At 37.8% G+C, this 68,171-nt stretch overlaps 9 protein-coding genes and 2 long non-coding RNA genes across 18 annotated transcripts in view; 6 read left to right on the forward strand and 5 right to left on the reverse strand.

Annotated features, from left to right (window-relative positions):
* The first annotated feature begins 6,545 nt into the window (after window positions 1-6,545).
* LOC103413924 (probable LRR receptor-like serine/threonine-protein kinase At1g06840) lies at window positions 6,546-12,509 on the forward strand. 3 transcript variants are annotated; one of them, XM_070809476.1, is made up of 21 exons: window positions 6,546-6,783; window positions 7,064-7,166; window positions 7,243-7,393; window positions 7,486-7,557; window positions 7,640-7,711; window positions 7,847-7,990; window positions 8,081-8,152; window positions 8,271-8,342; window positions 8,500-8,574; window positions 8,722-8,790; window positions 8,898-8,966; window positions 9,139-9,210; window positions 9,295-9,378; window positions 9,522-9,590; window positions 9,669-10,192; window positions 10,400-10,555; window positions 10,656-10,939; window positions 11,063-11,114; window positions 11,222-11,472; window positions 11,581-11,715; window positions 11,878-12,509. In XM_070809476.1, the coding sequence occupies exons 2-21, from the start codon at window positions 7,073-7,075 to the stop codon at window positions 12,220-12,222; spliced, it is 2,862 nt and encodes a 953-aa protein (XP_070665577.1). In that variant the 5' UTR covers window positions 6,546-6,783; window positions 7,064-7,072; the 3' UTR covers window positions 12,223-12,509. The 3 variants fall into 3 exon arrangements, with proteins under 3 accessions (XP_070665577.1, XP_070665576.1, XP_070665575.1); XM_070809475.1 differs by having other exon boundaries at window positions 6,777-6,826; XM_070809474.1 differs by lacking the exon at window positions 6,546-6,783 and having other exon boundaries at window positions 6,831-7,166.
* A 701-nt stretch (window positions 12,510-13,210) lies between these two features.
* Window positions 13,211-17,488, forward strand: LOC103430461 (putative zinc transporter At3g08650). Of its 3 annotated transcripts, XM_070809389.1 has the most exons (8): window positions 13,329-13,515; window positions 13,635-13,664; window positions 13,784-13,885; window positions 14,077-14,723; window positions 15,424-15,708; window positions 15,822-15,950; window positions 16,107-16,204; window positions 16,363-17,488. In XM_070809389.1, the coding sequence occupies exons 4-8, from the start codon at window positions 14,253-14,255 to the stop codon at window positions 17,174-17,176; spliced, it is 1,797 nt and encodes a 598-aa protein (XP_070665490.1). In that variant the 5' UTR covers window positions 13,329-13,515; window positions 13,635-13,664; window positions 13,784-13,885; window positions 14,077-14,252; the 3' UTR covers window positions 17,177-17,488. The 3 variants fall into 3 exon arrangements, with proteins under 3 accessions (XP_008366819.3, XP_070665489.1, XP_070665490.1); XM_070809388.1 differs by lacking the exon at window positions 13,635-13,664 and having other exon boundaries at window positions 13,304-13,515; XM_008368597.4 differs by lacking the exons at window positions 13,635-13,664; window positions 13,784-13,885 and having other exon boundaries at window positions 13,211-13,515.
* A 791-nt stretch (window positions 17,489-18,279) lies between these two features.
* On the reverse strand, window positions 18,280-19,659 carry LOC103430462 (protein RETICULATA-RELATED 3, chloroplastic). The gene has a single exon (XM_008368601.4). The coding sequence runs from the start codon at window positions 19,484-19,486 to the stop codon at window positions 18,407-18,409; it is 1,080 nt and encodes a 359-aa protein (XP_008366823.2). The 5' UTR covers window positions 19,487-19,659; the 3' UTR covers window positions 18,280-18,406.
* A 5,397-nt stretch (window positions 19,660-25,056) lies between these two features.
* Window positions 25,057-26,105, forward strand: LOC108172040 (uncharacterized). Its single transcript, XR_011573925.1, has 2 exons — window positions 25,057-25,164; window positions 25,571-26,105. It is a non-coding gene; the product is annotated as an uncharacterized lncRNA (long non-coding RNA).
* A 1,174-nt stretch (window positions 26,106-27,279) lies between these two features.
* LOC114819964 (uncharacterized) lies at window positions 27,280-28,302 on the forward strand. 2 transcript variants are annotated; one of them, XR_011573924.1, is made up of 3 exons: window positions 27,280-27,544; window positions 27,666-27,788; window positions 27,878-28,302. It is a non-coding gene; the product is annotated as an uncharacterized lncRNA (long non-coding RNA). The 2 variants fall into 2 exon arrangements; XR_003767321.2 differs by having other exon boundaries at window positions 27,666-27,912.
* LOC103430558 (disease resistance protein RUN1-like) lies at window positions 27,790-32,766 on the reverse strand. Of its 2 annotated transcripts, XM_070809544.1 has the most exons (7): window positions 32,659-32,766; window positions 31,824-32,430; window positions 30,304-31,399; window positions 29,914-30,213; window positions 28,981-29,811; window positions 28,275-28,884; window positions 27,790-28,181 (listed from the first exon to the last, which is right to left on the reverse strand). In XM_070809544.1, exons 2-7 carry the CDS (start codon window positions 32,333-32,335, stop codon window positions 28,009-28,011), a joined length of 3,522 nt encoding a protein of 1,173 aa, XP_070665645.1. In that variant the 5' UTR covers window positions 32,336-32,430; window positions 32,659-32,766; the 3' UTR covers window positions 27,790-28,008. The 2 variants fall into 2 exon arrangements, with proteins under 2 accessions (XP_070665645.1, XP_028945583.1); XM_029089750.2 differs by lacking the exon at window positions 32,659-32,766 and having other exon boundaries at window positions 31,824-32,461.
* An 8,431-nt stretch (window positions 32,767-41,197) lies between these two features.
* Window positions 41,198-45,543, reverse strand: LOC103423532 (KH domain-containing protein At3g08620). Its single transcript, XM_029089751.2, has 7 exons — window positions 44,940-45,543; window positions 44,695-44,783; window positions 43,521-43,672; window positions 42,595-42,711; window positions 42,385-42,501; window positions 42,079-42,222; window positions 41,198-41,715 (listed from the first exon to the last, which is right to left on the reverse strand). Exons 1-7 carry the CDS (start codon window positions 45,017-45,019, stop codon window positions 41,569-41,571), a joined length of 846 nt encoding a protein of 281 aa, XP_028945584.1. The 5' UTR covers window positions 45,020-45,543; the 3' UTR covers window positions 41,198-41,568.
* Window positions 45,544-48,290: 2,747 nt separating this feature from the next.
* Window positions 48,291-50,538, forward strand: LOC114819965 (NADH dehydrogenase [ubiquinone] 1 alpha subcomplex subunit 1). Of its 2 annotated transcripts, none has more exons than XM_029089754.2 (3): window positions 48,291-48,529; window positions 48,673-48,778; window positions 49,746-50,265. In XM_029089754.2, exons 1-2 carry the CDS (start codon window positions 48,422-48,424, stop codon window positions 48,763-48,765), a joined length of 201 nt encoding a protein of 66 aa, XP_028945587.1. In that variant the 5' UTR covers window positions 48,291-48,421; the 3' UTR covers window positions 48,766-48,778; window positions 49,746-50,265. The 2 variants fall into 2 exon arrangements, with proteins under 2 accessions (XP_028945587.1, XP_028945585.1); XM_029089752.2 differs by lacking the exon at window positions 49,746-50,265 and adding an exon at window positions 50,344-50,538 and having other exon boundaries at window positions 48,298-48,529.
* A 2,647-nt stretch (window positions 50,539-53,185) lies between these two features.
* On the reverse strand, window positions 53,186-55,810 carry LOC114819966 (uncharacterized). The gene is made up of 2 exons (XM_029089755.2): window positions 55,112-55,810; window positions 53,186-55,012 (listed from the first exon to the last, which is right to left on the reverse strand). The coding sequence occupies exon 2, from the start codon at window positions 54,485-54,487 to the stop codon at window positions 53,519-53,521; it is 969 nt and encodes a 322-aa protein (XP_028945588.1). The 5' UTR covers window positions 54,488-55,012; window positions 55,112-55,810; the 3' UTR covers window positions 53,186-53,518.
* A 5,450-nt stretch (window positions 55,811-61,260) lies between these two features.
* LOC103451250 (uncharacterized) lies at window positions 61,261-65,789 on the forward strand. The gene is made up of 9 exons (XM_029089756.2): window positions 61,261-61,649; window positions 61,877-62,529; window positions 62,886-62,962; window positions 63,068-63,236; window positions 63,762-63,850; window positions 64,081-64,245; window positions 64,369-64,446; window positions 65,008-65,111; window positions 65,412-65,789. The coding sequence occupies exons 2-9, from the start codon at window positions 61,896-61,898 to the stop codon at window positions 65,515-65,517; spliced, it is 1,422 nt and encodes a 473-aa protein (XP_028945589.1). The 5' UTR covers window positions 61,261-61,649; window positions 61,877-61,895; the 3' UTR covers window positions 65,518-65,789.
* A 753-nt stretch (window positions 65,790-66,542) lies between these two features.
* Window positions 66,543-68,171, reverse strand: part of LOC103450787 (uncharacterized) — a 2,863-nt gene continuing 1,234 nt past the window's right edge. Inside the window, exons 4-6 of the mRNA XM_029089757.2 lie at window positions 67,933-68,097; window positions 67,581-67,745; window positions 66,543-67,356 (exon numbers count right to left, since the gene is read on the reverse strand). Coding sequence (XP_028945590.1) covers window positions 66,859-67,356; window positions 67,581-67,745; window positions 67,933-68,097 — 828 coding nt within the window. The 3' untranslated portion in view covers window positions 66,543-66,858. The remainder of the gene's footprint in view (window positions 67,357-67,580; window positions 67,746-67,932; window positions 68,098-68,171) is intronic.

The following is a 68,171-nucleotide window of genomic DNA, read 5'->3' on the forward strand; positions in this document are numbered from 1 at the left end:
ACAAAAACCTGTGGTTGATTTGCGATCAAGATAGTGCCCAGCCTAATCAGCATCTGTGTAACCCATGATGGCAGTGCTGTCATTCTTTGTCATAAGGATCCCTCAACCAACAGACGCTTTTAGATAACGAATAATTCTCTTCACAATCTGCATATGAACTGATGTAGAAGCATGCATAAACTGACTCACAATACTCACAGCATAGGAGATATCTGGCCGCGTAATTGCGAGATAAATAAGTTTTCCTACCAATCTTTGATACTCAGTAACATTGGAAAGAACTTCTCTGTGAGTAGTGAGTTGCAGCTTACTATCCAGAGGAGTGCGTGCAGGTTTGCAATCCATTAAGTTAGATTCCTTCAAGAGATCAAGGATATATTTTCTTTGATTGAGAAAGAGACCTTGCTGTGAAGTGGCAAGTTCAATACCAAGGAAATATTTGAGGTGCCCCAAATCCTTGATTGCAAATTTGTTTCGAAGAGCAAGCTTGAGAGATTGGATTTCTGCATCACTGTCACCTGTCATTATGAGATCATCTACATAGATTAAAACAATGACTTTTCCAACTGAGCCATTACAAACAAATAGGGAGGAATCTGCACTGCTTCTTTGGAAGCCAAACTCTTCAAGGATTGAGCTTAGTTTTGCATACCAGGCACGTGGAGACTGTTTCAGACCATAAATAGATTTGTGCAGTTTACAAACCATGTTAGGATTGCTCGATTGAGGATGCCCTGGTGGTAGTTTCATGTACACTTCCTCATCTAATTCCCCATGCAAAAAAGCATTTTTCACATCCATTTGATAGAGAGGCCAAGATTGATTCACAGCAACTGACAAGAGAACTCTTACAGTGTTCATTTTGGCTACGGGAGCAAAGGTTTCCTTGTAATCCAAGCCATAAGTCTGAGTAAAGCCACGAGCCACTAAACGAGCTTTGTGTCTTTCAATAGTCCCATCTGAGTTGAACTTTGTCTTGTACACCCAACGGCTACCCACTGCTTTCTTCCCTGTGGGAAGTTTAATTACACTCCAGGTTTTGTTTTCATGAAGAGCTTGTAGTTCGTCCCTCATTGCAGTTTACCAAACTTTATGTTTACTTGCTTCTTGAAATGTTTGTGGTTCATGAGTATGATCCAAGGCACTAAGAAAGGAGATATGAGAGGGTGAAAACTGCTTATAGGAAACAAAATCTGTGAGAGGATACCTAGAGGTGTAGGTGACATAATCATGTAGTCGAAGTGGGGGTTGACGAACCCTAGAAGGGTTTCGATGAATCTGGACTGGATGCTCAACATTTGTGACTTGGGAGGGAGCATGTTCAGGTGATGGACTTGTAGTGTCACATGATGGAGGATTTTCTTGGTAGTACGGGACAATAGGCAATGGAAACATATCACTCAAAAACTCCCCCTGATTTGCATCACTTAGTTTCTTTGAGAAGTAGGACATATTTTCATTAAACCTTACATCCCTTGAAACTAGAAGCTTATTTGTGATTGGATTGTAACACTTGTAGCCTTTTTGAGTGGATGAGTAACCCAAGAAAATACATTTGATAGCTCTAGGATCTAATTTATCATGATGAGGGGATTTGTTGTGAACAAAGCAGGTGGAGCCAAAAACTCTCAAGTGTGAAAGATCAATTTTTCTACCTTTTAGCATCTCAAATGGGGACTTGAAATTGAGTATTTTGCTAGGCAATCTATTAATAAGATAGGCAGCTGTAAGTACTCATTGTGACCAAAATTTCTTGGGTACATTCATATGAAACATGATTGATCTTGTCTTCTCAAGAAGATCTCTATTTTTTCTTTCGGCCACTCCATTTTGTTGAGGTGTGCCAACACATGTTGTTTGATGCAAGATGCCATGAATACTCAAGTATTGAGACATGTTATGGGACATATACTCAGTGCCATTGTCGGATCTTAATATATGAATTTTTGATGCAAATTGAGTGCCAACTAGTTTATGAAAATCTTGAAAAACAATTGGAAGTTCACTCTTAAATTTCAAAAGATACAACCAAGTCATTTTTGTGAAATCATCAACAAAGGTTACAAAATATCTATATCCATCAAATGACTCTAGTATTGGACCCCAAATATCTGAATGAATGATTTCAAACGGATGACTGGCTTTATTGGTGGAGGACTCAAAATGCAACCTGGAAAATTTAGACAAATGACAAACATCACAGTGCAACTTGTCTTTGCACAATTTTGGGAATAAGAAAGACATCACTTTTTCAGAAGGATGAGCCAAACGTTGATGCCAAAGTTGTTGATCTTGAGACACACTTGAACTGACTTGAAAAACCTTGGGATCCTTAGTATCTTTAGCTAAGTAGTAAAGACCATTCAAAAAGAAACTTTCACCAATCGTTCTCTTGGTGATGATGTCCTGAAAAACAACATTGTGGGGAGAAAAAATAGCTAGACAGTTTAGAGAATTGGTGATGGCTCCTATTGATAGAAGTTGAAAAGGAAATGAAGGAATGTAAAGAGCTGATGACTCTATGTGTTTTGAGAGTAAGTTGACCTTTCCTTTTCCTACAACTAAGGCACCCTTTCCATTGGCTACTGACACTTGAGACGGTTTTGACAATGTTTTGAAATCATGCAAATTATTAATTTGATTTGTCATATGATCCGTAGCACCTGAGTCAATGATCCAATAATCATGTTCATTACTAGCATTTAAGGCAGTAGAGAAGGCACTTGAAATACCTGGAATATCCTTCTGCGAAACATGATCATGCTTAGCCAAGAAACCAGCAAATTGTCCAAGTAAGGCAGTGTGATTCTTTTCTTTAGCTATTGTAGCTTCATGAGCTTCATCTCCATTGTTATGCAGCTGTTTGTTATGAAGATATGCTGCAAAATCATTGATTAATGTTGTAGGATTGGTAGTGAAGTTTACCATTCCTTCAGTCGAAGAGATAGCTGCAGAATTTGCCTTGTAGCCATTGTTACTCAACTGTCTTTAGGAACCCTTTGTCTTCTTCAAAGAGTTTGGCTTCAATTCTGGATGAAGAATCCAGCACATGTCTCTTGTATGTCCAAGTGAATCACAGTAGCTGCACTTCAAATCTGGTCTTTTTCCCTTATAAACTTTGCCCTCAGGACGCTTGTTGTTGGAGACATATGCTCTAGTTTCAGGAATAGGATTTTTTGTATCTTGGCTCATTACTTTCCTCCTTACTTCTTCCCTTTGAATGATGGCACAAACACCAGTGAATGAAGGAAGTTCCGCATTCATTAAAATGTGACTTCTGAGATCTTCAAACTCTGAGCCTAAGCTTGCCAAGAGTTGAAAAATCTTGTCTTCTTCTGTTCTCTTGATCAACATGGTGGCATCGGTGGTATGAGGACGATAGACATCAAGCTCATTCCACATGCTTGTAAGGTTGCCAAGATGTTGAACAAAGGCTTTTCCTCCTTGTTGCAAGCTTGAAATATCCTTCTTAAGTTGAAAGACACGGGCAGAATTATTTTGATTTCCATACATCTCTTTGACTTGCTTCCAGAGATGCATGGACGACTCAGAATAGTTGAAAATTTCAGCAATCTTACGCTCCATTGAGTTGAGCAACCAAGACATGACCAACTGGTCTGTACATAGCCACGACTCGTAGGTAGGAGAAGTGACTGCTGGAGCTTTTATGGCACTATTTACATAGCCAAGCTTTGATCTCCTTCCAAGTGCGAGAGAAACAGCACGGCTCCAGAAAAGATAGTTGAATTCGTTCAACAAAATAGAACTGAGACGTTGATTAGGGTTGATTTCAACGTTAGGTAGAGCTAAAGCATCCATTGAGCTCTCAACTTCATAATGTTCTCCAGCCATCTTGGCTTAGAGTAAAAGAAACTTAGCGGAAACGATCAACAGAGCCAGAAATTTAGAGTTCCTGCTCTGATACCATGTGGAATTTTTGATGTGTATTTCATGAAGAAACAATTACAAATGAAACATATATATAGGGAAAGAAAGTAGACATAAGCCTAACTTGTCTAACTTTGCCTAACTTGTCTAACTTGCCTAACTTGCGTAACTTGCGTAACTTGCCTAACTTGTGTAACTTTCCTAACTTACACAAAGAAAGTTGACTAGCCTAAACCACTAGCCATCCAATACTCCCACTTTTCCAACATCTCTCAAGATCTTGAAGTTAAAATTATTGTCTTTTTGTGAACTCTGTACGAATGAAAATGGAGTTCACATTTAGGAAGGTCCTATTATTTTCACTATTCTCCTTAGTTCTGTTTGGATATGCTACATCAGATCACCTCGACCATCAGTATGCCTTAAAATTAAATGAGTTTTTCAATCTAGTCCTAAGCACCAAACGAGTCACTCAAACAAGTTGGCATCTCTCGATGAAGAATCCGAGTTGCGTACAGCTACAAGTTCATGTGAGGTCTTACATAAATCCGGAATTCGGATGGGTCCTCATGTCACCATGTATTAATCCACAATTTGGACCTCTTGAATTTTCTTAACCACAATTTGAACCTCTTGAATTGTCTTACCTTGTAAGGAATGATATTGTTTTAGAGTGCCGGATACATCTCGATGTATCAAGTGTTGTAATATAAGTAGTTGAATTTTTTTTTCTTCAAGTACCTAACTATTTGTATTATGACATGTATCAATCCACAATTTGGACCTCTTGAATTGTCTTATCCTTGTAAGGAATGAGAAATTTTTTAGTGTGCGGGAATACGTCTCAATGTATCAAGTGCCATAATATAAGTGGTTGAATTTTTTTCATTCAGGTACTTAACTATTTGTATTATGACATGTATTAACCCACAATTTGGACCTCTTGAATTGTCTTATCCTTGTAAGGAAGGATAATTTTTTAGTGTGCTGGGAATATGTCTTGATATATCAAGTGTCATAATATAAATGGTTAAATTCTTTTTCTTCAAGTACCAAACTATTTGTATTATAACACTTAATGTACCGAATCATATTTTCGACAAATTAAAAAATATCATGTAAGAAAAAAGACAACAGAAATTTTCAAGATTTATTTGGGGAGGGCGGTTGCATGTGCAAACAATGGAGCCATCCACATCATTTGTTTTCGTTTGGGTGTTTATTTAAATATATTTTATCAATAAAAAACCTAAAAATGTCAACATTTGATTTAGAAACGCTACTGACTTGAAAACACGTGTGTGGACAGTAAGCAAAGCATCAGGAAACTCTCTAGATGCAACTGGACGAGATTATTAAATGGCAAATAGGGAACATTTTTTTGTCTTATTATATCTATAAAAAAATAATATAAAATGTTGACGTGACTTAACTGTGATCACACAAAACGGGAGGGCATGGGGAGGGCACCGGAAGTGGAGAGCAGATAATCCTTGTCCGATTTTAAATTGCAGTTTGAATCAATGACATCATGGTGCTGAGGACTACTTGAGGAGAGAAACTTCATGGTATTCAGAATAACACGGTAACTATATCTTATACCGACAACTGTATTTTTTGCTAATATCACATTATCATGTGATTAGCTTGACGTATAACTACATTAGGAATCTTGGATGTTAGGTAATTTAGGCTACTGCTTTAAGAAGTACTTTTGCCGATAAACGCTTTTATTAGAAATGTTTTCATTAGAGCCACACCGAAGAAGCACTTGTTAAAGTCGATGAGCACTTTTGAATCCAAATCTAGAAAACCAAATGTAACCAAAAACTTTTTTAATTGTCATAAAGTGCTTTTAACCAAAGCAATTTGCATGCTTTTAGCCAAGCAATTTGAACTAAGTCAACACTGAGGCCACTCATTCACGAAGCACATCCAATTTTCAATGTTTATGAGCACCGACGGAAAGAAACTTAAAATTCAAGTGATTTAAAATTTGCTTATCGATCTGAATTTTTATTCAATTCTCTGCTTCCTAATATCACTCGTCCAAAGCAGCTAAACGCACCATTTTCTTTATCCTCTTACGAAAATGATTTCTACATATTTTTTCCCCTCGTGCACACGCTTATTCTTCTCCACTTTCTAGTATTTGGATCGAACAAAACAAAGAAGAATCAAACGAAAATAAACAAACAATATCGAAAAGGAGAAAAAATATGTGCATAAATCATTTCGTTTAACATGTAAGCACAAAAAAAATGATAAACAAAGTATGTGATCAAGTGATCAGTTGGATATGTGACCAACAACAGCACTAAAACGAAGGTTCGTGGAAATCTTAGGTCAACGTAATGTAGGAACAGAGAAGTCGTCTCCCAAACGTTAACAACCTTTGCCTTCACATCCACTAGCTCTGAGACAAAGCCAGACGCCGTATCTCGAAGTATCTTCATTCGATCTCTTGCACTTAAAAAACTTTGGACTAAAAAAAGCATCAAACAGAACAAAACACCAATGCTTATTCCAACTAACTGAAAATCCAAGGCACCATAATTCAGTGTTGGAACTCATGATAAGGCTTACCTTGTCGACAATGATGTTTCAGGACTTCATCGTCTTCGTCCTTACCATCCTTCCTATTGACTTGACTTCGATTTTGGAACCGTGTTCCTGTCCCTCCTAAGTACCTGTCTCATAAGTTAACTCATAAGTCGCAAAGTCTCAAAGTCCACCAATATGATTTTTCTTTTGAAATCGACACGAAAGTTGTTACTGTTTTTGTCTGCCCGAAATTGCGAGCGTGCCACTACTAGCAGTTTCCTTATCCCTTCTTATATTGTTCTGTTGCATGTTGTTCTAGTACTTCTTACGAAAGGAAGTTTAGATTTTTAGGTAATTTGTAGGTTGCAGTTACATGTTTGTTAGAAGTTGAGAGGTATTTTGTAACTGTTTTATTTACCCGAAAGCGCACTAGCCACTGGAACAGGCCGAGAGATTAGATATTGCGAGCGTGCCACTATTAGCAGTTTCCTTATCTATTTCTATCTTGTTCTATAACTCTGTTGCCTGTTCTAGTTTGCTTCTTGTGTGAAAGAAAGTTGAGAATTAAGGTAATTTGTAGCTTGAAATTTGAATAGTTGTTGGATATTGCTCATTTGGGTTGGTTCCATAGGGTGTGAGAATGCTAAAGCTGAGAGCTTCTGGATGTGTCGTTGCTCTCCTGTGTTCTTGCTTAATGCTGTTTGCCGTTGCAAAAGTTACAAATCCTTCAGAAGGTGAATTTTTGGCTCAATCTTTGCTGCTTTATACGATGAGATTGAAGAGTATAACTTATGGTTTGTGCCCCTGCAGTCAATGTACTGAGAGCAGTCAAGAGCAGATTAATTGATCCTAAGAATCATCTAAGGAATTGGGACAACGGGGATCCTTGCGAATCTCATTGGACTGGAGTTTTCTGTTTTGATGCTGTTGGGGATGATGGATACTTGCACCTCCGGGAACTGTATGTATTTGTTTTCATACTGCTCTATCGTTTTTAAATAACATAAGTGCTGTCTGTCACTGAATTTTATTCGTAATCATAATTTGATGCAGCCAACTGCTGAATATGAATCTCTCAGGAACTTTAGCACCTGAGCTTGGCCAACTATCCCAACTTCTGATATTGTGAGTTTTTTCGACAGTTTCTTCGGATTATCGTTTAGTTATTTTCTAATTGATGACATTTATATTTCCTCTTTGCTGGCAGAGATTTCATGTGGAATGAATTAAGTGGACCTATACCGAAGGAGATCGGAAACATTTCATCCTTGAAGCTCTTGTAAGTTTGAGTTCATGTTATTTTGTCAACGTATTTTTGTACATCCACCCTATTCATGTAAAGAAATATCAACATAAATCACTGTTTTAAGGTACAAAATTTATTATCTTTTTGTTGTGATGCATTTTTATGCAGGCTCTTGAATGGAAACAAACTATCTGGTTCCTTACCTCCTGAGCTCGGTTATCTTACAAATTTAACTAGACTACAAGTCGATCAGAACTATATGTCAGGTCCAATTCCAAAATCATTTGCTAACATGGCCAGTTTAAAACATTTGTAAGTACATGTTCAAGCTAAATACTACTTAAAGTCAGGTTACGTTTTACGTTTCTCATGTTTGACAGTTTCATGTACCTTGCTTCGCAGCCACTTGAACAACAACTCCTTCAGCGGTCGAATTCCACCTGAGCTTTCTAAAGCATCCAATCTTCTTCACTTGTGAGATTTTATATTGTCTTGTTCTTGTATAATTTTCTTGTGTTGTTTTTGGACGTCGTCTGTATTGATACTTGTTGACTGATTCCTGACTGTATACATTTGACACAAAATTTTACAGGCTTTTCGATAATAATAACTTATCCGGATATCTACCACCAGAATTATCCATGTTACCGAATGTGCGCATCATGTATGTCATATTCCGACACTGTCTGCATTTTTAATTTGGAGTAACTTGTTTCCGTTTATCGGATCTTAGTTGGTAAAGTTTCTTCTTGACCAGATTTTCTTCTTGGTTGACAGAAATAATATCTTTCTTTATATATGTTGTTCCTTCCATTTTTCAGTCAGTGCGATAACAACAACTTCAGTGGGACTGAGATTCCAGCCTCTTATGGAAACCTTTCCAGATTAACAAAACTGTAAGTTCTTTTATTACTTCCCCTTCTTTGATTCCAGTATTTCTGCTTCTCGGGATGCTTTATTTTGCGTTTATTACATGGTGCAAAAATTTGTTTCGAAGGATTTCTGATACTTTTTTTTTTGTTTTTGTCTTTCTGATTTGGCAGAAGTCTTAGGAATTGCAGTTTGCAGGGAGAAATTCCTGACTTTAGCAGGATAGCTAACCTTAGTTATATGTAGGTATTGATATGGTTCAACGACGTTCAATCAGCACTATAATGCGTTTATTTAGTCTTCCATTCATGCTCCTATTGCCTAACCTTTTACTGTCTTCATGGCACAGAGATCTAAGCCGGAATCAACTTTCTGGATCCATACCGTCACACAGACTTTCTCACAATATAACAACAATGTATGTTGCTGGCCTGCGTAAATTTGTAACATGTTCTATGTTTACTTCACTTTGGTTCATCAGTATGTTAAATTTAAATGAATGGGGCACAAGAAAATTATTAGATATCACTATCTGTAGTTAAATGGTTGATTTAAGCAGCTTCTTGTTGACATACTCGTTACTATCGCAGCATTCTGTCAGACAACCATCTTAATGGATCGATTCCTGAGAGTTTTTATGATCTTCCAGCTCTTGAGAAAGTGTAAGAATCTGTCTACTTCCCTAAATTTTTGTTTCGGATTGTATATGAACACTAGATCAGATTCTTATAATGATTCTATTACAGGTCGCTCCACGACAATTTTATTACGGGTTCTGTCCCTGCTATGTGGCGGAATATACCTTTCAGTACAACAGCTAGATTTGCACTGTATGTTCCTCGAGCAGAAAGAGCAACATAAATTATTAGATTTCTTGGAGTGCTTTCCCTTTTCAGTGACCTTTGATTTAAATTTTGCAATGAATTATAGTAAGATTTTAGAGTGAAACTTATATGCTAGTCGATTATTGCAGTGATCTTCGGAACAATTTGCTTTCACAAATATCGGAAGAGCTAAATCCTCCTGAAAATGTCACTTTGAGGTATGAAAATTATTAGCAACATTACACTTTGTTTTACTTCGATAATTTCAGATTCTTACTTATAGCAGCTTTTCTCAGGCTTGAAGGAAATCCTGTCTGCAAGAGTGCAAGTGTACCAAATATAGGCCAGTTCTGTCGATCTGAAGCTGGAGGAGACGGGATCTCTGAAAACTCGATAAACTCCACTCAACCAATGACCTGCTCTAGCCAAGAATGTCCAACAGACTATTTCTACGAATATGTCCCATCTTCCCCAGTTCCATGCTTTTGTGCATCACCTTTAAGAGTTGACTATCGTCTAAAAAGTCCGAGTTTTTCATATTTTTCTCCTCATAAACACAATTTTGAAATCTACTTAACTAGTGTTCTCAACCTGCGCCTTTATCAATTATCAATTGATTCATTTGTCTGGCAAGAAGGGCCTCGTTTGCTGATGCATATGAAGTTTTTTCCTATGTTCATCAATCCACACTTGAATTTATTTAATGCAAGTGAGGTTCAGCGATTGAGAGGCCAGCTTACATCATGGGATGTTCCTCCAACTGATTTCTTTGGACCGTATGAGCTTCTCAAATTCACTCTGCTGGGACCTTATTCGAACAGTACGTATTTTATTACAAACATCTTTATTTTTGTTCTTTCAAAGTCGTCTGGATATTTTGCTGCATTTTTATATTTGCTTGGAATTGGATTCCCTTATTTTTACGTGTTAGTAACTTTGACAAATTGATTGCCTTGATAGCATGTCATAAAGACGAGAACATGTTTCTAATTCTTGGTTGAGTAACTTATTTGTTTCGTTGTTATAGTGATTGTTGAGCGGCAAAAGGGCATTAGCAAGAGAGCTTTAGCAGGTGTTATAATAGGATGCATTGCTGCTGTTGTCATTATTCCTGCAATAGCCATGCTTGTGACCAAAAGATATGTCAAACACCGTTACCCACCACCATCACGGAGACATTCATGTAAGCTCTTAATTGTAATTGATAAGACCAAATTTTGAAGATGCTATTCCGGTGACTATCATCCTAGAAAGTAGAATGAAGTCCTTACCGCTCTTTGCAGCCTTAAAGATCTCTATGAGAATTGAAGGTGTAAAGGCGTTCACTTTCAAAGAAATGAAAGTAGCTACTCAGAATTTCGATACTTCAATGCAACTTGGACGAGGAGGCTATGGGAAAGTTTACAAAGGCATTTTGTCCGATAACACAGCTGTAGCCATAAAGCATGCAGAAGAAGGATCCTTACAGGGCCAAAAGGAGTTCTTGACCGAGATAGAACTGCTATCAAGGGTACATCACCGAAACCTAGTCTCTTTGGTGGGATATTGTGATGAAGAAGGGGAGCAGGTATGAAGCTTGCAGTCATGAACAATTACTCATCGCTGTTGCTTGCACTATAAGTTGCAGCTGGTTTTTCTTATGATTTGCTTGTATCTTTAATCAAATTATATCTTCTTGTTGCTTGTGCAGATGCTGGTTTACGAGTTTATGCCTAATGGTACCTTACACGACTGGCTTTGGGGTACGAAAATTTCCAGCATTCCCAGTTTCTTAAATGACTACTCGTATTCATATGTGCGTATCTGGATACTCGTCTTCTAAAGTTTTGTACTCACTATGATATGACAGTTAAAGCCAAGGGAAGCCTGGACTTCACTATGAGGTTACGCATTGCATTAGGTTCCGCTAAAGGCATCCTTTATCTCCATACCGAGGCAAATCCTCCAATATTCCACCGGGATATCAAAGCCAGCAACATACTCTTGGACTCCAACCTCGTGGCCAAAGTGGCGGATTTTGGACTCTCGCGACTTGCACCTCCGCAGGATGATGAAGGGACCGGGTCCTCTTATGTATCTACAGTTGTGAAAGGAACGCCGGTATGTTAAAATCATGCAGAGCATATGAACCAGCTGTAGAATTACAAATAAGCGTCAAGAAGCGTTGTTTAATTCATAACTCTTTTGTTTTTGAATCATACATTGCAGGGTTACATTGATCCAGAGTATTTCCTGACCAATAAGTTGACGGACAAAAGCGATGTCTATAGCCTAGGAATCGTGTTTCTGGAGCTCCTTACCGGCGGTCAGCCAATTTCACACGGCAAAAACATAGTTCGAGAGGTACCATTGAGACATCACTTCTTTGGGATTTCTGTTGCTGAGATTTTGTCTGAAAAATGCACCAGTGTTCGGCATGCTGACACAGATCCTGTCTCAACACACCGAGCACTAATATTTATTCGCTGAGGCTAATAATCGCGAAATTATATTCATCTTTTTCAGGTGAATCTGGCTTATCAGGCAGGGCTGGTGTTCTCAATCATAGACAAAAGAATGCGATCCTATCCATCCAAATGTGTTGAGAGGTTTCTAGATTTGGCCCTCAGATGTTGTAACGAAAAGCCAGATAAGCGCCCTCATATGCTGGAAGTGGTGAGGGAGATCGAAAACATACTCAAAATCATGCCGGCAACCGACACCATATTCTCGCCATCTACTTCCTCGTACAGTGACCAGTCACCAACCTCGTCGTCCTTCATGACCGGAGACCGATCCAACATGTCCTCCAGCCTGCTGGCAGGAAGTGATCTAACCAGTGGCGTTGTCCCGACCATAGTGCCTCGATGAAGAAAAGTTTACACACACATGTCCCTCTCACTATAATCCCCTCGCACGCTGGCCAAGTGACGCTGTATATATTGGTGGCATGCAAAGAAGTAAAGCTCCTCCTCCTCCGACTAAAACAAAGACGAGTCTCGGGTGTTTCTTTTAACCTTGTCTCCGTTTTCCGGGACGTAGAAACAAAACATGATGTGCGAGTTTTCGGATGTAAAAAATGGAGTTTTGTCTCGGATTTTGTCTATGTAAAGAACGAAAAGATGAGTAATGGGCAATGTACATAAGTTAGCATCCTAGACCTTGTTCTACTACTATCTGAAAATTAAAACCAACTTATGTCAAATTAACCGTCTAAATCCTCCTCCAAATCCACTAATTGTACCATCTGTGTTACTATAAGAGTTAACAATTGATGGTCAATTTAACGGAATGTGTAAATTTGTTGAATGTCAAAACTTCATATGCAAACTAAAAAAAATTAAAACCTCAATGATTTTTAGCTAGTATGGTCTCTGAGATTGCTCACTGTCAATCATTTTGATCATTTCATGAAAATCTCTGTTAAATTAAGGGTATTTTTATCAAATCAACCCCTCCACTTGAAATAATGGTTTTTTCAATTTGATGGAGATTTTCACAAAATGATTGACGGTGGACAATTTCAGAGACCACTACTATCAATTTTTAATCTCAAATATCATAATGAGAAATTATGACAATCTCAAAAAATATAAAAAGCTGAAAGAATTCTTACAATTTTTTTCTTTTTTTGTTTTCTGACTTCTGAAGCTTGGTTTTGAAGAGATTTTTCAAAATGACCGGTAGACAAGATGGTAAAAAGTTAACAACTTAAAAAATAAAAAATTTCACCACTCATATAAATGCACGTAATATACGACTCGTATTCAATCATAACGAAAAATTTCTTTTAGTTTTGGCAAAACCAAGGAGCTGAGTGCTCTGACTGCTGACCCACAAGATTTAATAAAATTCCAATAAAGTCCCACCATTTTTCCCTTTTGCAAATGAAATCCAAATCCCACCCAAAGAGGACCACCATTTTACTCCCACTACTCAAAACGTTAAATTCGAATTTATCTCATTATCCCCACGTTGTCTTATACATTTATTTAATCAAATTCAATTTAATTCAATTTCGAGGCCAAAACTCGACGGAAGGGTTTATTTTTACCGGGAAACCTTTTCAGTCGCCATCTGAATTGCGGTTGACTGACGTCTCAGTCAAGCCCCCGCGCTCTGCTGCTTTTCTTCCTTCCTTCCCGGGCCTCTTTTGTTCTATCGGTAAGGTTTTTTATTTCTCAATTTTCTTATTCTGATTCCCAATTTCCCTTTTGGGGTTTTCTTTATTTGATTGATTCATTGGTAATGTGCTGTTTGATTGCTGTTATTTCGTCTGAAAGGAGAAGAATTTGATGAAATTTCGGAAAAGGGTATTGTGATGAGTTGCTTAATTTCAAATTAATTGCTTGAATTGTTAATTTAATCACCTAGGTTATTGCTTATATAATTTACAACGGTTGGATTCTGTATTATCACATTGTTTGTGAAGGTGGGTTACATATCTCTGAGCTTGTGATGATCTACAAAGCCAGTATCCTTTATTGAGGCCTTATATTTTCGGGTTGCAGTCCGATTTTGTAAATCAGTGAAGGTTCATCTTCTTTGATGTGCAATTTAGTGCTAAACTAATCAGTAATTACGTATTTTAGCAAATTGTTTTTCGTTTATTTGAGAGCTATAGTTTTACAACATAATTTAGATCAAAAGGTGTGTCGTGTGTAACCAAGGAATGTGGAAGTGTTATTGCATTACTAATGTAGTGAAGCCTTCGGCAATCTGCAGGGTTGTCCACAAGGCAGACATCAATCAAGGCAGGGTGTCTTACGCTATCGCGGATAAGTGGCATCTGATGGTTCAGTAGAGCCCAGTATTACTGATTGCATCCAAGAGAAGAATACAGGGGGCTTCTCTCAAGATCCTGAAGTTAAAATTATTGTCTTTTTGTGAACTCTGTACGAATGAAAATGGAGTTCACATTTAGGAAGGTCCTATTATTTTCACTGTTCTCCCTAGTTCTGTTTGGATATGCTACATCAGAGTTGGAAAATGAAGTTTCACAAAAGCTGAGATCTCCTCCACACAAAAATGTGAGAAGTAATGTTATTGATGGCACTGGTCAGGAGAGTTCCTTAAATTTTGAGGTTTCTAAAAATGGACTGGGTGAGGCGAAGAGCGCAAACAGCAAAGTCTCAGTCTCTACTGTTGCGTTATTTACGTTGGCAATGGCTGCTGCTACAGGTTTAGGTGCGGTCCCATTCTTCTTTGTTGAGCTTGATCCACAATGGGCGGGATTATGCAATGGTATGGCAGCTGGTGTAATGTTGGCTGCAAGCTTCGATCTTATACAGGAAGGGCAAGGTCATGGTGCTGGGAACTGGGTCGTTCATGGGCTTTTAGCTGGGGGCCTTTTTATTTGGCTGTGCAAGCAGGTATTGAATCATCTCCCTTATTTTCATCTATCTTTTATGTTTTTGCCATTTTTGTACTTGTAGTTGCTTCTTCCCTTTCTAGAAATTTGCTTCCTGTTCCATAGAATACACATTTTGATTGCATTTGGCGGAGAGGTTAGGCCTGTTCTATTTGCAGTGTTAACGTGTGTGATTACTTTCTGAACCAATAATCTATAAAGGTCGTACCCAGTGCACAAGGCTCCCGCTTTACGCAGGGTCTGGGAGAGGTGAATGTCGGCTAGCCTTACCCCCATTTATGGAGAGGCTGCTCCCAAGTCTCGAACCCGAGACCTACTGCTCATGGGCGTGAACCAATAATCTATAAAGTTGAAAAAATAAATTATAGACTTCTTCACTGTTCTTTCAAAAAAGAAAGCTTTTATGGTGTGTAATACGATATTTCAAGAAACCTGATTTGCATATGCATAAGTTGTCCTCATAGTCCATAAGCATCCCTTTCAATTATTCAGTTTTATCATTTCATGAGGGAGGACATGGATGGTAAGATGTTTTCCTGGCTTTTAATTTTCAGATTTTATCAACTAACAAATACTGTAGTTGTACAATATCTCATTGAAAAATGTTTGCTTGTGCATAATTGTGGGCTTATCTTTTACATAATGCTAGAATGCATCAAGCTCTCATTATGTCTTACATCGTTATATATATCTGGTTTCAGTTTCTTGAACACTATGGAGAGGTTAGTATGTTAGACATCAAAGGTGCAGATGCAACTAAAGTCGTTCTTGTGATTGGAATAATGACTCTTCATTCGTTCGGAGAGGGTTCTGGTGTTGGGGTTTCCTTTGCTGGCTCAAAGGGTTTCTCTCAGGGACTTTTGGTAACTTTGGCTATTGCTGTACACAACATACCAGAAGGCTTAGCTGTGAGTATGGTGCTTGCATCCAGGGGTGTTTCTCCGCAAAATGCCATGTTATGGAGCGTGATTACATCATTACCACAGGTAATTATTTAGTTTTTAAAATTCATGGGATTTGAGAATATGTAACCAATTCTAGTTGATTTGCTCGTTGAGCCTTTTAACTTAATGGTCTCCTGCATATATTGCTGTTGCAGCCCCTTGTAGCAGTTCCTTCTTTCATCTGCGCTGATGCATTTAGCAAGTTTCTTCCTTTCTGTACGGGCTTTGCTGCTGGATGTATGATCTGGATGGTTGTTGCTGAGGTGCTTCCTGATGCATTTAAGGTAAGGTTCGTGTGGGACTTCTTCATGCTTCTTGTTTCTTCACATGCTTAAGTCATTTGCAGTAGGCTTTTAGATCCTTGTCAATTTACATTATCAAATGTCTCCTCAATGTTCTGTGTTCCATTTTCAATAACTTCTTTTGCATTTTGGTTGTAGGAAGCCTCTCCATCGCAGGTTGCATCAGCAGCCACTCTCTCTGTAGCATTCATGGAAGCTCTTAGCACTCTTTTTCAGAATTTCACCCATGATTACAAGTGAGTCAAATTTAATGTTGAAAATTGTGTCACTACGCAAATTTTTGTAGTTTATACTGTTTGGTGACCTCCTTTTGACACGTTTTCTTGACATATAGAATCTACATTTGCCCCACCCTTGGGAATACGCTTATATTTTACAATTTACATTGTTACAGCTCAGAGGATGCTTCTGGCTTCTTTGTCTCATTACTTTTTGGTCTTGGACCATTACTCGGTGGCACTGTTCTTGTTGCATTTGCTTTAGCTTTTCATCTTCAGCATGCTCTTCTCATGGGTGCAGCATCTGGCATTGCCTTTGTTCTTGGTGCCTGGAGACCATTGCAGCTACTTTTTTCGTTAAAGATGGGATTTCTATCTACTATATTTCTGCTTGCAATGGGAGCTGGATCCGTCCATATTTTGAGCTCCAGTATTTTGAAGCTCGCAGGTCGCAAAAAAACTTCAGTTCAAAACTTACCCACAGCAAATGGTTTTCCAGTAAGCATTCACACCCTCCAGGCATTCTTGTCATGTGGAGCTGTTGCCTTCCATGCTTTGGCTGAAGGGCTTGCACTAGGGGTTGCTGCACCAAAAGCTTATGGACTTGGTCGGCACATGGTCCTTCCTGTCTCCCTACATGGACTCCCTCGAGGTGCAGCTGTGGCTAGCTGCATCTTTGGGGCTACTGATAACTGGCATGCGGCCCTTGTGGCGGCTGCTTTAATTGGATTTGTGGGTCCAATATCAGCAATAGGAGCAATACTTGCAGGAATTGACTATAGCGGATTAGACCATGTGATGGTTTTTGCTTGTGGGGGACTGCTCCCAAGTTTTGGAAATGTAGTAAAGAGAGCAGTGAAGTTGGATGTGCGGAAAAGTAGCTGCGGGATTTTGATTGGTGTGGCATTTGCAACTCTGTGCTTGACATGCACAAAGTTGGTGTGCTTGCACACACCTTACTGTAATTCTGCACCGGAGGCTGTTAGATGAGATTCTCTAGTGCTGCAGCTGGTCAATGTAATTGCTTAGGTGCCTTTGCATGGTTGTGAGGGGTTGAAGTACAAGGCATATAAGTTTGGCACCTGTGCCCCGGAAAGTATACCGCTGAAAAATCGAAGAGATGCTGCGAGGACGGAGGAGCAACATTAGAGGCAGGTTTTAGAGGAGGTTGTAACGTCTTTTTCGTGATAAACTATGTTCATTTATATTGCAGAAAAGAATGAGGAACTGGATTGATCCCTTTGACCCTGAAATTTTACATGGAACGACAGAAAAAAGCCTGATATAGGGTGTTAGAGACAACTGCTGTTGTGTCGATAGCTCATTTTTTATCGTGCGATATTCTAAAAAACGAGAGATTCAAACTACAGTGCAAGGGGACGGGCACGCTGTGTGGATTGCTCCCGACTTAAGTACCAAGGAAGCAAATCTTACTACTAGTTAGGTGAAGTGACAATGTCAAGTCGACCTACCACATTCAGAAGGAAAAGAAAAGTCATGTTTTCTTAGGCCGCCATCAATTTGAAATCTTGATTAGTCGACAAATCTATGCTTATTCAAGAACACTTTCATTTCATGCAAGCATTTTGTCTCTAATGTACTAAGAAAATCCAAAATCCATCCATTTTCTTCTTAGAACTCAAATTCAACAACCCAAATGTGCGATTTAACGCTCGCAGAACAAGGTGGACGTGAGTTAGACAAGTTGGCCAGGCAACATGCACACCCCCTTCCCCTCGCAGTCAAGTTCTGTTTCTCCTACGACGAACAAGAACTGCAAACCTGAATTCTTAAACGTGCTTAAAAGAAGATGAAAAAACCATCCCTTTTTTATATTTGGAATTTCGCAAGTTAGGTCATTCGGCTAAGGCAGTGTGTATGCCACCTAAGTTTGTATCCGCTCTCAAAACCACATTCACATTCAAATCGGCTCTCGCCTGACAGATTATAGTAGTTTAGAATATAGTTCGACGAAAAAGAATTGCAAATCGGAAAATCTCCAAAGGGATTGCCAACATAATATTAAAAAGCTCCTGTAATTCGCAAACGCATTCAAGTTGTGAGGCAGCACTTGCATTTCCAAGTGCCTGAAATTCCATCAAACCTAGAATTTTATTTTTGCTACAAAAAACCTAAACACCGCGCCACCCAAGTTGTTGCAGTTCAAAGTTATGAACAAAAATGATAACACGTAACAAAAACAAGAAGAAAACCAAATCCTCATTTGTTAGTCGACTGATTGCTCTGCACATCCTCACTCTCCACCACCACCAATTTCTCTTTCTCTGAAGCCGATCCCACCTCCCCTTCCGCCGGTTTCGACTCCGCAATGCTCTGCGAGCCGGTCAACCTCGCCAGCACAACAAACGACATTCCACCCAGCACATTGTTCAAACACCTCAGAACCACCACAGACGATTTGAATGCCAGCGGAGGAAGCCCCTTCGCCAGCAAAAACTCCGCCCCGTTCAGCGTTTGGTACCTCAAATTGCTGCTAAGACCCATGTGAGCTGCCCAAGTGAGCGCATTGAGCAAGGTTGGCGGCGGCTTATTTGGGGTCTCGAAATTTGGGTCCATTTTTTTCCTCAATTTGATCAACCCGTTCGACAATGCGGTTCCGGCTAGCCCGGCGACGAACCCAACGGCGGCAAAGACTGTGCCTTTGTACACCAAAGTCCCCAATCGATTCACCAATCCATAGGAACCCGGTTCGAACATGTGGCTGGCCGGGCAGCCGGCGAAGATCGACGGAAGAGTGGCGGCGGAGGCGGACAGAGTGGGGGCTAACAAATACATGAGCGTGAAATTGAGTATGCATCCGACGACGAGAGTCGAGAAGACGAAGTCGAGCTCGTTGAGGCCGAAATTGGGGCGGGAAGCCATGTCGCCGAGGACGCAGGAGCTGACTCCGACCACCTCCTCCATCAGAACCTTGAAGGGGAACTGCGGATCGGCGGCGACTCGGGATCTCCATCCATTGAGAAACATAACCAGAACTCCGAATCCCGAAACCGACGACGACGAAGACGACGAGTCATCGGAACTCCCATCTCCGCCCCGGCTCCACCCCCCGCTGTTTCCTCCCGCTCCTGCGCCGCCGCCGCCATTTCCGCCGGAAAACGAAAGCTCTGGCTTTTGGACCCAGATGGGCTTTGGGACGAAAAAGAGAGGGCGATTCTGGGTTTTGGAGTAGGGGAAGGAGATTGAAGAATTAGGATTGGCGGAGAAACGGCGGTTATCGGAGGTAGTCGAGCAGTGTTTAGCTACAGTAGAGCAACGAAGCTGAGCGGCGGCTGCCATGTTTGATCTGAATCCAAAATCTCAACCAACTGAATGATCAGTGATGTAATGAGAAAACCCCAAGAGGAAAATTACAAAAAGGAATATTGAGGGCGGCGCGTCCCTGTCCTCCGAAATCGTAAACCCTAAGAAATTACAGAGAAACAGGGAGAGAGTGAGGGGAGTATTTAGTGTTCCGCTGCGGCGCCGAGCGTGTGAATTTCCATTTCAGGACCGCACGTGGGATTCTGACACGTGTCGTGGTTGAGCTCGGACGCAATTGCGGAATCTGGTAAATGGTATTTGGGGACGCGAATCTAGTTGGCGGATCTTTGGACTTGGTTGGTGAAAAAGGGTGTTTTTGGTAAGGGAAATACTAAAAAGGAATGTGATATCCACACATATGTTTTTTACTTCTCCTACACATTTTTTGGTTTTTGACCGTCGGATTAGATGAATTGAAGAAAATCAACGGACAGAATTTAACAAGAGATGTGTGGATAGCACACCTCTACTAAAAAAGCTAAAATTTTAAATCAACTGATGTGATTTGTTGACACAACGATAATCCAAAAGGAGTCTTTGGGCTCGTTCTCTCCCTCTTCCTACTAAGAACACAACGATAATAGAATGACGATTAGACTTGTTATGGTCTAACGATCTATGATACATCTCATTCGTTGACACTTGATTATTCATTTGTAACTCACGTAACAATGTTAATTTTTCAATTTTTCTCCTCAATAAAAAAAATTAAAAAATAAAAAAGAAAAAAAGATACGTGCCACTAAAGTAGGTGAGAGAGTTTTGGGTGCAACTCTTTCATATATGGCTTCAAACCAAAGAAAATTTTGTGTTGTCAAATTGCACAGAAAAACTTTATGGTCATGTCCAGTCTAATCGTAGCTACTAAACTATGAAACTTTATAGTAGAATTAAATCTTCGGCAAAGTAACTCGATATTGTCTTTATAGTCAGGTAACTCTTACAAAATTATGAGATTCCTTTTATTTTAGACTCAGTTGATCCAACATTAGTCCCGTCCAATATATATTGTTTCCAACTTTCCATCTCAATTGATAGATTGTAAATTTCTTATGTTACTTGCAAGTGGCCCTTTACCACATTGATAGAAATATGTTGAACCCTTGCATAATGACGTGAGTTCAAACCCCGTCGGTGACTAATTTAACAAAATCTATCATTTGACATAAAAAAAATAAATAAAAATTCTCTTGTAAATTTCCAACTTTCTAGCATGACACCTACTTTATGCTAGAAAAGTTGGAAGAACAATAAAACCAGACTAGAACTGGCTGAGAAATCATAGATCGCTGGACCAGAAACTGATTCAATTAGGGAGTGGGCTCTCTCAAATTTTTGCCCATTCTCTTAGGAAGTACTTTGAATTGTTATCACCGTTACTAAATGTTAAGAGCTCGTTTGAAAATATTTTTAAAATGGTTAAGGCTTGTTTTATTAACACTTCACATTTTGTTAATTACACCGCACATACTTAATACTCCCTACTCGTGGAAGAAAATTTAAAATCAATAGAAAATCATGTTTTGCCATAAAATGTGTGCGCGTGTGTGGCACATACAGATTCTATAAGGATCCACCAAATCTAAAAATAACAGAGATCCACCAAATCTACGTAGTACCCAATTTACAAAAATCCACCAAATCTAATAATAACAAATAAAAATAAATACAACTAATAAACTTTGATTATAAAATCATATAGAATAACATGAGAAAGTTATTAAGGTCCACCATATCTTAATGCGAAAGCGATTGTATTTTGGCAGGACTACCACTGCCGAAGACACTGGCGGATCCATTAAGGGGCATTGGGGGTCAGCTGACTCTCCGAATTTTGATGAACGTCTATAGACACTTTAAGTGCTGACCTTCCGAACTTCGGTGAATGTACATGGATACCTTGAGTGTTGCCCTTTTGAAGATTAGAGTTGGCTTCATACTTGCCCTCCAACCGACTTCAGGCCTACCAAAATCTAATGAATGTCCATGAATACCTTGGATGCTGCCCTTTGCTTACATTAACATGTCTGTAGTATGCATTTTCAAATGATTTTAGACCTACCAAGACTCGATGAAATGATAATATGCATGCTATTTCAAGTATAAAAAAATTTTCGCGCTGCGCACGCTATTCTTACTGACTTCCATAATATTATTTCCTGGATCCACCACTGCCCGAAGATAACGCTTCTTGTCTCGGTTATCTCAGGTACCAAGAAGAGTTTCAGCCTGCAAAAACAACCAAACCCCATTATAAATCAAGCAAGCATCAGCCTGCAAAAACAACCAAACCTCATTATAAGTCAAGCAAGTGATCTCCATCAAGAATATGATCAAATATCAACATCATGCAATATCCAGATGCAGAAATGGAGTAACAAAATGCATGAAAATTCACATTTCATTGTATAGTTCCTTCAACTAACACCTTTAGCTGCCAATTTAAAATGACACTGCAATTTAATGTAGGAAAACAAGACTGATCCTAGCCTATTATCCAACGATCAACAAGGGTGCAAAAACAAATTTACAAATATGCAGCACTATTTAAGTGTTCTCACAATGCGTAATGGTTCTCTAGTTCTTAAGCGTGCATTTGGACGAGCAAGCTTGGATTCAAACGGAGTCCTCGGTCTTACTTCAGGAAACTCTTCCTGTTCCTAACACTGTCTTGCTCAGCAAAATCATTGTTTTTTTTGCGTTCAATCATGAGTCGTCATACTGCTAGCGATGAGAGACCAGTCACATTAATCACTAAATAGAATTAACCAACGAAATCCAAAACATTACCTACATCAAACAAGCTATATACTTCAACAATGGCAAAACAATGCAGTGTGCAAAAGACAACTATGAATATCATCAAAATCAAATTTTCCACGAGATGCGATTTCCATTTGGAGATTACAATAAAGCAAGAACATTTAGGAAACAGAAAGCAAATAAACAAATGGGATTGTGGAAACAGTGATAGAAAAATTTAATTAATTTTTATTACCATCATGAGGAGCTTGGCCAAGAGCGCAAGCCAACAGCGGTGAGAATCTGGGGCAAAGTGGCCGTGTCAAGGTAGGTCATGACATCAAAACTTTCTGCTTAGTGATAACATTTGGAATACATGATATAGATAATTGGTAGAGACATCATTTCATATGCATTATACTTTGTTCTCAAAGGCCCACGGGTAACTTGCATGCCTCCAATGTATGGAGCAGCTGATCTTGGACGTCCTGTAAGTAAACAAATGTCATGTGTAATGTGTTTGTTTGCTACAGAAGGGAGAAAATAATTCAATCAAATGGAGAGAGAGAGAGAGAGAGAGAGAGAGAGATTAGTGACATGGAAACCAGAGAGCAGCAAACCCAAGTGATGCTGAAATACTGAAAGGTTGGCCACCAGAGAGCAAAGAGGTCATGCCATTGAATGAAGAACCAAAGAGAGAAGAGACAATAAAGAAAAAATAGGGGATTTGCTTAAATGGAGGAAACAAGATTGCATTACAAAGAAAGGCGAATATCCTTTTATCAATGCACACAATGAAGACAGATACCGAAGTATACAAATATTTGTTACCGGCTTTTAATTGCGCAAAATAATTCTTGGTATTATTTTGACAAAGCGCAAAATATTTGTTACCGGCTTTTTCTTGACATTACTTTGTCAGAGAAATCGATCAATTATTGGGCCTATACAAGATGATCAAATATGATATATAGCTCCTTCATGTAAATGGTAAAAGTCTCTTCATCTCCTCCGTTCGAATTTTTGTCCGCACCTACTGTTCGGACTGTCTGTCCGCACCTTAGAGCAAGTCCATCCCTAAAGACTTTGCTCCAGCACCCAGTCCATTTATCCACTCAAGTGAATAGTGATAGACTATAATGAACAGTAATAGACCAATGCATCTCCACCCCTAAAACTAAATAGCCTAGTCAATTTTATTAAAATATTATTAATTTTTATTATAAAATAATAATTTGGTATTTTACTTTCTGACTTCTTCCTTTCTTCTTCTTCTGGAAATGGACCTCCTCCTCCCCACACCAACGCTCCCGCACCACACCATTCTAGAAATTTTTTATGGTGTAAAATGACGAGGCTGCCCATCTCATCTTCAGATCCCACGGTTTGGATGATGAGTTAGAGGGGTAGAATCGTCTTTTTATGAAGAAGGTTTCAGATTGGGGTTAGTTCCTTCCCCTGTCACTTCGTTCTTTCTTCGGCGCAGGCAAAGCCATGCGGATTCTGGCATGGCAGAGTGGAAGGGAGACAGTGAGAGAAAGACAGTGAGAGAAAGAGAGAGTGGTTGTCCGAATAACAGGGAGAGAAACAGAGAGGGATTGTGATGGTGAACAGAGTCGATCCTGGTCTCCTCGTCGTTGTCTCGCCGGAGCTCGCAAGGGGAAGGGGGATATGGTGTTGAATATATGGATTTATCAGGGGAAGGGGGTTGATGGGGTAGCCATGACGTCAACATGGCGTCAAATGACCGTCTCCTTCCTCTGTCGATTTTAGGCCGGCCTGTGGACTGGCTTGGGCTGGGTGCCAGTCTATTCCATGGGCTGGAGTGAATTGGTTGAGTCCCAGCTTGTTTTTTCCACTGAGTGCCGGGCTATTCCACCTCCGGTGGAACTGCTCTTAGAAACACCCATTATTATAATTATTTCAACCCTAATGGGTCACACCTAACGGGTTATCAACCTTTCACTACATGCCTGTATACTACTAATACTTATTGGTGATATAGCATACATTTTAACTAGTGCAAGCACTTATTGTGATCATAACATACATTTTAACTAGTGTAAGCTGAAAATGGTAACCATACAGTAATCGTAGTTAATATAAGCTAAAATATAATCATGCACTGGCCATAGCTAGTATAAGCTGAAAATATAATATTTTTACCCCTAAATGTAACAGAAATCATTTTTACTTAAGCATATGCTTAATATTTGATAAAAGAAAATCTTTTTGAAATAAATGTCTACTCACATCTCCGCTAGCTTTCCCTTGAGATGCCTTGTCTCCTACGTTCAAGGAGGTTCAACGTGATAATTTTAGAGTAAATTGTAGTTATGGTCATTTAATTTTAACTTAATTAGAGTAATGATCCCTTAACAAAAATCTATTACCATTAGTCCCTCAACTTTAATTCAACTGGAGAAATTGTCCCTTAACTTTAACCCAAATGTAGCAATGGTTCTTCCAACATAACTCGTTTTAACAAAAAATTTGACGTAGTTGACGAAAAAGACCATAATCACACACTTTGATGAGTTGAGGGATCCTAATTATATAAATGGTTATTCTAACATAACTTATTTTGACAAAATTTTGACGAAATTGATGAAAATGACTATAGCTACACATTTTGATAAGTTGAGGGATCAATGATAATGAATTTTTAGTTGAGGGACCATTGCTCCAATTTGATTAAAGTTGATAGACCATTGCTACAATTTACTCGATAATGTTATATTACGTGGCAAAAGTAAAGTTCATTTTACTTATTTTAGTCCAGACCGACTCACTCCACTCTGTGTGTGTCTCACTCTGAAGTTCTTCAACGTTTTCGCCCGAATTGCTAAAAAATTCCAGCTCTCAAACATCTCAGATCCCTAACTCACCCTTCTGGCATCGACGCCCCAAAGGTATATTCCTCTCATCACTTTCAGAATCCAGTATATATTTGCCAATGGAAATTTGTAATTTTGATTGTTCTCTGGTGGTGGTTTTGTTCATGAATAAAGCACTGGGTTTTCGCTATATTTTGTTTTCGAGAAGTTGATGGTTTTGGTTATGCTCTTTTTTTCCCTTTTTTCTCAATTCTCAGTGAGTGGAACTTTTGTATGCAATTGCTTATATAATTCCTTTTGGGGGTCTATCAATTTTATGCTCTGTTTGGTTGTTTAACTACGGATTAATACAAGATGAGAAAGTCAGAATTTTTTTCCTTATTATTGAATTGTGTATATAATTCGGAGTGCGAAAATTTCAAAATATTCAGCAAGTGAGATTTTTCATTCTTGCATGACGATTGCTTCTTTGATTTTACAGTGAAGTGATAAATATTACTTTTTTGATGTTGCCTTTTGCTCCCATGGAATGAATAAGAGTTAATTAGTATGACCGTCATACAACTGATATATGCTTACTTTGATTTTGGTTGGATCATTTCATGGTTGACTCAATTCTCATGGCTTCGTGGTTTGGTTGAATACATTGTTGCCTCATCGTGCTGCCTCCTCGGTTGTATTGGTTGCTTCGAAGATTTCCTACAATTTCAACAACTGCAGTTGGAGGAAACTACGTAATAAAATGAGTAGTGATCCTAGTGAATGGTGTTCTTTGTTACTCTATTTCCATGTAAACAATACAAGTTCTTTATTCCCCATATTCTATAAAAAATTTAGTTTAATGAAATGTAATTAGCTTTTTCAACACACTATGAATGTAACCTTTTGAATTTTGGGTAATTAATAAGACACAATGATCATATTCGTTTTCTCTTTAAAATCCGCCCTTTTGATTGTACATGGGCTCTTGATGTAAAGTAAATAGAACGTAAATGCAGACCGACATACTTATTTTACCATGTCTGGTTAGTTTTTGAATTATTTTGGAGATAGCTGTGTTGATTTGCAGTTTTGTGGGATTTACCGAAGCAAAATTTGCATTATCCAAATTGATGTATTTGAGAATGCAATTGTGTTGCTGCTGGCTTTTGAGTATCAATTCATTGCTAGGTGTGCATTATCCAAATTGATGTATTTGAGAATGCAATTATGTTTTCCAGATTTTGTATTTTTCTGTGGAAATGATTCATAGCTGTTGTGGATTACGGTTTCAAAACCCACAGCAGAGCGTGGACGGTTTTTCTAGTACTATACTATATTGAACTCCTTTGTGTAACATATAATTATGGGTAATGCTATTTACACATCACTTTTTACCTTTTATACTGTACAGTCTTGTTAACTTCCGTTCATTGACCTTTTTCAATTCATTCGATCCTTTATCAATTCGTTGCACTTAAATGTCCCATGGATTCTACAATTTCCTATGTGCTATTTTAATTCTCAAGCGAGGTACAAATTCTTTGCTTGAGGAAGGATGCATTTTGTTAATTTGATACCATATTTGAACAATTTTTTGCGTCTTTTGTGGTGTTTACTTCAATTTTCATTTGGCACCTGTGATTATTTTAATACTCATCATCTGTAGCTTTGATTGTATTGTATCTTTTAATTAAGGGAACTTTAACGAAAAGCACCTGGTACTGTTCACTTTAACGAAAAACCACATTTTTACACTAAAAAGTCAATCCTGGTACTATTCACTTTACCCTTTATTTTGTCCTTATCATTAAAACTCAAAGTTTTCAAGCCCTTTTCATTAGTTTTCCTTTTAATTAAAAGTTTTCTTTATTATTCCTCACTCTGATAGGAGACACAATCCGAAGCTGGTGCACAAGCTGATGGTGACCCTGAACTTTTGGATGACTCTTGAGTTTTACCAGCAGTTATTGAAAGAATTTTTTGGGACAATTGACCCAGCATCTTGTGGTAAAACTATTAGGGCATCGCATACGTAATACATGATTGCATTTGAATGTGATACGGTTTATCCAAATCTATAAGCGTTCCAGTAAATCAAAACACAATCAGATTGCATTTAAAAATTGTGGCCTTTGAATTTGTTTAAGATTTTATATTCCCAAGTGATGCCGGATATCCTTGTTCATTTTCTGTTTTGGATCTGTATCTGCAGCTATTGTCTTCGTTACAGTGGGCTTGGAACCTAGTCAATCCTGAACTTCTATTATTCAAGTTTTTGTAACTTTAAAAATGGAACGCGCTATCGTAGTTATTCGTGCTAACAATTAAGACCTATATTGTCAGCATATTGTTATTGATTCTGATTTTGCACTATTTGATTATCCTCAAAGACAGCCTTTTATTCTTTGAAAAAGTGGCATACGAAGAAGAGGAAGATTGTTGACAGAAGAGCCTCTAAGAGTCGCAAGATATGGTATAAATAGATATTCGGTTCCTATGTGAAACTGCTATGATTTTGTTTTGGAATATCTTGGAGCATCTGTTGAGCAAACTAGGCCAGATTGTTGAAGGCTTGTTGTATTATGCTTTTGTAGGTACAATGTTCACGAGAAGATAGTAAATTTCATGGCCCCCCAGAGACTAGGGCCGTTCCTCCGATGCTTCCTGACCTCAATAATTTGTTCGGGTTGAAGCAAAAACCAGCTTCCGTGGTGTAGGTAAGGCTAATATTTGTTGTACTGATATTTATGTAATTTACACAATTTTGTTGCAAATGACAATTCAGATCTGTACTTTGACACATAAGCAAAGCGGATGTTCTTGCTTTCCCCCGTGCCGAAATCTTGTGTTTGAAGGCAGAAAACATCTTGAGGACAAGGTGATAATGCAGAGATGTCTATATCTAGTAAAATAAAAAACTCGTGGAGGGCTTTTGGACTACTGTCGCTTCTTTTTTCGAGAGATGGAGGGCGGAACGATTAGAGTTAGCGTGAGAAGGAAGATGGCAGCAGTGACTAGCCCCCTCCATCCTCTCAGATGGCAGTTATTGCCTCTGGCACTCGCTGCTGCAATTTTGTGATCAAGATCGTTCTGTTGCTCTTCTTCTTTGTCTGAAAAACATACAAATAGCAGAAAATTTAGAGAAAACTTAAATGAAATGAATACGAGCGGACCCCCAAGTGCTTTAATGGAGCATAATTTACCTGAGTCCATGATGAGGGTATTCAACCATTTCGGCCTACATAAGTCAACATTTTTCATTTCTGCTTCCTCGAACCAGCAAAAGTCGTATAGTCCTGAAATGTGTTCCAGCGGTGACAAATCTCCACCGATGACAAATGGATCATTAGGATCTGGAGTGGTGTTGTGTTGGGTACTCATCTGGTCTTGGTGCTCTTGCACAAGCTCAACCCCAAACTCCTTTACCTGAATATGCTCATCAGGTCTCCTCGTCATTACGGAAACAACCACTTCATCTCCACATTCTAATATTATTGTTTCATTGTCCATTTTCCAATGGCTCAACCATGTCACATCTTCTCCCCAACCAGGACCACTGAACCGTGGGCCATAGGTCCACTTCATACCCTTGCTCTTGTTGCTCACTTCAATACTCATAAATGGATCATTCCCCGAATAACTCATATTGTTCTCGTTTGCATAGGTAGCAAAGATATTCAAGCCCCGAATTTTATGATTTGAAAGAGAAGGCACAATAAAAGATATTGAGGACCCTGTACTTCTATAGCTGAACCGGCCAGGAACCTCATTCCCAGAAAAGAATGTGCTATATATACCATGTCGATCAAGTCCCTGTATGCATGACACGGAAACGACTATATTAGTCAACTCTTTCTGATGAGAGAGAGAGAGAGAGAGAGAGAGAGAAAGAGAGAGAGAGAGAGGCACCTGAACGGGACTCCAAACCCCATCAACTTCTTCAAAATTTTGCAAGCTGAAAAGTTTCCTCATCTCCAAGTTGTGCAAACTGAAAAGTTTCCTCATTTCCACGTCAACTCTTTCAATTTGTTCTAAGTTGTCATAGTACTCGACCTCAAGTACATTGCGGTTCTCACCCATATAGGTCAACGCTCTCAACCCATAGGATTGATAGGTTATTTGTTTTAGTGATATGCAACCATATACATCCATGTGTGTTATTTTTGGCAACCCCACAAGTGATTCGAGCCTCTCACAGTTATCAAAAGAGAGTAACCAGAGCTTCGTCAAACCTTTGATGAAAACAGGTAGGCTAGAAATTGGATTATCATCTAAATATAGTACTTGCAATGAGGATAGATTACTTAAATCCGTAGCAAAGGCATCATCAGAAAGATTGCAGCTACGAAGACTTAACTCTACTAAAGAACATGGCAAATAAGTCAAGATACTTGAACTTCTTCCAGGCCATAATTCACTTCTGGGAATTCCATCTGTTTCGAGCATTTTTAAAGATTCCATCTTCTTCGTCATCTCAACAAGATTTGAGCACCCAGATAAAATGAGAGTCTCAAGTGATTTTAGCATGCACATGTTCTTTGGAAGCATCCTAAGGTTCTTGCAATTCTTCAGATTCAAGTACACAAGTCTCTCTAGGTTTCCAATGGATTCATGAACATCAAGCAGGCTTCCACAATCTTCAAGAATCAATTCCTCTAGATTGGGGCAGTATGAGAAGTCCATGGTTTGACTAAGGCCATGAGAATGGCTCACATCAAGGATCTTCAATGATGGAAGAAACTGCAAGAAAAAAATTAATTCTCACATATGCAATTAGTCAACGAATCAAAACTTAAAAAAGCAAAAGAAGGAAAAGGAATTGAGATGCACAGAGTAACATACTTTTGTTCCTTTGTAGACTTCTCTCAAGCTACTATATTGCATTTCAAGAACAATTAGACACTCCAAAGGAAAATCAATTGGTATAGAATCCAAAGGAAATTCAAGCCAACACAACCATCTTAATCTTGTAGGGAAATCTGCATAACATCCCTCCAGCCGTACGCTTCTAAGATGGAGTAGTCGCAATTTGTGCATCCTTTCAAATGCATTGGTTTCCAAGACAGTCACATTTGTGTTTATTGGACTGTTTGCAGGATGCCTATGCATATCCAAGACAAGACCTTGGATTGTTTGGGTACCCTAAAGAAAAAATAAAGGGAACAATTTTAATATGGATATTTTTCAAAAGAAGAGAAAAACATATATAGACATAAAAAGCATGTTTCTTACCGTCTTTTCCCTCAATACTTCGAAAGAATCCTTATGGCGCCATAGTCTACTACGTTTCTCAGGCTCTTCTGATTCTAGGCGAACTATTTCTCTTCCCATATCACGAATCAGATCGTGCATTTTCACCTTGTCGGCTTCAATTTTCACCAAGGATCTATCAATGAGATTTTGAATGCCAACATTTGTAAAGAAATCACATCCATCTAGTATTCTAACAATGTAGTTTTTGTCCCTTCCTACTAGGAAACAAGCAATGTGGAGGAATAATTGCCGGTCATGGTTATCTTGTAAACTATCATAGCTTATTCTCAGTTTATTCATGATTTCATCATTAGGAATAACTTTTAGCTTCTCCAATGCACTTTTCCACACACCCACACTTTCACCTAACAGAGAAGAACCCAAAACTTGAAGAGCTAATGGAAGTCCTCCACAATGTTGCACTAGCTCTTTTGAATATTCCATGTAACCTTCACGGGGATGGTCCTGGCCAAAAGCATGCCAGCAGAAGAGCTCTAATGATTCATCGTAACCCAAAGTTCCAACTTCATGCACCATAGTAACTTGAAGTGCCTTTAGCAACCTTTCACGCCTTGTTGTTATGATTATTTTACTTCCGGGATAAAACCGATCTTTCATCCGTAGTAATGCATCTAATTGGTCCATACGGTCTACATCATCAAGAACAAGAAGAACTCTTCTAGAGCATATGGCTCTTTCAATCTTACTTATTCCTTCGCTGACGTTGTGCACTTTCTCCTTTTTCCCCTTCAAAATATCATAAAGAACTTGCATTTGTATTTGAACTAACCCATTCGGTTGATTTGCCGTTTCTCTGATATTTTCAACAAAGCTGCTTCCTTCAAAACTTGTGAAATTTGAATTGTATACACATTTAGCAATGGTTGTCTTCCCTATTCCAGACATCCCATACACAGTAACTATACCAACATCATCAGATCCATCTTGTAACCATAGATTGATGCGTTTGACTCGAGATTGGATTCCGATCAAGTTGGATTGAACACTCAAGGGTGTGCGAATTAGCTTGTCACCAATCACCTTAACAATTTTTGTGATAAACTTTGACTCGTACCTAAGAATTTGCAAACAAAATAAAATATAAATCAAACGTGCTGTGTACCTAAGAAAGTTATATAGGTACGAACAACTGGAGGGAAGCTAAACTTATACATTATTTTGATAGCATACTTAGGTTAAAAATTAAAATGAAACTTTGTTGACAACATAAAACAAGGGAAAATGAAATTATGAAAGTAATTATTTGCATTTTTTGTAAAAGAAGTATAGTATACACGTGTGTCAAGTCTAGATAACCAAACTAATTTAAGCTGAGAGGAGGAGATTTGAACTCTGACAACTTTAGGACACATGCGTTTAGAGATAAGAACAAATTGTTCATGTGAAAAAAGAAAGCAAAACAAATTGTTGGTTAAAAAAAACAAATTACCCTTCCAATATTGACACTAGAAAGATAAAAGAGAGAAAACGAAAGTTACCCATCAGCTTCATTTGGTAAGACCATCCCTGCTAGATCAGCAACCTCTGCAAGAGCCTTCCTCCATCGCTTCACCGTATTCGGCAACTGAGTTTTCTCGTGTCTAGCAAATGCTTTTCCAATGCTTCCCGTCTGCTTCCTCACATGGGATGGATCGATATCGTAGAAGACTGGTAATACTACATGATCCGAGGTAGTCCTCTTGCGTTCAAGGATCATGACAAGCTCATCAAGGCACCATTTGGATGACGCGTAATATTTCGAAAACACGACAACAGATGTTCGTGACAGCCGGATTGCTTTCTGTAGTCCTGGCTTGATATCTTCTCCTCTCTCAAGCTCGTCGTTATCTCGAAACGTTAGATATCCTGCGTTGTTCAAGGCTGTGTATAGGTGGTCGGTAAAATTCCTGCGAGTGTCTTCGCCTCTGAAACTCAAGAAAACATCGTAACGGTAACCCCGACGAGTGTTGGAATCAGAGGATGTTCCTTGAGCTGCTCTCACAAGAGCCATGGTTTACGATCGATGAACAAACAAAGGGTTTGCTCTTTGTCCTTGCAGGGGAAAAATTTAATGCTTTAATTAATTGGGTCATTCCTATCTACTTCCTGGAAGTATTACAAACAAATATAATTGGTCGTTTTGGTCAAGCAAATGAAAACACGTCTTGTCTTTTAATATAATTGAAGACAAAGACACACTATACAAGTTAATTATTTGTGTTGTCTTTTATCTATTGCTTACTAAAAAAGTAGGAAATTAGAACCGATGTGTTTACATTAAGAAACAAAAAAACCGAGCGGTGTTATAAATAGATAAAAGTGAGAGGGAGTAACCTTTGTTAGAGATAGAAGTGAATGAGATGCAAGGTATCATACAAATGATGCAGGTAAAGAGAGGAGAGAGATATTAGTGTTATTGCTTTCACTCTTGATCTTGTGTTTTGTTTGATTATACATTGCATGCGCTTTATATAGAGCCATTTATGTGCAGAAGTCTATAAGACAAATTAAGGCATGTTGAAAACCATGCCATACAAATTAAAAACCATGTCATCCAACAATAACAAAATCTGAAAATATCACTACTTTTAGTCCTTACTTTTTTACTTTTGACTAAACCATGTGGCATTCAATTCCCATTGCTTTTACACCCCTTGGATGCCCATCCACATATTAACATCAATTATCTCCTTGAAACCTTACTAGGAAAACCCAGTGGGAAAAACCGTAGCGAAGGAAAATGGGTATAACTTTTCTTGAATTATGGATACAGTGTTAAGTATGCTTATGTTGCCTCGTTAAAACCTTGATAGTAAAAATCCAGTGGGAAAAATCCTAATTGAAAGAAAAAGAGTACAACATGCATGTGTCTTGGATGTATATCTCCTCCTGCATTCTTCAATTTGACTAATTGATAAGCCGACGTAATCCGATACCATAATTTATAATCGATAAACAAGCAAAAGGAAGGCTCTTTGTCTTTGCAGGAAAAATGTAATACCCCGTATTTAAAAAAAATGATTATATATATATGTGTGTGTGTGTGTGTGTGTGGGTATGTTGGGTAATTATTTTTACGTAATGATTTTATTTGATTTATTTTTATGCAAGAACCTATTCTCGGTATGTAAAATAGTTTCATTGTAAAATCCTTTTTGCTACAAATTATTTCAAAAACTAGCTAGTAGTATTTCATGTTCATATGTAATTAGAGATCTTTTTAGTTTGAATTGGAGAAGGTGATTATGATGAGTTTGGCTTTATTGTTCTCACAAAGGCTAAGTGACGTTTTGGGCAACCATTAGAGAATAAAGATGAGGAGTTAGTCACTACTCTAGATAGGTTGAGGTGGAGAGTTTGTAACATTAGGAGTTAATGATTTGGTGATTACTCACCACTCTAAATGTAAAGGTGGAAGTCTACTTAAGGGTGAGTTGGCAAGTTTATATTCATTAGGAATCTAAGAGTTAAATGTTTGGTGAGGATTTATCCCCCAAATTGTTTGGACGTGGCCTTTGGATGCAAGGAACATCTTGCATATTACTCCTTAGTTCATGATTAGCTTCACATTTGTTATTTTGTCATTGGACCACATTTCATTGTGATGATTAGGCTAACATTTGGTGTGTTTTCATTGGAACACATTTCATGGTAATAATTAGCACAACACTTGCTTTCTTTTCATTGGCACACTTGTGAAGATTCTTTGGACAAGAAGATGTCATGCAATTTACATAAAGGAAGGAGGAAAGAAACAACGGAGGGACATAGAGAAAAGAAGAATAGGAAAAGATAGGAAGGAGGAAAGAAACAACGGAGGGACATAGAGAAAAGAAGAAGAGGAAAAGATAGAGGAAAGAAGAAGAAGAAAAGGGAGAGGAAAGAGGAAGAAGAAAAGGAGAGGAAAGAGAAGAACAAAAGAAAGAAAAAGAACGACTCCAACGAAAAGTCAATCTTCCCTTCATATTACCTTCCTATTTTCTTTTACATGTTCTTAGGGCTTAAAGCCATCTTTCATTGTATTTGTAAGTCTACCACATATAGTGAAATACAATGAAAACACAACCCTAGTGGATGTAGCCAAATTGGTGAACCCCTTAAATCTTGTGTTATTTACATTTTGAGATCATTTTCCATGAGAAGCACTTCCACCAAACCATAGAAAATCTCCATTTATTTTCCCTTGAGAACGTTGTACAAAAAGTGGGAGACAAATCCCAGAAAAATACATGAGATCTTACTCAACAAATCTCTCCATCAAACTACCATCATTTTCATCTATCAAAAGAAAGATATCCAAAAACTAGAAATTCGTCCAGCCTATTTATCAGACCAAAACACCATCATCCATAGATTATATCATAGTATTTTCTTCATGAGAATTGTTTGTCTGTCTCTCTACCATGACATATCAGAATTTCAGACACATCCAACAGTGTGATCGCCCATTTTGTCTGAAATACCAACTCATGTCTATAATCCCACAGAAAACTAGACAACCATGTTATGAGCACTAAAACCATATTTTTCGTAACTCGAATTGAAACATGATTCCATGCCTTGTGGCCTTTGAGATATATATTTCACTCCAACAATTATTTTCTCTAACATGGATGTTCTTTTTTTTAATAAAAATAGGTTGCCCGACCAAGATGGACGAGACGTTGGAAAAATATATATGGAGTGGTCAACGAGCAACATTTTATATGATGGATTATAAATTATTATTTTGTTATTAACATTATGATTATACTACTCTTGTTACTAATCAATTTGATTTATGTTAAAATTGCAGGTTTGTAAGATAAAGTATGAGTATTGATATCTATGTAAACATGACATATACATATGCATTGCAAAGCAAGAAAAAGAGTTGTGTTGTGTCAAGTGCTCACTTGTGTAAAGTGTCTAAGTTGTGATGATATTCAAGGGTTGAAGTTTGCCTTAAATTAAAAATAATGAAATCTTATATATATCAAGCGTAGGGTGCAGGGCTTGAATATACATTTGGGCGTTGGGTGAAGTGCCTGTTTAATAAAGTGGAAACTGAGAGTTTAATTACAAAAATTGAGTTTAAGGGATGAACGGGAGTTAACTCATATGCTAACGTACTTGGAGCCAAGTGGTATAAGCATGGTATGGGACATGCAGGCTTGGGTGCCTTAGGTATGTGTTGACGGGATTAGAAGAGAGTGAGTATATTCATCCATCTTATTTGCATATGTTCCATGCATCTCATTGCATGCATATTATGTATTGGCAAGGACTACTCATTTCAATTATTATTTTAGTTGGTACTTTTGTTATGAATTAAATTTTGTATACTAATATTTTATTTCCTCTGCGTATTCAATAAATTACATGTGATACACTCAAGCTTTTATTATGTAAGATTTGTTATATGATGTATTTTGTAATCGTTGTAATTTAATTTAATTTTTCCACCATATCTTGGTTGTAGAATTTATTTCTATAGCTAAGATATGGCTCACACCCTAGCTCGTGAATAGTTTTTATTCAGGGGTCGGGGCGTGACAAAAAATATTTAAGGCTTTAATTAATTGGGTCATTCCTATCTACTTCCTGGAAATATTACAAACAAATATTATTGGTTCTTTTAGTCAAGCAAATGAAAACGCGTCTTGTTTTTTATATAATTGAAGACAGAGACACACTATACAAGTTAATTATTTGTGTTGTCTTTTATCTACTGCTTACTAAAAATATATGGAAATTAGAACCGATGTGTTTACGTTATGAAACAAAAAAATAAAACATTTTTTCATATCTAATCGTATCGGTTTGAATACAAAACTCTAACAACATCCCAAAACGTACATATAAGAGGCAGTACCTATGAAGACACAAAATATGAATCAGTTGTACTAACTTACTTACACTCTTGTACAAATAAGTTTAAAGTTACTAAGCACCTACTTACTTACACTTGTACAAATAAGTTTATAGTTACTAAGCACCTTCCGTCGCTCCCCCGGTCCTGCTCTCCTTCGTGGGTACTTTAATGCTGATTGGGCTAGATGTCCAGACACTCGTCGATCCACTTCGAGGTTCTTTACTTTTCACGGTCCGAATCTGATTTCTTGGAGCTCCATCAAACAACCCACGGTCATTGGTCAAGTGCGGAATCCAAATACCGTTTTTCGGCTCACGCATGTGCCGAATCCATCTGGCTGTCCTATGTTCTTCGTGAGCTATGATTTCCGGTCTCTTCACCCACCTCTTTATATTGTGATAATCTCACTACTAGTACTACTTACACGGCTGCCAATCCTTTTTTTCATGCTTGACGAAGCATATTGAGCTTGACTACCACTTTGTTCGTGAAAGGGTGAAGCTGGGTACTCATAAAGTTTAGTTTATTCCCTCCATTGATCAACCCGCGTATGTTCTCACTAAAGGCCAAGACCGCCAGGTTGGGGGGTATTAGCATAGGAGAATCCACTTAGGATTCTAATAGGCTAGGTTTTGTAATTAATCCCCGTAGGCTTAAGATTACTTGTCCTCTAAGTCACTTGACTTGTATATATGTACCGCTATAAGATCAATTAAATCAATACAGTTATAATTCTACACATTCCTATCGAATTCCTGGAAAAATTACATACAAATACATAATTGGTCATTTTAGTCAAGCAAATGAAAACGCGTCTTGTCTTTTTATATAATTGAAGACAGAGACACATTATACAAGATAATTATTTGTGTTGTCTTTTACCTACTTACTAAAAAAATGGAAATTAGAAGTCTACATTAAGAAGCAAAAAGTTCAAAGAGAGTTTTTTCATACCTAATTTTATGAGTTTGAATACGAAACTCTAACAACATCCCAACGAACATATAACAAAGTTAACAGTACTTGTGGAGTAATGGTATGGTAGAAGTTTAAGGGAAAAATTATAACAAGAAGTGCGGTAAGCTATCGAGAATAACCTACATTCACATTGGACAAAATTCTATAGAAAAGGGGACAAATTAGCATATTTAAATAAGAATTAAGATGCAAACATTCTCAAGATAAATTAAGCAGAAAAATTAATACACTTTACCAATTGTCAGACACTACTAATTGCCAATATAGCAAGATAATGAATTTCATGAGCGAAAAAAATATGCAATTTCAACTTACCATGCCAAAAAAGCTCCATTATAGTAGTAGCTTCCTCCTTACTTCATGCATCAAAAGCATTGCAACCGTAGATCCTGGAAATTGTAAAAATCCATTCAATCAAGAGACAATGTAAAAGTTGTGGGAAGGTGAATATGCAACAAAGAATCTAAGATAGACCTGACAAATTTGTGATTCCATTATAATTTCACACAAAAAAAAGATCAAATTTTGATTCAAACAAAACAATTTCACCATTACAGATCGGACCAACGAAAAAAATAATCTAGTAACATGATTTTCAACCTAACTATAAAAGGAGCTTTATAACAGACCAATCAATATCATTTCAAACCAACCAAAAAGAAATTGATTGTATGTCATAAGTTTGTAAACACGGAGAAAACCGTATCATATTTCATGACTAATCAGAAGCTTACAAATGTCAGGTAAGAACATACTTAAGTTCACATGCAAGAATGCAAATGAAGACAATTCGCTCCATTGTGTTCAACAAGGGAATAAAAAGTGACAAAAATAGTAATGATTTAGTGATTCGTACCTTTAACTTGATCTGATGGCAGGGCATTGAATGTTGACTGAACAAATTTTGCAAGTAATGAGGCTGCGTAAAAACTTTCACCTGAAAAGTTAAACCCACCATTATATGAAGGTTGTACCCAGTGCACAAGGCTCCCGCTTTACGCAGGGTCTGGGAAAGGTGAATGTCGGCTAGCATTACCCCCATTTATGGAGAGGCTGCTCCCAAGTCTCGAACCCGAGACCTAGCGCTTATGGACGAAGGCACTTGCCATCGCACCAAGTGCGACCTCTCCACCATTATATGAAGGTAAATAAGGAAAATCCAATCCAATAATCACAGCAATCTGAGAAGTGTATTTTAGTTTAGAGAACATGCATGTACTTTCTAAGAGCGAAAACCCTCAAAATGAGAGAAAAGAAAAGAATGAGATTAAAAAGCACCCAAAAATACAAATCAAATTCGTAATTACATCAAAGATACATGCTCAAACGTATAATGGGCAGAAACATAAGAGTTAAAAATCCAAACCTCAAGAATATGATTGTATTACACCAAATTTATGCTTAGTGAGTATACCAGAAGATTTGCGTGCAACGAAAGTATGGCAACCAGGGGTCCGTGGTTGGCTGGAGAACTCAGAGGTCTGTGAGTATACCAGAAAATCTCGGAAATCCATATCAGTCCAAGGTCTCAAGTTCTCAGAGTGGGGAATTACTGATTAGAACAGTTATTCTCTGCTCCTTTTTGGGTATGAACTAATTAGCACAGTTAGCCGTAAAAATACAAAACAAAAGCTCAATAATTTATGCAATTTGGTCAAATTTATACAATTTCCAGCAAAACTCAATACTCAATAATACAAAAGGAACGCAATAAATGATTGAAGCAATATTATACACAACTTATGCAAGTCCAAAGAAACCCATTTGATTAAACTCACCGAATACTGAAAACAAGAAAAAATACAAAATTACAATCAAGGCATGGATTAATAATTACATCAACAGCTAACGGAGCCAAAGCCAAACCCCAGAGCTTCGAAGGGCAGAAATGATCACAGAAACAGGAATAGTCCTTCTTCCTTCCCCACTGCTGCTGCTGCCACTTTATCTCTCTAAAAACCAATTGGAAATTGTTTAGAGAGAGACAGAGAGGAGAGAGTGATGAGGATTGGACGAAAGAAGTGTGAAAAACCTAAAAGACATGAAAGCTTGAATTCGAGTCCCAAATTGAAAACAGAAAGGAGGAGTGTAAGGGTGGCTTACCGAGGTCGGGAGCGGTGATCACTTCAATGATTCAAATTATATTTAAATTATCTTCTTTAGCTCTAAAACAACAAACCCAGAAGCCTAAAGTTGCATGAATGCAAAATTCAAAAATCCAAATTCCAGACAATAATTAAACAAAAACAAAAATATACAAAAATAAAAAAAAAAACCAAAAGAAATCAAAACATATAATCAATCAATAGTTAATTAATTAATCAAATAAATACAATACATGAATGCCCCGTTTGAACGACCCTACGCAAGAACCCGATAACCCGTCACGGCAAGACCGGACATTTTAGAACTGACTGCGCAGTGAAAGGCCTTCGCCTGTGTGTCCTGAGTAGAACGGAGTGAATGGTGGTGGTTCTGTGGTGATGTTTCGCCGAAAAATGGGGGCGTTGGTGCACCTCGGTGTTTACAGAGAAGAGAAAGAGGGAGGTCCAGGAGCTAGTAGTTGTTTGATGGAATTGAGGCCGCCGGAGTGGCGAGTTGTGATGTGGACTCAAGCCTCTCGGCCTCTGGGTTTTACAGAGAAGGTGAAGAAGGTGAGGGTTGAGAATTTTCCAATACTACCCTCACACCCCACAATCATCAACTAATTAATCACACATCAAACTCTTATCTCTTTCAAACAAAAAAATAATCCACATTTTTAAGATAAGAAAGATGAATTAAATTATTGTATAAAATCTTCATCTTGCCGTTTGATTTATAAACATCCATCAAATTTTCTTGAACAATCACGTTGGATTCTAAGAAGCCTGATGGACAAATGGTAGAAACTGTTCTTATAAGGTTATATCAGTTCCAACCAGCCAAAAAACATTGAATTTCTTCATCAAACAACCATAAGAATATTACATTTAATTACATCTTAAAATTTCCAACATTATCCGATTTTCTTCCTATTTCTTGGATTCCAATTAGAGCAGGGCTTTGCAAAAAATCAAATTTTTATTCCATTATTTACATAATTGTTTGAATGTGAAAACCAACAAATGAACGAGGAGCAAAACTCGATTTTTTGTTCCGTTCATCAAAAGATATATTTTCATCAACTTGTTTGTGTTTTTAGAGTTTTGTTCTACAATGAAGAGCAAGAGCAATTATTAGGGCTCGAATAATCATTTCATGTTAGAGTTACAAGTTGTTTAGTATTACATTTATAAGCGGAATGTATTCAACAACATGTGAGGGGTTAATAAAAAGACCCATGGTTAAAACCGTTTTTGATATAAAAATGTTTTTAGAATCAATCTTTTGTAAAAACACAAATAAATCCTACAAAAAACACTTGAAGTGCTTCATAAAGGAAACACATAACTGGTGTCTTTTAAAGGAAACACTTTCAAGTGCCTTTGAAATCCAAAAATATTTTCTAAAAGTGCTTCCAACCATTTAAAAGCACTTTCAAACGAGTCCACTGTAGGTGGTGAAGTATATTAGGCGGATAAAAATCGACAATAGGACGAATTGATTTGAACCAGTCCATAGGAAAACGTTGTACCTCTACAACATTGAGCATAAGACGAACTGTAAACTCAATACGCCCCAAGATTCGATGCAAATCGGATTTATCTAACTGCAAGCCATGTGAAGTTTAACTACAGACAACAAAAATACAAATAAAATACAGAAAAATTAAACTAATAATACTCGCACTTGGTCTACCATGTGGGTTCTGTTTGAACCTTCTTGTTTTGGGATCATTAAGCGAGCAAGGTTACTAAAAAAGCATAGTTAGAATCCAACAATGCCCCCACCAGAAAGATACTAATCATACTACCAACCCTAATCAAGTAATTAAGAGCTTAATTAATCCGCCATCGCTCGCTTTGCGACCAAGCCAACTGTAGACATGCTTAACAAAACAGCATTCAATATGCCCTGCGAAACTGAACTCGACCCGTCGGACTCTTAATTAAGCTCTAATTGTTGCACAATTAATTCATATATATTTTCACACTTATCTCAGAAGTAACTAACACAAGAATAAATCCAATGAATGTATTAGGTTTACACAGAAAACTGACCTCACCAAACCTACTCAAGAGCCAACTATATAAATTCCACCCTTTTCGGTTTTTTTTGCGGTTTTTTCTGTTTCGGGTCTTTGTCTGTCTGTTGTTCCAAAAAGAAAGAAAAACAAAGCAAACAAAAACCACCAGAAAAGCTCACCAGCAAGAACTGTTAGACAATTTTCTTGTAGCCATGCTGATGGAAATCTGTGTTTCAAGGCCATCTCGGTCATGGAGTTACTAAGGCGGAGGAGCAAACATTTAGAACCGGAGTAATATGAGCACTCATCGGCCAGTTTTTGCACGCTTCATTCCGCTTGAATTGAAAGGAGATACACTACCACTTGGTCCAGGACTTTCTTCTCTGAAATTTGAGTTTAGCAGAGCCAACTCACGCAACTGCTGCCTCTTAATAAAATCTTGTGATTCATCCTGCAAGTGAAAGGTTTATATCGAGAAAGAAAGAAATGAAGAGATAAAGTCAAAATTAGGGAAAGGTGTTTTCTAGTTAAAATACAAAGTTAGAATCGTCAGTGTTAGCATCTATGAACAAGTTCCTGTGTAGGGAAAGAAAGGTCCCAGCTTGGTTCAGCTACTTTTTGAATCTGCCAATCAAGCAGGAATAGACTCCCATGCAATACAAGTAGGTGTTCAAACGTTATCATATATCCCTCTCTAGATACAAGTACATTTGCATCGAAGAAAAAGTTTCGGAACAGAAATGTGAGGATTAGCCATACTTGATGTTTTACATAAATATCCAACAAGAAAACCAAAAGATTGGGAGATAATTACCACAGGTTTGAGCAATTCTTCTATGATTTCTTGCGCCTGTCTCAACCTTAAGTCAACCACATTGGCAGGTAAATCGGCTTCAATTAAGATGTGGAGTGGTTCGTTCAGGTGCTCATAGCCTGGCCTTCCCCTGAGCTTCTCCTCCTTGATATCAAAATATGAAACGATTAAGATTGTAAACCAGAACAAAAATCTTAAAGAAATTTTTTTATGAATGATGGAAAATGTTCTATATTCCAAAGTCAGAAATGATTGACAGCAATTCAATAGTATTAGACTAGAAAAGAATGAACAAGTGTGTTGTACCTTGTCTGGGTCCTTAATAGATCCCTTTCCCCTAATGTACACACGACAACCTGTCGTAGCTTCAACCCGTTTCAGAGAATTACCTCTCGGTCCAAGAAGCCGCCCAACAAAATTGAACTGACATCCATTGTGCAACAAAACGTTCAGTTATTTATTACATGGCAACCAATCAAACCGACTTCAAATGCTAGCAGCATGCTAAAGACTTACATTGGGGTAAGTATCTACAGGGATTTCTAAACGTAAAATCCTCTTCACAGTGTATGAACTAGGGCTCGCGGGTGCACCTTGCCAGTCCATCGTCATCCCATGGGGTCCACCTAATCTCTGTTATACAGTAAAGGGTCTAGCCATCTCAGATGTATAACATTCGTAATACAAACGAAAAGAAAAGATAGGAACAGATGACTCGAGCAGAATCACACAGGCAAGAGCATACAGGAGATAAAAATATAGGCAAGCATGTCAACACAGTTTATCTTGACCATATTGCCAGTCGTAAAGTCCACATTCCAAGACAATCATGCTTGATTTCTTTATCTTTCTCACCTTACAGCACTTTTGTGTTGTGTGCTTCAAACTCAATTGTTAGATTGTGTTGTGTGCTTCAAATTCGATTGTTAGACATGCATGGTTCTTGGTTCTTAGAATCTGTGTTTGTTTATGAATTAATTTTAGGTGAAAGGGACATTATACGAGTTCAAATGTTTATCCAAACAAGAAAACTCTGCAATTCCAACATTTTCAGTTCGGATTCATGCTAACAACGGCTTTCTGAAATTTTGTATGTGACTAAAACCCAATTTCACATTGAAGTTGGGGGCCAACTCAGCTCATGATGCAAAGCGGAATCAATACAAGGTATCAAAAATCAGGTGGGTCCCCATGGAATGTTTTAAAATGTGATGTTCAAACCTGTCCAAGATTCTTGAAATTTACCCACAAACTATAGAGAACACCGTATAAGTTGAGGACCAAACTCCCAAAGACACAATTATATGAAGACATGAAAGACATTATCGCGTAAGAGGTGGGTCGTTATGTGCTGAATGAAGCATGGAGGACTGGGGTATAAAATCACAGCAACTGGAGGGAGGAAAGGGTATAAAATCACAGCCATAAAAATAAATAATCACCTCTTGAGGAAGTCCATTCCAGCCACCCATTCCCGTCCCAGTCACATTTGATATAAGATTTGAAGAAGCCATTGGACTAGGGCTTCTATGTCGCATTCTGTCAAAGTCGCCAAAACCTTGGTTGGACATCATTCCAGAAACCCGTAAAATCTCTGCACACAAAGAAGAATGTAATATGAGAAATTGGCTACACAATTGGAAAGGTCAATACGAGAGAGGACATTCCAAGGTCGAGAGGTATGAAATTGAAAAGAACTGAGCTTTATCCATAAGAAACAGAAAAAGCACAACCTAGACCTGGTCTTTTCAATGTAACACAACCACGCCTTGAATGTGGATACCACATACGGGGGTTAGTCAGTAGAAGAAGTTCAATGAGTTACATTTTGAGTGAGCAAAGACGCCAATCAAGGTCAATTACTCAAATGTAGAGCAGACATTATCACCGCTCCAGATTGGATATTTACTCATGAAGCAAAGTTAATCTACCCCCAGCTGACTCTAATTCTAAAAAGAATATTCCTGGTGCTTTCATCGTCTGTATATCTCAGAATATATTTACCTATAAATTCCGCTTTCATAAATTTTTTTACTAGTCATCAACATACACCGGTTTTGGCAGTTCAAACGAACTGAAGTACACAGCCTTCAATGCACTCAAATCACAATTGGAACTAAGCAATGCCTAAAGACCTTTACATGGGGTCCTCACATCGTTATCATATGCTTGTTTGATGCAAAAACATTCACGAGTCCAGCATATAGATGCACAATATTAGAGTGGTTAGTAGTACTCTATCCGACCGTCATCAAATGTTATGAATCATTGAAAATGACAAAATTATACGCAACCTTTCAAGTCTAATTTCGACAAGAACTCTAACTTCCCCATTGGAAAGCCACTAACAACACATAAGCTCAAAACTATGCGTTAGAATGTGAAAACACCAGGTCTGCAGACACAGTTCCACAAAGAAATAAAAAATGAATGCAGGATCAGTTCAAAAACAGCCATTTTCGATTGACGAAACAAGCAGCCTAAAGGATCATCCAGTAAAAAGCAATCAGACCGATCTGTCTACTAAAGCAAGCACATTTCACAAACCAAAGGGACACAAACCCGATACGGGCCATAAAAATCTAGATCCAAAACACAAAGATTTTGAAGCAAAACCTTGATTCAAGAGGCGGCTGCATATCGGAAGAACTTGCATGAACGGTCCAAGCTTTTGATGCTCTGCCAACAACTCCGACAAGTACTGACTGCAAAAACACACACAGATCCAAAAAAGGGCAAAACTTCATCAAAATTTGAACTAACATACAAAAATCAGTTGGTTCACTGCCAAGACTGTAACTTTTCTTCTGGGCAATCGATTTCTTGAAGATTTAGAGAGGTGGGTTGTTCTAAGAACAAACCTGTCAACATCTGGGGTGCTTCTAATCTGAGGAGAAGCAGCTCTGGCAGGTGAGAAGTTGGGATTATACAAGCCTGACATGGCTTTTTTTCCCCAGAGAAATTGGATAAATGGCAAAAGGGTTTTAGATGGTGGTGGTGTTGCAGAAGAAAAAGGAGAGACAAAGAGCCATTAATTAAGGAAGGGTTTGTAATAGCAGAAAACAAAAAGCGAAATTATATAAATAAATAAAAGGATGGAAAATAAAAAGAAAAGGGTCAAAGACAGCTCTCTCTCTCTCTCTCTCTGAATTTTGCAGAAAGGAAAGGGGAAAATATTTAATTATTTGCAATGCAGAAAAAAAGTAAATTAAATTAAATAAAATGGAAAAAATGAAGAGTTTTGGGGGAGTGAGAAACTGGTGAGTGAGTGCAAATTTTTTTTTATTTTAAAAAGGATCTATTTTTGGTTTGGTTTTTAAGGTGGCAGATTCACAGGAGACTTTTCATCTCACAGTGACCCATGAACTCAGAAAGACGGTCTAGAGAGAGAAAGACAGAGACTGATGAGAGAGAGAGAGAGAGAGAGAGAGAGAGAGAGAGAGAGAAATGGATGTTTTACTACTAGTTGAATGTTACGTGGAAAATCCATGTTTTATATGTATGAGGGAGAGAATTTCAAATCGGTCAAAAATCCAATCTGGTACACTAATTGTAGCAATATAATTAGTTTTAATTATTTTTTTATTTTTTAGATAATTATATTATTATATTTAATGTATTGGAATGTGTTCATATCATAACAGATTGAAAAATTACTCCTCATGAGGACTTAGACCAAAAAAAGGAGGCAAATTGTCTGCCCTCCTGTTTGGATGTCCTTCCCATCTTTTACTATTTTGAGTGGTCACGGTTAAGCTATGTTAACATTTTATATTAATTTTTTTATAAAGATAATAAGATAAAAAATAATAAGAATACAAAATATTGATGTGCCTTAATCGTAACCACATAAATAAAAATAGATGGGAAAAGCATCCAAACAGGGTGGCAGACAATTTACCTTCCAAAAAAAAAATGTACCGAGGAAAAAGTCCTTTGGAAACGGGGGGACACGCGTCGGCCATGCAGAGAATCAAGCTGTGTAGAACTTCAACGGGGAGGTCCCAGGGAAGCAAATAATGGCCAATGGCAAACGACAATGACGTTGCCAACGCAAGCTTAGCTGGTTAAACTATGTCGTTTTGGTTATGCCCTTTTGGGATTTCAACACTTCCCCATGTTTTGTGGGAGTGTTTTGACTGCTTTTACTTATTCCTTCCTAATTTGCTTCGAAAGTTCCTTGTTCCGTCTACTTGGAACACTGGTTACGTAGTTGACGACGGCTATAATATGGATGGAATCATTATTACGGTGGCTTAATTATTACAGACAAATTTCAGAGTCGTATGTTTATACGGCATATATTTTGAGTTTGATTTCTAATGCTGGTGAATTATACGATAGTGATCAGTTGAAGTTTAATTACTTATATGAGTCTTCTTAGTCCACAAAATGATAGACTTCCGTGAGGAAGCCATCAGCTAATTCCCTTTTAAAAATAGTAATACGGATAGAAAATATGAATTATATCTCACTTGTATAATATTCTAAATAGAGCGCAAAACACAAGTCAGACAATAAAACATAAGGAAAACTAATGAAAATTGTATGAAAACTCTGAGTTTTAACTATAATGACAAAATAAAGGCTAAAGTGAATAGTACTATGATTGATTTTTTTTAGTGTAAAAATGTGATTTTTGGTTAAATTGAAGAGTACCGAAAACTTTTCGTTAAAGTTCCCTAAAAAATAAGCACACCCCAAACAATAGGACATGTGCACACTCTGTAGTAAGCAATTATTTATGTCAAAAGGCTTTTTTTGAGTTTAGCATTACTCTTAATTAATATAGTTAATGATTAATTATTAGTTAGATGTAAGGATCCCTTCCACCAAATCTACCAATCTTAGCCCTTGAAATTTGATTTAATAGCTAAAGTTATTATAACTTTTAAAGAGGACCCTTATTTTTAGTCATTCAATCAAATCTCAAGGATCCGGATTTGTAGATTTGGTGGAAGGGATCTGAAGAGGATCCCTTTCCCTATCTTAACATAAACTCTAATTGGTCAATTTGTATAGGAATGAGGATCATCTCCGGATCCTCTAATTGTATTCGTTCATCGTATATCGTGCGGGCAGAAATCATTGTAAATTTTTTTATTTAAAATTGAATATAAACAGTACTTGACAAAAAAATGGTCGCACGATGTACTATAAACAGACACGATTGAATGATCTCTGGGATCCTCAAAAAGAGGCCCTCATTCTTTGTATAGTTTATTTTTTATTTTTTATACATCGATATTTTTTACACTAAATGAGATGAAGAATTCAGCTAAGCCACATAATGGACAATCTAATTTGGTATCGAATTCGTCATCCACTAGATTCGAACTTAAGACCTCTTACTTCCAAATGAAAAGAAATATCATAAGACCGTAGTACTGAATGACTCATTCTTTGTATAGTTACACACTATCAAAATCAAATTTAGCTCGAAACTTGTAGAACAAAACTTGTCACTTGAACAGCCACACAAAATTCGGAAGATGAGAAGAAAACGGGATCCGACACCCGGAGAGTACAATCCGGCCCACTGGACAACTAAGCACTTTCTAATCGGGCCCACTGGTGAGGCCCGCTGAATACGAGTTACAGAGTTAAAAAAAAAAACGAAAAAGAAAAAATAGAAAGAAAATAAGCAAGAAGGCTACCTATACCCATCTAAACTAGTAATTTTACACAAACCACCTAACTTCAAAATGTGTTGCAATTTGGCACCTATATCCACATCCATTCATATTTTCATCAAATAAAGGTACGTTATAAAATTATGTACACTTTCTTGAAAGCTATTTCTCTTATTTCGCTTGGCTAGAGTTCAGATTTGATGAGTATTAGAGAAGTTGAAAGAAAGTGACGAGTCTCTTTAAGGACAAAAAACGTCACACAAACATTGATTTTGTCAACGATGATGTGTATGTTTGATAGAATATTTAAATCTACTATTCTCTTTCGACACCTAATTTCAAGAGTACAAACTCAACACTATATTTACTAGAATATTTGACAACATCTCTAAAACTTCCCACATATACATCACAGAACACTAGTGAAAACAAAAAAAGTTCTCGTAAAAATTTGGGTACCAAATTGTCACATAAATTTGGTCACGATAAAGTTTTGATGGTTAATGGTAAAACAAAAACTTATTCAGGTGGTGATTTCACAAAACTGAAAACTAGCAGTGCCGTTTGTGCAATTTTGACAGAAAAATAAAGGGAGTCTCCGTCTCCTGTCTCTCGCACATCGTCGATCGTCTCTGTTACACGGACTGTGGAGGTAAAGCTGCGGAGAGAGAGAGAGCGAGAGAAGAACAACAGCTGAAAGCGGAGGAACGATGTCACTGGTATGGATGGAAGCGCTACTTCCGCTCGGAATCATTGCCGGAATGCTATGCGTCATGGGAAATGCTCAGTATTATATCCACAAAGCCGCCCATGGCCGGGTTCGTTCCTTCTCTCAGATCCAATTCCATCTCTCTCTCTCTCTAGAAATTGTTTGAGGTTTCTGAGATTCTGATTTCGAAAGTTGAAATTTTTTTATGAGATTGTGATTTGGGAAATTTGAAAATTGTGGTGTTTTGGGCAGCCTAAGCACATTGGGAACGACATGTGGGACGTGGCGATGGAGAGAAGGGACAAGAAGCTCGTGGAGCAGGCGTTTGCCCATATCCAGAATTAGATTGCCTCTTCCGGTACTCATCTTTTTTCGATTTTCGGTTTCGATTTGGGATCATTTTTCCTTAATTTTTTATTCTTTTGATTTAGGGTTTTTGTTTGATGATTTGGTTTATCATGTTTCATTGCTGTCATTGCTATGAGTGAGGTTAAAAGTTAAATCCAGGTAGTACTTCGTGAAGTTAAATTATGTTTCGTTCTAGCTGAATGCTAATCCACAAATTAAGCGGACGTATCTGCATAGACGGTTTTAGGAAATTTAGTATTAGGAATAATGGTGCATAAAATTATGTTTTGACCAACGAGGTTTCGAAAAACCTTTGATGGGTAGGATGGTGTTTTAGGATTGAGAAGTTGAGTCACTATTTACATGATCCTATAAATGTGGGTTGACTCAAAGGAATTTGACATTGGATGATGCAACTTATATTTGCTTTTTTGAATTGCAATGGGTTGTAAAAAGTGCGGGATCGTACCTTATCAACAAGTTTGCATGATACATAACAATGTGAAGTTAGATATACCTAGTTGATGCAGATGGTGCATTTGCTTTATAGCACTTGATTTGGTTTGATCTTGGGCCTTGTTAGAACTTAGCACCCCAGTTTCAATACCGTGTAAAGAGGGTCTGGCTCGGCTCGGACAAATAACTCGCATTTTGGCGGTTATCCAAGCCAAGTCAGTCCACTCCAAGACAGATCTTGCAACAAACACTGCCAGAATGTTTATATGGGGAATATGGGGAAACTTGATAAGTAAATTTCTGACTTTATGTCGTATAGGTCTGCTACTTCTTGCAAAGATTAGCCTTGTTTTTTCTCTCCTTCTCCTGCATAGGAACATGAGTCTTTGATTTTGCTTTCTGGTGCAGTATAGCCTCTGATGATAGCTTGGGATTTGAGTTGATTGATATATTTTTTTCAATTCCAGTGGATTTAAAAAAGTAATGCAATCGGGAAATTTCATCGAGGGTTGCTTTTTCAGGCTTTTGGATGCATCCTAGTTGATGTGTGGGCTGCAAGAACCATGAGATAATTTTATTTCGTGAAGTTTCATATGTTGTACGCTCCCAAAATATAAGTCAGACGGTAGCAGGTCTTGTGTGAATAGTTGTAGTAGGGCACTAATTTATTCTTACAAGCTCGTGTATGGTCTTTAGAGGAACAAGCATTCTGATTTCATAGTGCAAAAGCCCAGCTCTTAAACAAAAGAAGAGACGTTTAAAGGAATACATGCAAATGCATGAACTAATGTCCTCTCTTGAGGGATACTTTCAAGCTTTATGGATTTACTGGCTTTAGCAGCTATTGGACGCTATGGTTTTTACAAGTTTTTAAGATAATATAAAGGAACTTTGTGGTAGTGTGTTGATATGTTGAAAACTTGGAAGAGTATCGGAACTTTACTTCTTTTTACAAGTTCTGTATGACTGTATTAGTACCATCATATGTATCGAGGGCCTCGTGAAATTTTAACTCAATGAGATCCTATCATGTTAACTCAAGTGCCTCCATTTCTCTGTGTATGTTTGTTTTCCAATGTTTTGATTATGAAGCTCATGATATTGTGGTCCAAACCGCAGGAACCTTTGTGACTGGAATCTCGAGAAGCAATAAAGCCATCGTCCCATTCAGAAGGAGCCGAGAGCAACTCTAATCACCAATCTTTTCATTGTATGTGAATTTTCATAAGCTGTCATACTGGTAATGGGAAAATTTACATGCTCCATTGATTTTATTTGTAATGTTAACCTTCGGATATGAGTTTGTTCGTTTGAGCTTGGTGTGATTCGGGTATGTGTTTACTGTCTTTACCGTCTAGGGATGGGCAACGGTTATGATGGGCGGGTAACCGATGTTATTTACCCATAATCGTTTATGTTCGTACCCGTATACCCGCGGTTAACCATACCCATTACCGTGTACTCATTTAATCATAACCGTTTACCCATTTAACCATAACTATTTACCTATTTATCCTTTTTTTTTTTACCCATTTACTCCTTTTTTCACCCATAAACATGATTCTTTTTTTTAACAACTTGAAAATTACAAAGGAAAAATTTGTCATAATTTTTGTTTTCTGACAATTAACACCGTTATAGGTACATTTTAAGCATACATTTCCCTAATTTAATCATTTAAGTCCACATACAATTCTAATAATTGAAATAATAGTTTACGAACTATATTTTTCTGCTACACCCAAGCAAGTCTTTAATTATATTCCATATGATTACAAAATAAAGCTTCTAAAAACAAAAATTAGTCATTATCTTGAATACTAGATGATTCAAAGCTCCAAAATATTCTGAAACTAAACATTTTCAAACACTAATGCTTTAGCACATTCAATCACAAATTCTCATTGACTTGTTGTCACCAAAAGAGGCCTACAAAAGAAATGTATAAATTGAATTAGTATCCCATTTAGGAACACCGACACAAATAGCATAAATTCAACAGAGGTAAGTGATCACAGAAGATTTACATTGTACACCCAGTTATCAGAAGAAGAAAAAAAAGCAAACAAAAGCGATCCCAGTCCTTCTCCTCTCTAATATACATACATACATACATACATATATATATACATATATATATATATATATATATATATATATATATATATATATATATATTGATTGGGTAAATGGATACTCGTTATAACCGCGGGTAATACTTATAACCGGCCATTTAAATTTCACGGATAAATGTACCCATAATCGATTGTTTGTCTAAACGGTTACTCATAACCGTAATCGTGAACTTTAAATAGACGGTTATGAGTATTACTGTAGTTCATTACTTCATTTGGTTCAGTATCAGCGAAAAGCTTGGCAGGTGATAAATTAACTGTAATAAGTAGAGAATATCTCTCACGTCGAGTCTTATAGTTGAAGTTGCAGGAAGTGGTACACAACAGAATGAATGAGCACCATTTGTACCAGCGACTTTTGTCATCCACATCAATTCTTTGCAGTAGGTGTGACCATATCTACTTCATAAACTTTATGTACGATGTAGAGGAAGAGTTGAATAATTGGGCGAAAAAGGAGTTTGGTATGTTTATTTATCTGGAATGGGCTTGAACTATTTCAATTCTTGATTACACATGTTTTGAACACATATGGAATATAGTCCATACTATATATAATACGAAAAAATATAAATTAGATTGTTTGAAATGAATACTCGTTCATTATCTTTCTTCTGTATCCTACCATTCTCGAAACATGACTATCCCAATTCCAAATTCGTTCGGGATTTGCTTATTTATGAATTAATGATGCTCATAATCGCTTCTAATGGAAGTACTTTCACTAGAAGCTTGTCAATTTTGTTTATAAAGGATTCATGGGCTTCCTGAAAGGTACTTGAGAGTGCTTTTAGAACAAGCGTTTGACAACGTGCTTCTTTTATAAACCTCCTCTATAATCGATAAGCACTTACAACTTTCATTTACCAGATGCGTAGTCAAAATATGAAACAAACGCCAAATACAGTGGTGGTGATGCTCACCATCCCATCAGTTATCGTTTGATGTGTTTGATTGAATTTATTTCTTACAAAAATCTCCAAATTTAAACTAATTTAACAGTAATTAATAGAGTAATGAGTATCGACACCACTTCTTACTACCACTTTAGAGCGGTGAGCAAAATGCACTTGTCCCTCGTATTTTATGAATTATAAAATAAGGAGGTGGAAGAAGATGATTGGTGCACGTTCAATTCCTTGACACTTACACTCACACCCACTCTTGCGTTTGAGCTGGGCCGTTGGGTGCCACATTATTCTCTGTTTATTAGTTATTATTGTGTTCTATTAATACCCGCATTTAAAACAAAAAGAGGAGCCAACGAATACAGAATCCCAATTAATACAGAAAACTATGCACTTGAAATTCATATAAAAAAACAAAGTAATATATAATATTAATTAATTAATTGTAATATACAATATTTTCTCTAGAAAAATTAAATATAATTGAAATATGGTAGGTGGAGGAGAGCAAAGACAAAACTACAGCTGACAGCACTTGGAACAAAGAACATAGAAAGCAAAGGATTCCTCTGCCATTTGCAATCTCATATTATAAATTGATTTAATCAAAAGTTACAACTCACAGCTAAACAGTTTCCTACACCTCCGGTACACTACCGTGACATCCCAGACCAATGTGCATTGTCGTTTGAAAACGAGAAAACACATAGCATCGCGTTATTCATTTGAGATGCAACGGTGGTGTACCAGAGCGTAGGTAACAACATCCAAAAGATTGCTTGGATATAAAAAATAGTGTCACTTTTGCTCAAAACTAGTTGCCCAAAACTTGGATGACAGAATCAGATTCTTACAAATTTGCCAACATGGTAAAAGGAAAGAGTGCTAGAAAAGATCAGACAAGGGAAAACAAGAGGATGTGCAAATGAAACTTATGATTTCTTCTCAATGAAACAACTAAATCCATCACATATAGGAATCACTTTTCGGCTAAATTCACAGTTCCACACCAACAATGAATCATAGTAAAACTATCAGTGAATGACAACAGATTTACACAAAAAATCCTAGATTACCCACAGTGACACAAAGAATCTACCAAAGAAGATGCGAAGCGTGGCGCGTAGATGAAGGAGGCGCCACCATAAAAAGGTGTGACTGGACGAATTTCTGAATACACGAATTGAACTTTGAATGTTGAATGGTGGTAGGAAAGAACTGGAAGCTTGTACAAAATGGTGGTGGGAGGAATCAAGGAACATATTCAGTCTCGATAGTCGGTTGTGTTCGCGTAAATGTTGCTGCAGGTGCCTTTGCATCTCCAACTGAGGTCATTTGCAAGGCTTCTCCTACATCTGCTGCCGTCTCCATCCGTTGCAAATTCTTCCTTTCCCTGTACTTTTTTCCCCAAAGTACTAAGAACGACAACAATGCCAACAACGCTAAACCACCCAGCACAGACCCAACAATTATCCACACTTTCGAATTACTCTTCTTCTTTCGTCTACCACTAGGCACTGGGGCCACGTTTGGACTTTCACCAGCAGGGGTGGGACTTGGAGAGACTGGTGCTGGAGAAGGAGCAATGGACTTCACCGCTATGGAGAAGTGCCCTTGTTGAACTGCTGAACACATATTGCCTGATTCCACATTGCTGAAATTGATTGAACCATCCAAATCAAACAAAACACACTGTGCCACTGTCCCAGCAGGAGTCGGTTTCACATCCTGGAATTTGATCATTATTGGATCACCAGATGCCCTGATAACCAATTCTGGCAGATTTTTTGCTGATAGGTTGCCAGCATCATAAGCAAGAAGACCGATCAATGGAGCTAAGTAAGAGTAACCCTGTAACGGGTAATACACCATTGACCAATTGCCCAGGTTCTGGTACACCAAAACAAGCCTCTCCACATACGGACTCTCAGTGACACCCTTAGGGATCTCAAACTCTTTGTACATGTTAACACCTCTTCTGTACAAGCTACCACTCCTCAGCCTCATAGCTGCAATCTGAATTCCAGTCAAATTCAAGGGAACACTGCCATTAAATATAACACCTGTCTTTGGATTAACAAAAGACCTGTAAGCATAATCTTGAAGAAGCGCATCAAGACCGCGTGCTGAGCCTCCTGAGGATTGCGCAGAAACATCAGGCAGCCAGGAGAAACATATCACAATGAACAGCATCGCGAGACTTCGAAGAAGAAGCCCCATCGATGCTTCGAAATCTTGAAACTCAGCACAATGCCACTCAAAACCAACTTGGTCGAAACGCAATACCCAGATGACAATATGCACCCAGAAGACTTCCTATTTATAACACTTCGGACCCAAAGAATAGTAACTGAAAATGTGCAATTAATTCTTCAAGCTTCAAAACCTCTGGTTTTCGACTCGTAAATCTCCAATTAATAGAAGCAAAGGATACTTGGTAAAGGGAAAGAATGATTTGGGCTCAGAGAAGATAATGTGTTTTCTATAAAGCGACTTTGAAGGTTTCAACCGTTGCAATTCTTCAGATTTTGCTTTTCCCTTTGGAATCCTTGTAAAAGAAGCTCCCTCAGAGACTCAAAGGGCTTGACTTTCGAATCTTTTCAGCTCAAAAGAAATTAAAACCCAGATTCTTCGCCATAAACCCATTTAATGCGAAGGAAATAAATCGAAATTAAAAGCAACCCAAGAATCTTTTTCTCCCCTTTCTTCTCCAAACGGCCAAATTTGAGCAGCGAGATTATCACACTATCAAATTTCAGAACAAAAAAAAGGAGAAAGAAAACAGTAGATTCAGTACCAAGATCAAGAACCCAGGTGGAGATTTTAACAAGGGCAGCTAAATACCTGATCTTTACGGCGGTTTGCGGCGGAGCTTTTCTGGGTTTCAGCGCAAAGCCCTAAATCTTGACGTATTTTCGTCGGTTTGCGGCGGAGCTTTCTGGGTTTCTTGACAGCCGAGTGGAAGAAGAGCATGCACCTCAAAAACCCACGAAGAAATACAAATCCCTCACAAGAATTCGCAACCAGAAAACGCGTGATAACCCGACGCTCTTCAAGAATCTCGCCATTGAATTCTCTAGCTAACAAAGATCACAGCAGTAAATGGGCCTCCCAACAACCCCGAGATACAAATAGGCGGCGAAAGGATCAGAGCTTTAATGGGTCCCGATACCGACCTGCATTTTTGACCAAATCCGACGGACCAACGCAGAGAAAGATTCAGCTGCGGTTTCACGGCTGCGGAATCCAATTCGGGGATCGGAGAGAAGAAGGAAGGAAACTGAATCCCGGGTAATCGGTAGATTTTGTTTCTTGAGCGGAAAATTTGGGATTAATGGTTGTGGAAGATAAGCTACGGCACCATTTATTTGGGGATTAAAATCCGAAAAAAAATATAGAAGAAAATCAAATGGGGAAGAAATACATGAGATAAGCTGCTTGAGATTGCAGATGGCCAGCCAGGAGATGTGTACTGGTAGGGAGTGAAGCGAAACAAAAAGACAGAAAGAATAAGTGTGAGAAATTAATTAAATAAATAAACATAAAAACGATAAATTGATAGTTGTTTGCTTGTTTTTTTTTTATTATTATTTTTTTTTGCCAATTTAATTTTTTAATTAATTAATTTGTACTCTGTATTTTATGCTAATTATTTTGATTGTATATATGAATGTCATTTACAGGTGTGTGTTAACGTTAAATCCCACCTAATTCTTCTCCCTTGTTTCTTTCTTTTCTTGGTTGATACTACTACCCTTTTTGTTTCACTATTTGACAAATAATTTTTCTTTACAATCGTCACACCACCACGAGATTTTACGAATTCAATTGTGTTATACCATAGAAAGAATATTCTTAGCCACCGTCGTGGCAGTATTTTTATCTAATCAAATATTGTTATATGTGTTTAACCTTCTTACATAACATATATACTATTTATTTGGTTGGCGATCACAATATTGTTTCGATTAATATGCTCAGCATATAAGGTTTAGGGATACAATGAAAAGATATCAGATAAGCTGCTTCAGTTCATTTCTTGATGGTATATCAACATTGTTATTTATCAATATTAGAGAAAATTGTTACAATGGTTCTTTAATTTTAACCTAATTAGAACAATGGTTTCTCAACTAAAAATTTGTGACCATTAATCCCTTAACTCATTAAAATGTGCAGTTATGGTTATTTTCGTCATTTTCGTTATAACTTCTTCAAAATGAATCATATTGGAAGAACCATTGTTACAATTGGGTTAAAGTTGAGGGACAATTTCTCCAATTGTGTTAAAATTAGGGGACTATCTTTCCAATTAAGTTAAAGTTGAGGGATCATTGCTACAATTTTCTCATTTGGTTTTCCATATTTGCCATTTGATTCAACCTCACGTGGTGACATATAACTCATTTTGACGGAAGTTCTAACGGAGTTGACAAAAAATACAGTAGCTGAACGTTTTGATGAGTTAAAGGACTAATGGTCACAAATTTTTAGTTAAAAAATCATTACTCTAACTAAATTAAAATTGAACGATCAGTGCTAGGATTTACTCTTAATATTATGACACACAAATATATAATACAACTTAACAACGAGGCTGTCACGCTCAAAATCCCGTCCAATTGACCGACGGGTCTTACGTTTCCCGATGTGTCAATGTACCATTTTGTTTTCTTGTTTGTGATTTGCCTAGAGATAATTCGTGTCCTGCATCATAAAACAAAAATATGAACCTAAATATTAAGTCTAATATTTATTTAGTTTCATATTTATTGCTAAGCTTCTTGCCGATCGGATCAAGGATGTCCTTCCCTCTATTGTGACCAACTCTGAAGCTGCTTTCGTCGCGGATAGTCGAATTAGAGACAATATTATGCTTTTGCAGGAGCTTCTCAAAAATTACCGTAGAAATAATGGTCCTTTTAGATGTGCCTTACAATTACACATTATGAAAGCTTATGATACTTCGGATTTAGAATTTCTTTTACACACTCTAGCATTGTTCAGACTTCCAACTCCTATGACTAATTGAATCCGTTGTTGTGTGACTAGTTCTAAGTTTTCAGCTTCAGTTAACGGCGAGCTAGGGATTTTCCCAGGAAAAATGGGGGGGCTAAGACAAGGATATCCTCTATTCCCCTTATATTTTTGTCATTGTTATGCAAGTACTAACCAAGTTACATTTTTTTGGCATGTCAACTGTCCCCCCATGGCCCTCTTAGTCTGAGGTGAGGCAATCAACTTCGACCTTCGGGTCCTTGGGTGGCTTGATCTAGTTTGATTTGGCACCATGCATGGAGCAAACTTCGTTTTATGGCGAGCTATTGAGGGTTATCTTAGATTGATGAGGTTAAAGCTTTTGGTCTTCATGTCAATCCTTCTTGCTCCTTCAGCGGGAGTAGGTTTGAACCTCGTGCTAATCTTTTTTTCGAGTGCCCCTTTAGTATGCGGATTTGGCGCTTCGTTTTTTTGTTGTTTGTGATGTGCCTTGGTTAAATCACACATGGCTTATGTTCTTAAAAAAATAATATAAATGATGGCATCAGTAGGTGATAAGAATAACATTTTCTTATAAAATACGACTTAATTATAAAAAGATAAAAGAGCCGAAGCAAACTTTGTTACATCCCACATCGTCTAAAAAAGTGGATCTTTTAAACCTTATATGTATATTCTCATCTTTACCTAGCACGAGGTCTTTTGGGAACTCACTGGCTTCGAGTTCCGTAGGAACTCCGAAGTTAAGCGAGTTCGCGAGAGAGCAATCCCAGGATGGGTGATTCACCGGGAAGTTCTCGTGTGAATTTCTAGAAACAAAAAGTCTCATGGCCTCACCCATAGTTGATAAGCCATTTTAATTGTGAGCCTTTGAACCTCAAGAAAAGTGGATTGAAAATCAATTACTAGTCGCTCAGTGCCTTCGTCGTGCAATCAAGTTCGAATTCACATTAGTGGCATGTTTACATAACCAGAATGAAAATATAAGGAATTGAATTGAGGAGGAGTAGGAATGAGAAGAAGTCATAATCGGATTCCTGTTGAAGCTGTTTACTTAAATGTTTTGGAATCGGAATAAAAATGACATTAATTCCATAAAGTTGTTTACTAATTCAGCATAATCAAAATATAAACCAGTATGCTTACTAAAACGCCCTTGTCCCAAATCAAATATTATATATATATATATTTTTAATAAAATTTGATAATATATAATAGTAAGAAAAAAATTAAATTGCTTTTTTTATTTCATAGACACACTAAAATGCTTTTGTTTATTTTTTATTTTTACAAATTTAATTATTTACTTTAATATTTAAATTTTATCGCTCAAGTTGTAGTTCATTCTCTTCGGCATATGCATGGAGTTGTGTATAATGTGAATGAGCATGGAAATAAAAAAAGTAAGGAGTTGTGCATAATTAAACTAGGGTTAATGGGTTTATAAAGAATAGTATTGGAAATAAAAAAAGTAAGTGAGGGCATAAAGGGAACAAAAGTGTCTTTCCGATTGCTTGGGCAATCAAGAATTGGATTACCACCTACATCTAAAAATCTAATTCCACCAATACAAGGAATTGAATTCCAAAATTTGTGTGGGCTCCACTGCTTTATTGATTCCTCAATGTTTAGTAAACATCAGAGTACTCCATAATCAGAATTCAATTCTACATTTTTATTTTGATTACAGATACGTAAACACGTCCTAAATTTAATAATAAAAGAATTAAAATTAAAAAAAATGTTTTCTTCCGAAAAATGCGAAAACAATTCTATATTATGGTTTGTGGGATTCTTCTTTTGTACCGGAGCCAGCTCAGATGATCTGACTTATTTCCGAAATGATGAAAAGTGGGCCCACACGCACCCAGTCAACCAACTGCTAATGTATGCAGCGCGCGCACGTGATGACCCACAGAAGGACCTAGTGGGATGGAAAGCAACCGCGGAAATTGGAATTGACAAAATAGCCCCTATGTGATTGAGAACCAAGAGGCAAATTTAGAAGGTTCTAATGGACAAATTACGGAGGGACCACCGCATGCTATTGGGTGCTAGGAGCAGACGTAGGTGGCTCCTCGTGATGCCCCGACGTCGTCTTGCTGCTGCCAACAATACACAGAAACATGTGTGTGAATGTGATGTTGAAAGAAAGAAAAGGCCACTTTGTTGTTTGTTGCCCTACTGAATTTGGAAGAATTTTTTTAGAGAGCCAAAAATACGGAAGGGGCGCGGGTTTAGTCTTATAATACGACCTAATTAACTAAGTGTCGTAATATAAATGGTTGAATTTTTTTACAATATCCAATAACTTATATTGTAACATTTGGTGTATCAAGCATGGTTCTAGACACACTGAAAAATTTCTCTGAATTTGGGGCCAAGTGTCCATTTCATTCATTTGGACATCCAATGAGGGAATTCTGGCAAACAACCGGTGAAATATTTTTTAGTTATGTGCCGATTCGATACTTAAATTATTACTTTAGTGAAAACTAAATCTCTATATATACTTTAATTTTTTTTAGAAAATTAAGTCATTAAACTTGCTAAGAACTGTCAAATTCTCCCAACTGTAACTTTAAGATTAATGCTATTATATTCAATTTCTATACGCGACATGTAACGGACTTTGAAAGGTGAGAGATTGTGCCGACACCGATGCATGCGACCTGGTCAGAGTTGCAGTTGAGGTAGCTAATAAAGTGTGACTACGTGTAATTGGGCTGGAAGTTGGGCTTTTGAAAAATTGAGTAAGGCCCATGTATACTCGCACCCAAACTCACGTCCATGCATTCGGCCGAAACCAAACCCACGATGGCATGATGATGATGATCATGTATGTATGTATGCATATATATATATATATTTTTTTTTTTTTTTTTTTTAAAGGAAGACAACTGGTGGTAAGCCACCCTTTTCGGTTGGAAATATTCACAAAGACATTTCATCATTTCATGGCCACAAGTCTGACTTCCATACCAGCAGCGAGATGTATGCATGTATTTGGCCGAAACCAAACACATGATGAGATGATGATGATGATGATAACCATACATGTATGTATGCATGTACACGGCAGAAACTATGTGATCGATTAAAACCAAATACCACCAAGAGTGAAATAGTTGGAAATTTAAATCCAATCGATAAATAATTTCATATTTTAGCATAGATGCGTGATCATTTTATTTTCTAGCGTGGATTAATGAAACTAGGATCAATATCACTTGTTGGAATTTTCCGCAATTGAACTCTCCTTTAAATTAAAAAAAAATACGTTGATTGACTCTAATCTAATATTGAAAATATTTTGTAATCTCGAACAAATTACTCGTTTTTTGTTAATAAATTAATGGTGCACACGTTATGATTAGAATTGTTCATATTTTAAGTTACATTTATCTTAGAAAGTAAACGGAGATCATCTCGTCATGCACACGTAACAAACAAATGGACAAATTTGGTAACAATTAAGATTTTTATGATGAACATTTCATTTATTTAATATATAATAACCAACGATATACAATTTAATTAATTTTTTAGCAAATGTGATCTGTAATGATGATTTTGTTGTTGTTATGCAATGATATTCTACTCTTTTTGTTTTGTTTTTGTTGGAAGGATATTTACCAAGAGTGAGGAATTTACGCTTGTAATGAGTTATTTATAATTTAGATATCAAACTCGTCATTCATGACGTGAGTCAAACTTACCATCTTCTATTTTACAATACTACTAGAGTCTAGATCGTAGGGCATTACCACAATCTCTTTTGGTTTTGAAGCGGAGTAGAAATTTTTTAGTGTGCTGGTAACACGGCCTACTATATTAAATGCCAGATAAATTTGAATTTATTTTTTCAAGCTTATAACTAATAATATTATGACACTTAGTATATCGAGCCGTATTTATCGTAATTGACATTAGTCGACCAAAAAGACAAAATTAAAAAAGAAAAAAAAGAGCAAGAGAGAGAAAGAGTGCTGATTTCTTTCTTTGGGAGCTCTGCATTGCTTTTTGGGTGATTGGCTACTTTCTCTCTTCTCGCGCTCATCCTCCTCGAGCGAGAAAGAGAAACACAAAACACAAAATACACACACAAACAACAAAAAATCCACCAATCTCCATTTCCAATTTCCACCAAGGACCACACACCCAACCCTAATCTGCATTTCTGTGCTCCAAACCCTAGCCTCCTCGTCTCTACCCATTTCTCAATTTCCTCTAACCATCGATCGCCTCTGCCCAATCCCCAAAATTCCGCCTTTGGCACCGCCGCCGACGAACTTCCCTCCGCAATCGGTTTCGATTTAGGGTTCGGGCTTGTTCGATGCTATCTCTCTCCCCTGACAACTCCATCGCCGGTTCGCTTACGCAGGTTAGCTCGCTCTCTCTCTCTCTCTCTCTCTCTCTCTCTCCAATTTCTTCGTTTCGCGTTCGTCAAGTTTTCTTCGGAGTTAATGCTTATAAACACGTCTTGTGTTCTATTGGGGTTTCTTGTTTTACACGGAAGAAATGATTCGTGTTGTTTTAATATTTGCACGAATTGGGGGTTTGTTGTTGCTTTGTTTAGTATTTAATATTGTGTGATATGGCTGTGGTTAGGGTTAGGGCAATTAGGCAAATGGAAGGGTCGGGTGGCAATCTTGACTCGTTAAGAGCTTCTCCGGGAAGCAGTAGTAATAGGAGATATGGGGTGTTATCGGCTTCCAATATCATTCGGGCGCCAATTTCTACCTTATTGGAGTACTCGGGTATTCTCCGCGGCCGCTCTAATCACCAAGAAGCTGAGTCTTTGATTAACGGGCGTAGCGCTGCTGCGTTCAGGGATCACCATCATAGTCAGCTAGACCAATCACCGACGACAAGCAATGATGGGGAGGTTTCTATTAGGATAATTGGTGCAGGGGAACAGGAGCATGATAGGGAAGGACCTGGGATAGTATCTGGACCGCTGAGGGAAGTTACTGTACCGCCAAATGATGTTTCTGCACCACCAATGGCTGGAGTGGCTACTGTAGCGTTGGGAACTGAGGTTGTGGGTCAGACAGATGGCAGAACAGATCGTACTTCGGGAGAGGGCATTCCCCAATCGTTAAATGGAAGTGCTGATGGAGAAGGAGGTGATGGAACAGGGGCTAATGGCAGGGATTCTTCTTACCAGAGATATGACATTCAGCAGGCTGCTAGGGGTATTGAACAAGTCCTGCCCTTTTCCTTGCTTCTATTGGTGGTCTTCATCCGCCAGCATTTGCAAGGTCAGTGTCCTGCCAATGTATTATGCGTTTGTAGATTGTGCTTTTCTATTGTAAAGGATAAATGTTTAGTTTACTCATAGTGATAATTGGGTTGATGACACTCTTGGGAATTGTCAATTCCATGCTGTTCTGGTTTGCATTCTGATTCATAAGTAATAACCTTTTCAAGATTGGTATATATTTGAGATCCTAAAAAGAGTTGATTTCTTTCTTATGAATTAAATGCACATGCTTGCATTTGTACACTAATGGTTATTAGTTGCAATGAACTATGGCAATTAAAAAGTTCACCTTTGTAGGCCATTTCTCCCTTCCTTTTAAATTAGTGACCACTTTTCATTTTGCAATCATTACAGGTTTCTTTGTTACAATTTGGATTGCTGCTGTTATGTTCAAGTCAAATGATATATTGAGGAAACAGACAGCTTTGAAGGTATTTGCAATATGATTTTATTTATTTTTCCAACTTTCAGCAGATGCTCTTGTGTTTTGCATAGTCATTTTTTGTGTTAAGAATAGACATGGTTGGTGGCTGCAGGGAGAGAGGAAAATCACGGTTCTAATGGGCATCTCTCTTGCATTCGCATTGCATGTGGTTGGTGTTTACTGGTGGTTCCAGAATGACGATCTTTTGTACCCACTAATTATGCTTCCTCCTAAAGTTATACCACCCTTCTGGCATGCTGTTTTCATCATCACGGTGAATGGTAATAATCGCTCCTCCCAACTTGTTATCGTGGCAGTTCTCTCATTCTGCGGCAGTGTTCTTATGATAACAATGATGAGTTAACATTTAGTTCATCTCTATATTTCAAACCTCTTCAACAAAGGATGATCCACTCTTCAGAAATAGTTGTTTTTATGTACAGTGTGAAACTTTTTTTGGTGTGCAATTACAAATATTTTTTTTAGCTTTCTGTTGTCGCAGATACCTTTTATCAATATGAAAGACGGAACACTGAAGTTTACTTTTACCTTGAATTTTGTTTGCCTTTTGTGTACTGATGCTTGATTATACTGAAATCATATTTTGAGCACTCTGCAAATCTCAGACAAAAAAGAAAAAAACGCTCCACACGTGTTTCTTTATCAAGGGTTCAGATATAATACTTTTATTGTTTTTGTTATCAGATGCATCTTCATTCCTATTTCTGTGTAAATTTCGTATGGAAAACTTATGTTAGTTAATTTTAGAGCCCTTGTGATGCTTACTTCACATTGGTTATTTTCAGACTCCTTGGTCCGTCAGGCAGCAATGGTGCTGAAGTGTTTGATATTAATGTACTACAAAAACAGTAGAGGCCGAAACTATCGTAAGCAGGTGAGGTAATAAGTAGTTAAGCAAAACTACATTCGGGTATATTATTTTCTTTTGGAAAAGAATAAGTTAGGAGCTGGCTCAAGAGAGCTTATGGCTGTTTTAATTACGTCTCATCTTCATTTGATTTCTAGAACAAAAATGAAGGGATATGTTCATATAATTGATGGTTTTATCCCTTCTGTTTTCTCCATAATCTCTTGAGTCTTGACTGAAGAAGTCCTCTTATATAGGGTCAAATGCTTACTCTGGTTGAGTATCTACTGCTCTTGTACCGTGCCTTGTTGCCAACACCAGTGTGGTACCGGTTCTTCTTGAACAAAGAATATGGGAGTCTCTTTTCGTCACTAATGACAGGGTTATATTTGACTTTCAAGCTAACATCTGTTGTCGAGAAGGTAATAGTTTGTGCTCCTGATATCTCTCAAGTTTTCTGACCTCTTCATTAAGAACACGTTCCAGAAGAGTTGTTTCTCACTTGTCATTACTGTTTATGCCTCTCCCTTGTTCGTTGTGGTTAGGTGCAATCCTTCTTTGCTGCATTGAAGGCATTGTCACGAAAAGAGGTGCACTATGGGGCATATGCAACTTCAGAACAGGTAAACCGGATCTCTTTTTCTACCACCATAATTTACCATGCAATTGAACTGTATAGGTCCAAATTACATGGAAGTTAGTAGGATATCAGTTTCTTCCCAAATATGTAACAAAATTTTGTGCTAATGTACTCAATCATTCTATTATGCTTGTTTGTTGGCAAGTGTGGATCTTTGTGTAGCACATCAAGAATATAAGCAACATCTGACTGATGAGCTTAATCCTTTGCAAGGCCTCTTTGTTAGGATATGAGCATCGAGGCCTTCCTTTTTTAATATTGTCAGCAGTTGTTAGATTATTAATACAATCTAAACGTCTTTAAACCAGCTGAATGGAATACTTGAAGTTGAGCTAACTACTCTATTTTTGAACTTCACTGTATTTAGGTTCTTTTACTATCGTCGGCTAAGAGTTTGTTAGATTTGTCTTAAGAAAAAAATATCTGAACATAACTTTTTTGCCTTGGGGTTTCAAGGTTTTATGTGTTTCATTTTGGTAGTTATGAAACTTTCATGGGAGAGTTTGTGGTTCGTGCATTCTAAGTTGTCGGTTGTTTGATGCAGGTCAATGCAGCAGGTGATCTATGTGCTATTTGCCAAGAGAAGATGCATGCTCCTATCCTACTTCGATGTAAACACATCTTTTGCGAGGACTGCGTATCAGAGTGGTTAGTTTACTTTTATTATGCATTCGATAACTCTTTGTGCTAATTTCCTAGTTACCTGTTGAAAAAACAATCCCTACGCTTCCAGTTATCCTGCATTGCAAGTTTAACATCTTTGAGAAACAAGGTAGATTGTCGATTGCTTGTTTTCAATGATTTACAAGTTAAAATTTGTTCCAATTTCCATGGAATGGGATAATATCCGAGTAATCCCCACAGAATTAACGGACAGCCATTCATTCACTTTGCTTATGGTACCCGTTTTGGCTGCTGACAGACTCATTTTTTCTTTTTTTCTTTCAGGTTTGAGAGGGAACGGACGTGTCCGTTGTGCAGAGCTCTGGTAAAACCTGCAGATCTAAGATCATTCGGCGATGGATCAACGAGTTTGTTTTTCCAGCTGTTCTAAAGCCGTCCACTGTAAAGAAAAAAAGAGAGGAGTTTTTCTGTTTTGGAGTTCCAATTCATATCCAAAGCAGCCATCTCCCAAATCCATATCCTCATAACTATACACTGGTATATTCGATTGTCATTTTTGCTCCGCCTTGTTCACGGGTTTGCCCTCGCAAAAAAATTACAACGGCTGGGTATAACCGAACTGGGTACTGTTTATACGTTGTATCGAGCAAAGGTCAAATGTATGTAATGCTCCATATATAACTGTTTATTTGCCGTGGATCATACCTTCCTTCCTCCCCTTAGACTTTGTCGAACGTATTTGGTGAATTGGCATCACGTCGTCCGCCAATTGTGAGGCAAAGCTAACTTTCCACCACCTATTTTTCCACCTCTTTCTTTACAGCTTTCCCTCTCTAAATTGTATATATAGGATGGCTCACCAGCACCCCTCTCCAACCTTGATCGATCTGAATGTAACATATTCGATTACACCAGAGAAGCGAAATCTCTCTCTCTCTCTCGTTCGCGTTCTTTCGCTTGATTTGAGAACTCTCGACGGCATTTTGATCCAGATATGGTGATGGCAAAGAGAGGGAGGTACATGCACAACTGGGTGGAAGTTGCACCACCGCAGGTTATCTCCCGTGAGAAATGTTCGAGTTTTCCGAAACTGGAGACCATTGTCGAAGAGGGGTCCGAGAGCTTTGAGATTCTGCCGAAGCGGGTGGTGTTTCTTCTTCCGGTGTTCTTTTCTCTTGTTTCTTACTTGATATTGTATCGGCAGATCGTTTGATCTACCTTTTGGGGGAAATAGATTGGCAGGTTAGAATGCGAGGCGTTTGATCGCTTCTGAAAATGTTATCATGCAATTTGTAGTATTTGAATGTGACCCATGCATTCCCATTGTTTCTAGCCATTATGTTGTTTTATTTTAACTTCAAAGGAAAAATCGTATGATAACATATCGAGGAGAAATTCTAGTAGGATTGTCTAGTCCGGTGTAGGTGAACGGTCTTAATCATTTGAGCTATAAACTCCGTAAAATTGACAATATTATTCAAGAACAAATAGCGTGCATGCTGGTTGTAGTTTTGTTGTACAATGAAGGACGTGGAAAACAACTTTTGATCTTGTGCGAAGAGGCCAACAGGGTACTAGAAATAAACCCAACCTCAAAGAAATTAACAAAATATTACATCCACGGATTAATAAAATTGCAGGCGGAAGAAGAATGACCCCTCCCGCCTTTATCCTTCCTCTCCCCCTCTCTCCAAGAGGAAAAGGAAGGGGAAAAAATTAAAAAAAATGCTAAACTAATCTTTAATCTTTAACGAAAACGAAAAGTGAATGCTTAAGCAGAAGCAGGAGGTCTTTTAGAATCTTCTGCTGCTACGGAGAGTGTTTTAGTTGCGGCTTCTGCTGTTGAAGAATGTGTTTTGGTAGCAGCTCCTGCTGAAGAAGGTGTTTTAGCATGTTCTTGCTTGGGAACTAAGGTATCGAAGCTTGGCATGGCCTCATTCGCAAAAACGTCTTTATTTTCTTGTGGCTTGGTGAGGATAGGAGATATTTCTTTAGTAACTGGTGAGGTTGCAGATGAAGAGTCCTCTGGAGGCGGGGATGGGGGTGCTGATGAAGGCGGGGAAATGGAGAGCATCCTGGAGACGCCGGTGGGGCTGGTTAAGGGGTTAACTTCTGTGACTTCTTCATCATCCATATACACAACATCCTGCATTGTCAGCTGGTGGTATTCAACAATTTCCCTAAGGAACCGATTCTCGCGTGCATAAACTGAATTCTCGTTCGCTAATCGAGCCTTCTCTGCCAGAAGTGTCTCCAGTTGAAGGCGGATCTGATACAATCCCATATATATACACGTCAGAAACATTTCTAAATTACATTTAGTCGCACTACTCGAGTGATATTCTAATTTAGACTAGACTAAAGGAGGGAGAATTCGAACTTGGATGCAGATGGGGGCACACTGTCCTAGCCAAATTGCAGTTAGTCCTACTATTCTACTTGTGGATCGGTAACACAGTACAACGAAAACCGAACAGAAAAACAGAAACCTACCAAGTCATCATCTGCTCTGTGGTTTCCCTTGTCACGATTCTCGCGAAGGCGTTTATTTTCTTCTTCTAGTTGAGAACATCGTTCCTTCGCAAAAGCCAGATCTGCCTTAACGGTTTTCAGCTCCCGAAGAAGTAATTTTGCTTTGGCAGCCGTTGCCATTGCAACCTGTGACCCAAAACAAACACCATTTATGCATTCATCTGGCTCAATTCGAGTCTAAATAAATCGAAAATGAAAAACTGAGAATCACATCTGAAACACTTCATCAACATATAATTCAACTGAAGTAAGACTCATTTCGTCTTAAGATTACGCAAGCCAGTCACACACAACTACATAATTGCCACCTTACGTCGCGTGATGCCTTGAGTTGAGTATCGTGGTTCTTAGGCTGCAACGGTGAACTGTTCTGGTTCCCATAATAAGAAGCTTGATCATGCGCATCAGGATTGTCTCCCCTTCGTTTAATTTGCATTTTGATGTCGGCTGTCTTATTCTCCACTATCGTTCGACCTTCCTGAAAACCAAACACAAAAACACAAGCCACACTATGAACATACTTGTTTCCCATAGTACTAAACTTGACATCCA

Source organism: Malus domestica, chromosome 12, assembly GCF_042453785.1.
Source record: "Malus domestica chromosome 12, GDT2T_hap1".
Taxonomy (NCBI): Eukaryota; Viridiplantae; Streptophyta; class Magnoliopsida; order Rosales; family Rosaceae; genus Malus; species Malus domestica.

What these genes read in the sequence shown, in the direction of transcription:
- LOC103413924 (XM_070809476.1), top strand. Translation starts at nt 7,073, where the DNA reads ATGCTAAAGCTGAGAGCTTCTGGATGTGTCGTTGCTCTCCTGTGTTCT. An exon ending in ACAACAGCTAGATTTGCACT is followed by an intron (nt 9,379 to 9,521) that starts GTATGTTCCTCG and finishes CGATTATTGCAG; the next exon opens with TGATCTTCGGAACAATTTGC. An exon ending in GCAAAAACATAGTTCGAGAG is followed by an intron (nt 11,716 to 11,877) that starts GTACCATTGAGA and finishes CATCTTTTTCAG; the next exon opens with GTGAATCTGGCTTATCAGGC.
- LOC103430461 (XM_008368597.4), top strand. Translation starts at nt 14,253, where the DNA reads ATGAAAATGGAGTTCACATTTAGGAAGGTCCTATTATTTTCACTGTTC. An exon ending in TTATTTGGCTGTGCAAGCAG is followed by an intron (nt 14,724 to 15,423) that starts GTATTGAATCAT and finishes ATCTGGTTTCAG; the next exon opens with TTTCTTGAACACTATGGAGA. An exon ending in TGCTTCCTGATGCATTTAAG is followed by an intron (nt 15,951 to 16,106) that starts GTAAGGTTCGTG and finishes TTTTGGTTGTAG; the next exon opens with GAAGCCTCTCCATCGCAGGT.
- LOC103430462 (XM_008368601.4), bottom strand. Translation starts at nt 19,486, where the DNA reads ATGGCAGCCGCCGCTCAGCTTCGTTGCTCTACTGTAGCTAAACACTGC.
- LOC103430558 (XM_070809544.1), bottom strand. Translation starts at nt 32,335, where the DNA reads ATGGCTCTTGTGAGAGCAGCTCAAGGAACATCCTCTGATTCCAACACT. An exon ending in TTACCAAATGAAGCTGATGG is followed by an intron (nt 31,400 to 31,823) that starts GTAACTTTCGTT and finishes GCAAATTCTTAG; the next exon opens with GTACGAGTCAAAGTTTATCA. An exon ending in TACCCTCATCATGGACTCAG is followed by an intron (nt 28,182 to 28,274) that starts GTAAATTATGCT and finishes TATGTTTTTCAG; the next exon opens with ACAAAGAAGAAGAGCAACAG.
- LOC103423532 (XM_029089751.2), bottom strand. Translation starts at nt 45,019, where the DNA reads ATGTCAGGCTTGTATAATCCCAACTTCTCACCTGCCAGAGCTGCTTCT. An exon ending in GGAATGGACTTCCTCAAGAG is followed by an intron (nt 42,712 to 43,520) that starts GTGATTATTTAT and finishes ACTGTATAACAG; the next exon opens with AGATTAGGTGGACCCCATGG. An exon ending in CTGTAGATACTTACCCCAAT is followed by an intron (nt 42,502 to 42,594) that starts GTAAGTCTTTAG and finishes AATGGATGTCAG; the next exon opens with TTCAATTTTGTTGGGCGGCT.
- LOC114819965 (XM_029089754.2), top strand. Translation starts at nt 48,422, where the DNA reads ATGTCACTGGTATGGATGGAAGCGCTACTTCCGCTCGGAATCATTGCC. An exon ending in ACAAAGCCGCCCATGGCCGG is followed by an intron (nt 48,530 to 48,672) that starts GTTCGTTCCTTC and finishes TGTTTTGGGCAG; the next exon opens with CCTAAGCACATTGGGAACGA.
- LOC114819966 (XM_029089755.2), bottom strand. Translation starts at nt 54,487, where the DNA reads ATGGGGCTTCTTCTTCGAAGTCTCGCGATGCTGTTCATTGTGATATGT.
- LOC103451250 (XM_029089756.2), top strand. Translation starts at nt 61,896, where the DNA reads ATGGAAGGGTCGGGTGGCAATCTTGACTCGTTAAGAGCTTCTCCGGGA. An exon ending in CATCCGCCAGCATTTGCAAG is followed by an intron (nt 62,530 to 62,885) that starts GTCAGTGTCCTG and finishes CAATCATTACAG; the next exon opens with GTTTCTTTGTTACAATTTGG. An exon ending in GCCGAAACTATCGTAAGCAG is followed by an intron (nt 63,851 to 64,080) that starts GTGAGGTAATAA and finishes CCTCTTATATAG; the next exon opens with GGTCAAATGCTTACTCTGGT.